This window comes from Bufo gargarizans, chromosome 5, assembly GCF_014858855.1.
Source record: "Bufo gargarizans isolate SCDJY-AF-19 chromosome 5, ASM1485885v1, whole genome shotgun sequence".
NCBI lineage: Eukaryota > Metazoa > Chordata > Amphibia > Anura > Bufonidae > Bufo > Bufo gargarizans.
In genome coordinates, this window is record NC_058084.1 from 293,380,575 (window position 1) to 293,452,663 (window position 72,089).

The window sequence follows — 72,089 nt, forward strand, 5'->3', positions numbered from 1 at the left end:
ATTCTTTAAGGGACGTAATGTAAATTTACAAACATGCTCTAGCGAATTTTCACTTAGGGGATTAAACCTGTTTAATAAAAGCGCCTTTTTTCCTAATATAGACGAACCTGCGATAGAGGCCTATATTTCGGCAGTTCAACGAGATGTCAGTATGCTAAAATCCCTACATGGGGATACAGCTAGAGTAAGCAACCCCAATCTGACCACTGCTGAAATAGAGGCCCTATCCCAACTCAAGAACAACCCCCAGTTAACTATTAAACCGGCCGATAAGGGCGGTGGGGTAGTTGTCCTTGATACACAAAAGTATATTAAGGAAATCGAACGTCAACTGAGTGATATAAATGTGTATGGTGTATTGCAAGGTGACCCTAAATTTCGCATTATGGCCATTATCAACAGAGAGCCTATCCGATGCGGTGGCCGGGGGTATTATAGATGAGGGATTAAGGGAGTATCTGACGATCACTACTCCCATTACTCCCGTCATATATATATTACCTAAGGTCCATAAGAGCTTGGTGGACCCCCCCGGCCGCCCCATCGTGTCTGGCTCTGATTCTGTCTTCAGTAGGATATCCATTTTTCTAGACAGGTTACTCAGAGAATTTTCAATGGCTGGAAAGTCTTATATAAAGGATACAGGCGATTTTCTAGAACAACTGAGGGCTGTGGACATCAGTGACATGCAGACTGTGATTCTCGTATCCTTTGATGTTGTGTCTTTATACACATCAATAGGGCATGAGAAGGGCATTAGTGCGGTCAACAAATATCTGGATGACTCGCCCGTAACACAGAATGCGAAATGTTTTATAAATACTCTACTGAGACTAATTCTTGAAAACAATTACTTCTTGTTTCAAGACATTTTCTATAATCAGAAACGTGGCGTGGCGATGGGGTCCAATGTGGCCCCAACGTACGCAAATATCTACATGCGACACATGGAGGAAGACTTTATCTATGTGTCCCACCACTTTGAACATGTGATTAGGTGGTGGAGATACATAGATGACGTCTTCCTCCTGTGGTCTGGTACGGAATCACAATTGAGTGAGTTCCATGCATACCTTAATAATATAGACCCGGATCTTCAATACACTGTATCATACTCCAAGACACAATTATCATTCTTGGATACCAATGTGAAATTGGTCGATGGTACAATTGGTACAGGATTGTATGTTAAGCCGACCGATAGGAACACTATTTTGCGATACGAAAGTAATCACCCACGCAGTTTAGTGAAACACCTCCCTTACTCACAATTTTTACGTACGAAACGCATTGTCTCTGACCATACTGAACTGTTAGACACATTGGAAACGATGGCTTGTAAATTCAGGGACCGGGGCTATCCCCGTAAATTATTAGATACACACAAGAATAAAATTCTAGATACGAATACTGAAATAATATCAACTACCCCCAAGGAAACTCAGAGAATACCATTCAGGTCTACCTACTCTGAGTGTTCTTTGGAGATAGGTCGTATCCTCAAAAATAATTGGAGTATCTTAAGCAGGTCCATTGTAGATGTTCCGGAATTTAAATTCCCTCCTCTTCTATCGTACCGTAAAAATAAAAACCTTAAAGATCAATTGGTCAGGGCTGATATAGGTCCGAAGAAGATCAGTGTGCAGCGGACATTGGCGCAGCCGGGCCTCGGATGTTTTCCGTGTCTCGGTTGCGTCAATTGTCGACATATTTGCAAAGCTAAGTCCTTTGTACATCCGTTCACAAATAAAGAATACCCCATTAAGTTCCATTTAAACTGTTCATCGTCATATGTGATATATGTGTTGGCCTGCCCCTGTAACTTATTATATGTTGGGGAAACTTCTACAGAATTAAAAGTTAGGTTGAATAACCATAGGAACTCAATAAGGAAGAAACGCACTGATCTACCAGTATCCAGACATTTTGGATCCCTAGGACACTGCGAGCGGGATCTAAGATGTTGGATCATCGATCAGGTTAGGCTCCCTAGAAGAGGTGGTGATCGCTTAACTCTCTTGAAAAAAAGAGAATTACGCTGGATTTATGATCTTGACAGCTTGCACCCTAAGGGTCTCAACATCGAGTTCAGGTGACAGTGTTGTGGATCTGCGGGTCGTTCTTAGTCCAATCGCATATATGTGTTCCTGTCCTCCTTATATCGGTATATTGGTGTAAGATAACCGTGAAAAGATCAATATATATCTGTACTATATTTGGAAATATTTATTCCTCTCTCTTTGTTTTTAGGTTTTATATATTTTCACACTATTGGATGTGGATCCTGGAATTTTTTGCCTTTGTGGACGATGCGGCCCAGCGTGGACATCTGCGTCTTTGCGTCTTTACATCCATGCGTCACTTCAGATATACATCTGTACCTTTATATTTATATGATATGACTGTTTATTTGGGAGTGAGTATCTCTTCATGACTGCTTTAATTACCAGCAATGGGCCTAGACTGCCGGCAGAGATCATGGAAATGCGCTCCCCTGGCATTCACGGCCCCCTGGTCAGGTGTCTCGCTCGTAAGGTCGGGATCCCAGTCCAGAAGCTGGCTTTTGTAGGAGATCCCTACAGCGGTCGCATGTTTATATAACGTTCCTACTTATATAACAGTCACATATAATACAAATAGAATTGTAGGGTGGATTCCCTTAAGTAAAATGGTGCCCTTGCGCCGATCGCATGATACGCATGCGTGCGAATTTGCGCGCGAACGCGTGCGCGCGAATTTGCGCGCAGACGCGTGCGCGCGAATTTGCGCTCATGCGCATGCGCGCGAACTTTACACTATGACGCACACCATGAGGTCAGTGCGAACATGCGCATTGATGAGTTGAAGATCCGCAACGAACGCGATGGTATATGTGGGCCCCATCGCCACTGAAGGCCGTGTTTCTGTGATCCCCATTCAATAAGTCACTTATTTAATTGTGAATCTACCTATACAAAGTATTGTACACATTTTGGCTCTCGCTGAGGGTAAGGCATCCCTAGAGTTGTACATTATTTAGCACTTGTCACTTTATATATTTGCACTTTATTGATCTCAACCAGATGTATGTAATTGTAATTGATTGTGACCACACCTTTGTGGGTTGGACACTTTGTAAATGTCCTTTATATGTTCTGACTTTCACTGTTACTATGCTTGAGGAAGGCTCTTGTGAGCCGAAACGTCGCAAGACTTGCCATATTATGGGTGAATAAATCACTGCTATTTTACTACATTTTGGAGTGCAGTCCTACTTCTTCGCTTTATACAATTTTGGGGTTTGCCACTGCCCTGTGTTGGACTTTGCACCCGTACTCTGGTGGTGCTCCCACTGGACTTTTTTCATCTATATATATATATATATATATATATATCTATGCATAGATATGTCCGTGTGTGGTAATTGAGATACTCCATCCCTAATTCCACTATTGGGCCCCATGTTGACCGATTATGAGATTTAGTCCTATGTTATGTGTGTCATGCACAAAGCCCATATTGTAATACACAGAGTCCCTATTATAATACACAAAGTCCATATTAAAGGGGTTGTCTGAGTTCATAGCTGAACCCGCACATGCCCATTATTTCACCCAGGCAGCCCCCCTAACATGAGCATCAGAGCAGTTCATGCTCCGATGCTCTTCCTTTTCCTGCGCACGATCGCGCAGGGCAAGGGCTCTTTTATTTACTATAACACATTGCTGCCCAGCAGTGTATTCAGTGACATCACTGGCTCTGATGGGCGGGCTTTAGCACTACCCTAGCCGTTTTGCAGGCCAGGGCAGCGTTAAATCCCACCCAACAGTGCCGGTGATGTTACATTGCTCACTGCTGGGCGGAAGCCTCTGCCTGACAGCCAAAAAGAGAGCCCAGTTCATCACCGGAACTCCACAAAATGCCTTTACACTGATCGATTCAGCGCAGGGCAAAGGAGAGCATTGGAGAATGAACTGCTCCGATGCTCAAGTCAGGGGGGGTCTCTGGGTAAAATTCTCAGTATACCAATACTCGAATCAACCAATAGCCCCATACAAATACACATGAGACATAATCTATAAAATATAGTAACATAGTACATAAGGCCAAAAAAATACATTTGTTTATGCAGTTCAGCTTGTCATCCTGCAAGTTGATCCAGAGGAAGGAAAATGCAAAACTGTGAGGTAGAAGCCAATTTTCCCCTCTTTAGGGGAATAAAAAATGTCTTCCCGAATCCAATTAGGTAATCAGAATAACTCCCTGGATCAATGACCCCTCTCTAGTAGATATAGCCTGTCATATTATTACACTCCAGAAATACATCCAGGCCCCTCTTGAATTCCTTTAATGTACTCACCATCACCACCTCCTCAGGCAGAGAGTTCCATAGTCTCACTGCTCTTACCGTAAAGAATCCTCTTCTATGTTTGTGTGCAAGCCTTCTTTCCTCCATACACAGAGGATGTCCCCTTGTCACAGTCACAGTCCTGGAGATAAATAGATGATGGGGTAGATCTCTGTACTGACCCCTGATATACTTATGCATAGTAATTATATCTCCTCTTAGTCGTCTTTTTTTCTAAAGTGAATAACCGTAATTTTGATAATCTTTCAGGGTTCTGTTATTTCCCCATTCCAGTTATTACTTTAGTTGCCCTCCTCTGGACCCTCTCCAGTCCTGCTTTGTCTGCTTTGTTCACAGGAGCCCTGAACTGTACACAGTACTCCATGTGTGGTCTGACTAGCAATTTGTAAAGTGGCAGAACTATGTTCTTATCACGGGCATCTATGCCCCTTTTGATGAAACCCATTATATTATTGGCCTTGGCAGCAGCTGCCTGACACTAGTTTTTCGCAGCTTAGTTTGCTGTTTATTAAAATTCCTAGATCCTTTTCCATGTCAGTGTTACCAAGTATTTTACCCTTTAGTATGTAGGAGTGACTTGCATTATTCCTTCCTATGTGCATTTCTTTACATTTGTCAGTGCTAAACCTCATCTGCCACTTATCTGCCCAAGCCTCCAATCTATCCAGTACAAAAAATTAGTAGACATATATTAATCCATATCAAGGTGAAAACAAACAATGGGGGAAGATGACAAACCCACCCAAACTCCTGTCTACAATGACGGGCCGGAGGCTCCCAGAAAACAAGTACCCACCAGATATAAATCACAGTATAATTGTGTACACCAAAGGATAAAATCAATCCTGTCAGGAATAATAGGACAAAATGGTGTCTGGCTGCTATCCACTTGTGAGCATCAAAACTTTGAGAACTTCAAGGAAAAATAATTAAATGCAGAACTGGCAAAACAATAGAAAGACAATTGCCAAGGCTGAGCCCTGATAACAAATTACACAAAGTGGGTAGCAGTAGTAAAGAACAAATAGTAATAATCAATTACCAATGGTGGATTGTGAGTTCATGCTGAAATTAAAGGCATAACATTGTCCATCAATAGTTTAAAATCTGCCATAAATTCAGGAGAAGTTATGAACCTGAATTAGAAGAAATAGGATACAAAACACATAAACTGATAAGCATAAGGATTATCTGTAAGTTTTTTCACACTAAACACAAACATAATCATATGAAAAATCCCTTTCAGTGGATACAAAGCCCGAGGCCTTGGCACTGCGGCTACCTCGACACAACCCATTGGCTTCATCCAGAGGCTACGGTACGCTCGTGCTTGTTGGTGTATATATATCTAAATCGCACCTGAGGTTAATGAGGTCGCTTACCCGGCATTATTAGGCGGCCCACATCATGAAAGCGCACCACTCAAAACTGTGCGACAGACGCTGAGCGCTCCCACACACCACCACACGTACAGCCAGGAAGTGGATGAAGCGTGGTGCTGGGAAACGCCCACAACCGCCACCAAGGGAACGAGCCGCACAGAGCGCCACGCGATGCGACTGTCATGGTCTTACCTTCCTGCTGTTCTCCTTCGTTTGACATGTGCTGGCGGCCATCTTGGTTTCTGGGTTTCTTGTAGCCTCCCACCCTGCGGCTTGTCCTTCCCACTGGTAGGAGCTGGATGCCTAGCTCATATATATAGGAGGTCTGTGGCTTCAGTTCCTTGCTTGGTCCTCCTGTGTTCACATGCTTCTAAGACTGCTGCTGCTTCTGGTTCCTGATCCTGGCTTCGTCTGACTACCCTGCTGGTTCCTGATCCAGGCTTCGTCTGACTACCCTGCTGGTTCCTGATCCAGGCTTCGTCTGACTACCCTTCTGGTTCCTGACCTCTGGCTTCGCAAGACCCTGCTTCGGTTTAGCCATCCGTTTGGACTTTTGCCTTACAGCTTGATTTTCAATAAAGCCTTCTGATTTCCACCTATCTCTTGTTGTACGTCTGATTCATGGTTCCATGACATTAGGACCAAGCCATGAATTCTGACGGTACAGGGCCATCCTCGCTACCTACGCTGGTTGCCAGACTTGATCAGCAGGATCACCTGTTGGGTCGATTCGCTGTGGCGTTGCAAACCCTGCTTGAACGCACGGCTCATTTAGCTTCCGTTGCCGATGGGTCGGTTGTCGCTCCTGGGCCCGCTCCTACTGCCGCTCCGGTTGTTGCGCCAGAGTCTACCCCGACACCTGTTGCTGCGCCTGCGGTGTTTCGGGGTATGACCGGTTCTGCCCCCCTTCCACAGCGCTTTGGGGGAGAGCCAACTCAGTGCCGAGGTTTCCTTAACCAGGTGGGCATTTATTTCGAGTTGCTGCCACATGCCTTTCCTACTGAGAGATCAAAGGTGGGCTTCTTGATCTCGCTGCTCTCGGACAAGGCCTTGGCCTGGGCCAGCCCTTTATGGGAGAACAACAATCCGGTGGTTGCCGAGTTTTCCGGTTTTGTTGCTTCTCTTCGGAAGGTATTCGATGTGCCGGCTCGTGCTGCCTCTGCTGCGAAGCTCCTTATGTCCATCAGACAGGGTTCACGATCCGTAGCTGAATACGCCATTGAGTTTCGTACCCTGGCAGCAGAGGTGGGCTGGAATAATGAGGCTCTGGTCGCTGCTTTCTCTCATGGTCTCTCGGATGCCTTGAAGGATGAGGTTGCAGCTAAGGACCTACCAGTGGAGCTCGAGTCTCTTATTTCTTTCCTGATTTTGATTGACACCAGACTCAGGGAGAGACCTTCCTTTAAGGAGAGCCTGCGGAGGTCTTCTAACAGATTGGCGCCTACGTTTGCTGTCCCACCCGTGCCTCCCTCTCCTCCCACGCCTCCTGGGGATGACTTGTCTGGGGGTGAACCCATGCAGCTGGGGTTTGCTCGCCTGTCCGAGGGGGAGAGGGTACTCCGGAGACGCGAGGGCCGATGCATGTACTGTAGTCTCGGTGGGCATTTTCGGTTGGCATGCCCGAACCGTCCGGGAAACGCTCGCACCTGAGATCCTGTCGGGGGCAGATCTTGGGTGGAGTCTCCTCGTCCCCGGTTTCCCGTGTTGACAAACCACTGATTACTGTTGTCCTCTCCTGGGTCGGGGGCTCGGTGACGACCCAGGCGTTGGTGGACTCTGGTGCTGGTGGTTTGTTCATTGATAGTGTGTTCGCTGCCGCCAATTCCATTCCTCTGCAGCCTCGAGGTTCCCCACTGGCTCTTGAGGCGATAGACGGCAGACCCCTTCTGCCGCCACACGTGACTCAGGAGACCCTTCCAGTGGGGATGGCCATTGGTGCCGTTCACAGAGAGTCGGTCTGTCTCCAGGTTATTTCGTCTCCACACTACTCGGTGGTCTTGGGGTACCCCTGGCTCCAGAAGCATAATCCGACTTTCGATTGGAGATCGGCCGAGATCCTCTCGTGGTCACCGCAGTGTGGGGCTAGTTGCATCCATGGGCCTGTCAAGTTGCTGTGTACTTCCTCGGACTCTCTGTTGCCTCCTGAATACGAGGAGTACCGGGATGTATTCGATAAGGTGCGTGCGGTTGCCCTACCTCCGCACCGCCCATACGATTGTGCCATAGAGTTACAATCTGGTGCCGTTCCTCCTCGTGGCAAAGTCTATCCACTGTCGGTAGCGGAGAATGAGGCCATGGAGGAGTACGTGAGGGAGGCGCTTTCACGCGGACACATTCGCAAATCCTCGTCCCCGGCAGGGGCTGGATTTTTCTTTGTGAAAAAGAAGGGCGGTGAGTTGAGGCCTTGCATCGATTACAGGGGTCTCAATCGCATCACGATCAAGAACGCTTACCCGATACCCTTGATTTCCGAGCTGTTCGATCGCCTCAAAGGGGCCACGGTCTTTACCAAACTCGACCTGAAGGCGGCATATAACCTGGTAAGGATCAAGGCGGGCGATGAGTGGAAGACCGCGTTTAACACCAGGACCGGTCATTATGAATCCTTGGTTATGCCCTTTGGGTTGTGCAATGCGCCCGCAGTCTTCCAGGAATTCATCAACGATGTTTTCCGTGACCTGTTGCAGCAGTGTGTGGTGGTCTATTTGGATGACATCTTGGTATATTCTGAATCCATGGAGGCCCACATTCTGGATGTCAGACGAGTGTTGCAATGGTTACGAGAGAACAAGCTGTTCGGTAAGCCTGAGAAATGCGAATTTCACCGATCCCAGGTAACCTTCATAGGTTACATCATTTCCGCTTAGGGGTTCTACATGGATCCTGAGAAGGTTTCGGCTGTCTTACAGTGGCCCCAGCCCAGTGGTCTTCGTGCCCTGCAGCGCTTTTTGGGCTTCGCCAATTATTATCGGAAGTTCATCAGGGACTTTTCCATGCTAGCCAAGCCTCTCACGGATCTGACCAGGAAGGGCAGTAATCCCCAGGTCTGGCCGCTCAAGGCCATCCGAGCTTTTGAGGCTCTAAAGTCCGCCTTTGTGTCGGCTCCGATTCTGTCGCATCCCAACCCTGGGTTGCCTTTTGTCCTCGAGGTGGACGCGTCTGAGACGGGAGTAGGCGCCCTTCTGTCTCAGCGTAGAACACCAGAGGGTCCTCTGCTTCCTTGTGGGTTTTACTCCCGGAAACTGTCTTCCGCGGAGTGCAACTATCAGATTGGTGACAGGGAGTTATTGGCCATCGTGCAGGCCCTTAACCCCTTAGGGACACAGCCTTTTTACACCTTAGGACCAGGCCATTTTTTGAAAATCTGACCAGTGTCACTTTAAGTGCTGATAACTTTAAAACGCTTTGACTTATCCAGGCCATTCTGAGATTGTTTTTTCGTCACATATTGTACTTCATGACACTGGTAAAATAAAGTTAAAAAAATATTTTTTTTTGCATAAAAAAAAGTCAAATTTACCAAAAATTGGGAAAAATTTGCAAATTTCAAAGTTTCAGTTTCTCTACTTCTGTAATACATAGTAATACCCCAAAAAATTGTGATGACTTAACATTCCCCATATGTCTACTTCATGTTTGAATTATTTTGGGAATGATATTTTATTTTTTGGGGATGTTACAAGGCTTAGAAGTTTAGAAGCAAATCTTGAAATTTTTCAGAAATTTACAAAAACCCAATTTTTAGGGACGAGTTCAGGTCTGAAGTCACTTTGCGAGGCTTACATAATAGAAACCACCCAAAAATGACCCCATTCTATAAACTACACCCCTCAAGGTATTCAAAACTGATTTTACAAACTTTGTTAACCCTTTAGGTGTTGCACAAGAGTTATTGGCAAATGGGGATGAAATTTGAGAATTTCCTTTTATTGCCTAATTTTCCATTTTAACCCATTTTTTCCACTAACAAAGCAAGGGTTAACAGTCAAACAAGACTGTATCTTTATTGCCCTGACTCTGCCGTTTACAGAAACACCCCATATGTGGCCGTAAACTACTGTACGGCCACACAGCGGGGCGTAGAGTGAAAGGTGCGCCGTATGGTTTTTGGAAGCCAGATTTTGCTGGACTGGTTTTTTGACACCATGTCCCATTTGAAGCCCCCTGATGCACCCCTAGAGTAGAAACTCCATAAAAGTGACCCCATCTAAGAAACTACACCCCTCAAGGTATTCAAAACTGATTTTACAAACTTTGTTAACACTTTAGGTGTTGCACAAGAGTTATTGGCAAATGGGGATGAAATTTGAGAATTTCATTTTTTTGCCTAATTTTCCATTTTAACCCATTTTTTCCACTAACAAAGCAAGGGTTAACAGCCAAAAAAGACTGTATCTTTATTGCCCTGACTCTGCCGTTTACAGAAACACGCCATATGTGGCAGTAAACTACTGTACGGCCACACAGCGGGGCGTAGAGTGAAAGGTGCGCCGTTTGGTTTTTGGAAGGCATGTTTTGCTGGACAGTTTTTTTGACACCATGTCCCATTTGAAGCCCCCTGATGCACCCCTAGAGTAGAAACTCCATAAAAGTGACCCCATCTAAGAAACTACACCCCTCAAGGTATTCAAAACTGATTTTACAAACTTTGTTAACCCTTTAGCTGTTGCACAAGATTTAATAGAAAATAGAGATACAATTTCAAAATTTCACTTTTTTGGCAGATTTTCCATTTTAATATTTTTTTTCCAGTTACAAAGCAAGGGTTAACAGCCAAACAAAACTCATTATTTCTGGCCCTGATTCTGTAGTTTACAGAAACACCTCATATGTGGTTGTAAACTGCTGTACGGGCACACGGCAGGGCGCAGAAGGCAAGGAATGCCATACGGTTTTTGGAAGGCAGATTTTGCTGGACTGGTTTTTTTGACACCATGTCCCATTTGAAGCCCCCCTGATGCACCCCTAGAGTAGAAACTCCAAAAAAGTGACCCCATTTTAGAAACTACGGGATAGGGTGGCAGTTTTGTTGGTACAAGTTTAGGGTACATATGATTTTTGGTTGCTCTATATTACACTTTTTGTGCGGCAAGGTAACAAGAAATTGCTTTTTTGGCACCGTTTTTTTTTTTTTTGTTATTTACACCATTCATCTGACAGGTTAGATCATGTGGTAATTTTATAGAGCAGGTTGTCACGGACGCGGTGATACCCAATATGTATACAATTTTTTTTATTTATGTACGTTTTACACAATAATTTCATTTTTAAAACAAAAAAAATGTTTTAGTGTCTCCATAGTCTAAGAGCCATAGTTTTTTAAATTTTTGGGCGATTATCTTAAGTAGGGTCTCATTTTTTGTGGGATGAGATGACGGTTTGATTGGCACTATTTTGGGGTGCACATGACTTTTTGATTGCTTGCTATTACACTTTTTTTACGGTGGTCATCTGAGGGGTTAGGTCATGTGATATTTTTATAGAGCCGGTGAATACGGACGCGGCGATACCTAATATGTATACTTTTTTTTTATTTATGTAAGTTTTACACAATGATTTCATTTTTGAAACAAAAGAAATCATGTTTTAGTGTTTCCATAGTGTAAGAGCCATAACTTTTTCAGTTTTTGGGCGATTATCTTGGGTAGGGTATGATTTTTGCGGGATGAGATAACGGTTTGATTGTTACAATTTTGGCATAGATGCAACTTTTTTGATCACTTTTATTACCTTTTTTGGGAAGTAAGGTGGGCAAAATTCCAATTTCATCATAGTTTTTAATTTTTTTATTTTTATGGCGTTCACCGTTCGGGTAAAGTAACATTACCGTTTTATAGATCAGGTCGTTACGGACGCGGCGATACCAAACATGTGTAGGGAATTTTATTTCTTTCATTTTTAATCAGTGATAAATGTGTTTTTTGATTTTTACTTTATTTTTCACTTTTTTCACTTTTTTTTTGACCCAGACCCACTTGGTTCTTGAAGATCCAGTGGGTCTGATGTCTACATAATACAGTACAGTACAATATATAGTACTATACTGTATTTTACACTTTGTCTGAACAGATCTATGCCTTTCAGCATAGATCTGTTCAGCACCATGGACAGCAGGACGCCTGAGCAGGCGTCCTGTTGTCATGGGAACCTTCCCCGTCTGCTCAGTAGTGGCCAGAGCTGCGCAGACGGGGAAGGGTAAGGACGGGGCTTGGGGGGGCTGCCTGGGAGCTCTCTCCCTCTCCATTCGGGGGACTGCAAAGGCACAGCAGCCCCCCGATGGGAGAGGGAGGGAGCTCCCTCTTACTGTTAACCTTTTCCATACAGCGGTCCGTACGGACCGCTGTATGGAAAGGGTTAAACGGCTGACATCGCATCACCGATGTCAGCCGTTTATACCAGGGTGCCAGCAATGTGCTGGCACCCTGGTATACCCACTAGACGCCAACGATTACGCAATGGGAGGCGGGCGGGGGATCGCGATCCCGCCTACCGCACCGCCCGCCTCCCGCACCGCCCGCACCGCCCGCAACCCTCCCCCTGCACCTCCCACCGTGCCCAAATAACTCAGGGGTGCAGGGGGAGGAATACTGGACAAAGTTTTGAATCCTAAAGTTTCTGATCCCCGCGGTCAGGGACCGCGGGGATCATAAACTGCAGATATCGCAGCAAACCGCAGGTCTGAATTGACCTGCGGTTTGCCGCGATCGCCGACATGGGGGGGTCACGGGACCCCCCCGCGCATTTAGCCTAGGTGCCTGCTCAATGATTTGAGCAGGCACCGGGTTCCGATCACTGCCAGCCGCACGGCAGTGATCGAAAATGCACAGGGCGTACATGTACGCCCTGTGTCCTTAAGTACCAGGGCACAAGGGCGTACCTGTACGCCCTGTGTCCTTAAGGGGTTAAAGAATGGAGGCACTTGCTCGAGGGCTCGGTGGTTCCGGTTCTCATCCTGACGGACCACAAGAATCTGACCTACCTCTCTGAGGCCAAGAGATTGACACCACGTCAGGCCAGATGGGCTCTGTTCTTGTCACGTTTTAATTACGTGGTCTCCTACCTACCCGGTTCCAAGAACATCAGAGCGGATGCCTTATCACGGCAGTACTCTGAGCTGTCCAGGGAGGTGTCGATTCCGACTTCGGTCATACCTCCGAATCAGATCCTGGCCGCTATTCGCACCAGCCTGACCTCTCCCCTGGGTGAGCAGATTTTGGCGGCTCAATCTGGTGCTCCCTCTGGGAGACCCAACGGCAGATGTTTTGTGCCTGAGGAGTTGCGCACTCGGTTGTTGCGAACCTACCATAACTCCAAGGCCGCGGGGAATCCTGGAAAGAATCAGCTGTCCTGGGCTGTTTCACGTCTGTTCTGGTGGCCTTCTCTACGTTCCGACATCGCCGCATATGTAGCGGCATGCTCCGTTTGTGCCCAGAGTAAGTCCCCTCGGCACCTTCCGTTGGGCCTTTTGCAACCCATAGCCACCGGGGAGCGTCCATGGTCACACCTGGGGATGGATTTCATTGTGGACCTCCCTGCATCCCGAGGCCATACGGTCATTCTCATGATTGTGGATCGGTTTTCCAAAATGTGCCACTGTGTTCCTCTCAAGAAGTTACCCTCTGCACAAGAGTTGGCCTCGATTTTTGCCAGGGAGGTCTTCCGGTTGCACGGTTTGCCCAAGGAGATTGTGTCGGATCGGGGGAGTCAGTTTGTGTCCAGGTTCTGGCGCGCCTTTTGCTCCCAGTTGGGGATTCATCTCTCTTTCTCCTCGGCCTACCACCCTCAGTCCAATGGGGCCGCAGAACGATCCAATCAGGCCTTGGAGCAATTCCTTCGTTGCTATGTCTCCGATCACCAAGACAATTGGGTTGACCTCCTGCCTTGGGCTGAGTTTGCCAGGAACACGGCGGTGAACTCTTCCTCTGGGACGTCTCCCTTCATGGCCAATTATGGGTTCCAACCTGCCGTGTTACCGGAGGTATTCTCTCCCCAGGATATTCCGGCTGTGGAGGATCACCTTTCCGTCCTACGTGCTTCTTGGGTACAGATCCAGAGGTCCCTTGAGGTCTCTGCGCAGCGCCAGAGACTCCAGGCTGATCGCAGACGAGCGCCCGCTCCTTCCTACCAGGTCGGAGACCGCGTATGAATGTCCACCCGCAACCTCAACCTTCGAGTGCCCACTCCCAAGCTGGCGCCTTGCTTTGTTGGTCCCTTCCGAGTGCTTCGCAGGGTAAACCCGGTAGCCTATGCCCTTGCGCTTCCTCCTGGCATGCGGATCTCCAACGTGTTTCATGTCTCCCTGTTGAAGCCACTGGTGTGTAATCGTTTCACTTCCTCGGTTCCTCGGCCTCGTCCGGTCCAAGTGGGCAATCGTGAGGAGTATGAGGTGAGCAATATCCTGGACTCACGCCTGGTCCGCGGTCGGGTGCAGTTTTTGGTCCATTGGCGTAGTTATGGTCCAGAGGAGCGTTCCTGGGTTCCCTCCGCAGATGTCCATGCTCCTGCCTTGCTCCGAGCCTTCCACGCACGCTTCCCTCAGAAACCGTTCTTTACTCCGCGGAGGAGGGGCCCTTGAGGGGGAGATACTGTCATGGTCTTACCTTCCTGCTGTTCTCCTTCGTTTGACATGTGCTGGCGGCCATCTTGGTTTCTGGGTTTCTTGTAGCCTCCCACCCTGCGGCTTCTCCTTCCCACTGGGAGGAGCTGGATGCCTAGCTCATATATATAGGAGGTCTGTGGCTTCAGTTCCTTGCTTGGTCCTCCTGTGTTCACATGCTTCTAAGACTGCTGCTGCTTCTGGTTCCTGATCCTGGCTTCGTCTGACTACCCTGCTGGTTCCTGATCCAGGCTTCGTCTGACTACCCTGCTGGTTCCTGATCCAGGCTTCGTCTGACTACCCTTCTGGTTCCTGACCTCTGGCTTCGCAAGACCCTGCTTCGGTTTAGCCATCCGTTTGGACTTTTGCCTTACAGCTTGATTTTCAATAAAGCCTTCTGATTTCCACCTATCTCTTGTTGTACGTCTGATTCATGGTTCCATGACAGCGACCGCCCAGCGCATGTGCGGGAAGCATCCAACCTTAGGTAAAAATCCTTAAATGCTGCAGAGACTACTGCAATATTAGAGCTTGGATCTTGCCCCCTATTGTACACTATAAACAGATTGTGTACAGAATAACATAATCTGTGTACATTTAAGAGTCATGATATACCAAAACCGTAAAAACTGGGAATCGTGACTTTATAATGATACCAATTAAAACCAGCACAGTGACATTACTAGAAATAATTACATAAAAACCATATAATTAATTAGGAATATAAAGTGCAAGGAGTAAGGTGACGTGTGAAAAAAATTCATGCAAAAAGCACTATCTTATCTATACTAAGTGACATGTGAATAATACATACTATTAAAATAGGGATATTACATCTATCAATTTGTAAATACGTGACCGTTTTGATAAATAAAGGAAACCCAATAAAAAGTGTTATATAATCTAAGGTGTCTTATGCACAACATAGAGGATATCCCATTTGAAGTCTCCCGTCCATAAATATAATACAACGTGGCTTCGAAGATTATCCAGCCTCACAGATGCTATTTAAAAAAAGAAAATAAGAACATAGAATTAGATAATTTACAATCAAAGTTTATTAAAACCAACAAATAGGGAAACACCCCACACCTAGACTTATCATGTCCTACATACACAAATCAACAATAAAAAAGCACCATAAAAGAAAAGACCTATAACTTACTGATTCATTTAAACCACATGGGATCTCAGTTTTCAGCATTACGATCCATCTTGTTTCCCTTTGTAATAATAGTTTTTAATATCTCCGCCCGACAACCCATGATGACTTTATAAATACCCCTAACATTCAGGCCCCTTGGATCACAGTTATGTTTGTCTTTAAAAAGTAGGGCTATGGGTTGCAGTTTGGTCAGATCCTCCATTCTCAATGTTGTTGTCAGTCAAATCTTACTGGCATGTTCCAAAATCCTAACAGGGAGCTCTCTAGTTGTCATGCCCACATACATACAATTACATGGGCATGTGATTAGATACACCACAGCTACATACAGATAATGTGGTGAACTATTTGATATTCTCTGGCCCCTTGGAGTCTACAAAAAATGATGACCTCAGCATTTATTTGCATACTTAACAATTCCCACATGAGAATGACCCCCATCTGGGGTCTTTACTGCCAAAGACACACTGTGTTATTGGTGGAACCTAGTGACTCCTTGTAAGGATGTCTCCCAAATTCTTAGCTTTCTTACATGTAATCAATGGATAATCTGAAAGTGACTCTTTAAGTTCACTTTCAGAAAGCAAGATAGGCCAATGTCGGGTCATTATTTCCCAGATTTTTCGCCAATGTACATTGAAAGGTGTAATGAAACGGGGTTTCACATCATTAGCCTTCTTACTACTTAGCAAGAGGGAGTTTCTATTTGAGAATTTTGCTCTCTAATAGCCCTTTCTGATGTCACATTGGTTGTAGTCCCTATTGCTGAATCTTTTAGAAAGGAATTACAGACTGCGTCTCAAAGCATTCATCACTGGAACAGATCCTTTGGAGTCGTAAAAAAAGCTACTTGTTGCAGTGGGCTTTCTAAAAAGATCCGTGGAGACCCTTGCATCCAGTTTCCTACCAAGTAGGATATCCAAGAACTCAATCTGTTCCCTGCTATATTTCCATGTCAGTTTGATGTTCCAGTCAATGACATTGAGTTGTTAAAGAAAAATATCCAAATCGGATGTAGAGCCTTGCCAGATGAAAAGAACATCGTCAATATCCCAAATATCATACTCCTTTGTGTGACAATGCTAAAAAATTTCTTGGTGGTGTCAATATAAGGACAAGCAATGCAGCCACTACATCCAAACATTCCACAGACCTTTCTCGCCAACCAAGAAGACTCAAGCATTGCGCTCGAGCACATGCGGTACTCAGCCGAGTAATGCCATGTGCCGAGCATTGCGATTCTCAAGCCGAACTAGTGTTCGGCCGAGCATGCTCGAACAGCACTAACAGTCACCATAATCCGAACCTCCCCCTCCTGTCTCCAAGACTTCTCCCGAGCTGCACCAGTTCTCTGTAATGCCCTACCCCAAGCAATTAGGTGAGTTCATAACATCCCTAGTTTTATGTTCTGCTAAAAAACACATCTTTTTAGGTTAGCCTATCGGATCCCTTTAATCTTATTCTTTTCCATTCACTCCCCACTAATCATCATTCTTCTTAACTATCTCACATGCCATGCACTCACAAGCACTACAGATATTGGCTGGTGACGGCTCATGCAGCCTTATATCTACTCCCCTATTGTGTTAAGATGGCCGGACCATTGTTCAAATCAAGCACTTGTTACAGTGGCATAACTAGAGTGTTATGGGCCCCAGTGCAAACTTTGGATTGGGCCCCCCACCACCACCAGATTCATACGAAGAGGCAGCAATTTTTGTTTACACTATGCCCAATGCATGGCTACACTCACCCAGTCCTAACTAATAAAATCTGGTCCTACCTCATCCATAGTGTTGCTGGCGTTGGCGTGATGTCCACCGGATCCGGAACAAGGTCTCTGTAGTGATAGAAAAAAAAAGAATAATCACATAAGGAAGGGATGGTGACTGCCCCCATGAAATCACCAGCAGGTCCTGTAAGACTGAACCATGCCAATATATAGCAGGTTAATCAAGGATGTTTCCCCTAAGTGCTACCACACAGTACTAATGCCCACCTTGTGGCCCCTTCACAAGAGTTATTTCCTCCTTGTGGCCCCTCACAGCAGCTATACCCACCTTTATTCCTGTCACAGTAGTTATGCCCAATTTTGTGTCCCCTCACAGTAGTTATACAATATATGTTCCCCCCTCACAGTAGTAATGCACAGATATGTGCCTCCTCACAGTACTTATTACCAGATATGTTCCCCCTCCAGTAGTTATGGCCAGATATGTGCCTCTTTAAAGAAGTTATGCCCAGATATGTGCCTCCTCACAGTAGTTATGCCAGATATGTGCCCCCTCGCAGTGGTTATGGCCAGATATGTGCTACCTCACAGTGGTTATGCCAGATTATTTGCCCCCCTAACAGTAGTTATGCTAGATATGTGCCCCCTCAAAGTAATTATGCCCACATATGTGCCTCCTCACAGTAGTTATGCCAGATATGTGCCCCCTCACAGTGGTTATGGCCATATACAGTTGTTTTCAAAATAATAGCTTAAAAAAGTGAATAAAGTGAATAAAGCTCAAAATCCTTCTAATAGCTTTTATTTCCATACACACAAATGCATTGGGAACACTACACATTATATTCCAAATCAAAACATGAAGATAAATATATCAAATTTGTGTTGTTCCTCTAAAGAAATTGAAGAAAAGTGAATGTTAGACTGTTCCAAAAAATAGCATGTTTGTATTTCTCTTAACAAACTCAAACATTTTCTATATAAACTGAAAAATGTTTGACTATTTTTCTTTCCTTTGAATCACTTAACTAATATTTAGTTGTATAACCACTGTTTCTGAGAACTGCTGTACATCTGCGTTGCATGGAGTTAACCAACTTCTGGCACCTGTGAACAGGTATTCCAGCCCAGGATGATTGGACCACATACCACAGTTCTTCTCTATTTCTTGGTTTTGCCTCAGAAACTGCATTTTTATCTCACCCCACAATTTTCAATTGGATTAAGATCCGGGGATTGGGCTGGCCACTCCATAACGTCAATCTTTTTAGTCTGGAACCAAGATGTTGCATGTTTACTTTTTTGTTTGGGGTCATTGTCTTGTTGGAACACCTATTTCAAGGGCATTCCTCTTCAGCATAAGTGTCACAACCAGACATCAGAGAAGCTCTGACAGATGCCTTTCAGAACCTCCTCCTTGTGCTTTTCTTTGTTTTGGTTTTCAGTTCCTTATCTCGTTAGTCTCTCTCAGCTGTCTTGTAGATGGACTGATTGCATCCCTTTAAATTCCTCCCCATAATGCATTAGTGTGCGGTTTATACAACTTCCTGGAGTGTGTGTGCATGCTGATCCTATTTCCCAGTCTTCTACAAGATAAGTGTTGTACATTCATTTGTGATTTTATGTTTGCTGGATCCCAGGTGACCCTGACTCCCTCCGTGTCTAGTGTAGGGAGCCGGTGGTCGTGTCCCCTCACTATTGTAGGGGGTTCAGGTGTTATATAGTCGAGGTACGTGGATATGCGATCATCCACCATTGGGGTGTTCGCATAGGCTGAGCAGAGTCAGGGAGAGTGCCAGGTCTTATGCAGGGGTCTCCCTTTCGTTACTTAGTTTTGGATCCAGTGAGTCATATATTCATTTTGCATTGTCTTGTTTCCTGTACACCTTCCGTGACAATAAGGCAGCATGACCTCTTCAAGTATTCTGATGTATTCAAACCGATCCATGATCCCTGGCATGCGATAATTAGGCCCAACACCTTAGTATGAGAAACATTCCCATATCATGATGCTTGTGCCACCATGCTTCACTGTCTTCACAGTGTACTGTGGCTTGAATTCAGTGTTTGGGGGTCATCTGACAAACTATCTCCGACCACTAGACCCGAAAAAAACAATATTATTTTCATCAGTCCACAAAATGTCTCTGTAGGCCAGTCAATGAGCTCTTTGGCAAATTGTAACCTCTTCAGCACATGTCTTTTTCTCAACAGTGGGACTTCTTGAAGATAAATTGGCTTCACATAGGTGTCTTCTAATTGTAACAGTACTCACAGGTAACTTCAGACCTTCTTTGATCTTCCTGGAGCTGATTGTTGGCTGACTCCTTGCCATTTTAGCTATTCTTCTATCCATTCAAATTGTAGTTTTTTGTTTTCTTCCACATCCTTCAGGTTTTGGTTAGTAGTTATACCCACATACAGTATGTGCCCCCTCACAGTAGTTATGGCAGATTAGGTGCCCCCTCACAATTGTTTTTCCAGATTACTGTACGTGCCCCCTCAGTAAAAATGCCCACTTTTGTGCCCCCTCACACCAGTTGTGCCCCCCTCCCTTTTGCCTCTAGTCTGCAACTATGTAGGAGGAAACAAACACATACTTAACCTATTCCCTTGATGACGTGCTCCCACACTCTCATCGCGCTGCTGGCTGTACTGGAGGCTGATTCCCGAGCCTTCAGCGCTCCTCCCACAGCCAGCAGCACGATGTGCAGCCAGCAGGGGGAGTGCCTGAGCTAAGGACAGTGAAGCAGGAGAGGGCTCCCTGCTTCACTCTGGCGCCCCCCCTTCCCCCTTGCCTCTGCGCCCGGGGTACATGTTTAAAGAGCGCTTTGATGGGTCCTGGCATTGTCACTGTACTCCAGGCTGGCCCCTTTAGAGCGCTCCCATTACATGTTAGTGCAGCGGGCCCCCACCGTGCCCGGTCATGGTCTCGCCCTCTGCGCCCGTTACGCCCCTGACTTGTTAGCTTCTGTGTCACCCCTATCTCCTCATAGAATGTAAGTTCTTGTGAGCAGGGCCCTCATTTTGCTTGCTGAATTGTCTGGTGCTATGTTATTTATGACTCTGTTTGCACATGAACCCTCTGATTGTAAAGTGCTGAGAAATATGTTGGCGCTATATAAATAAAGAATATTATTATTGAGTCTGTATTATAATATGGACTGTGTATATTATTATATGGATTCTGATTATTATTAAATGGACTCTGTGTATTATAACATGGACTCTCTACATTATAATACGGCCTCTACGCTATAATATGGATATAATATGATAATATTGTTTCTCTGGGAGATTTTTCAAACTGGTTAGTAGAATTGGCTGAGTTGCCTATAGAAACCAGTCAGATTCCACCTTTCATTTTCCTAAGGAGCTGTAAAATGAAAGGTGGAATCTGATTGGTTTCTACGGGTAACTAAGCCAGTTAGATAAATGGCCACATATGTGTATTATAATATGGACATTCTGTGTATTATAATATGGATTTTGTGCATTATAATGTAGACTCTGTGTATTATAATATGGAATCTGTGTATTATGTTATAGACTCTGTGAATTATAATATAGACCATGTGTATTATAATATGGACTCTGTGCAGGGCTGGCGCCAGCACCAAGCACACCCGGGCAAGTGTCGGGGCCCATTGCTGCTGAGGGGCCCACTGTGCCCGCTCACTCCTTCAGCTGTGTCCTGGTCTTCATTAAACTGCTTGTTCTTAAATCTAGGGCAGCTTACGCCAGCAATGCAGACAATTTTCGCCATGTGCACTGTTGGGGTGGACGGCCGTAGGACTCAGAACAGGGTAGAGGGAGTTTCCCACCGGGCTAAAGGGCCTTTCTGATGTCATCTGCCCATGTGACCAGTGGGGGGGGGGAGCCAGAGGAGCAGAGAGCTGTGTTCCTGTACAGAGAAAAGCAAGGCTGGAATGTGGTGAGGCCTAGCTGTGTGTGTCTGTCCCTTCATGTGTGTGTGTCTTTTCCTGTGTGTGTGTCCCTGTCCCTGGGTGTCCCTGGGTGTGTGTCCCTGTGTGTATGTGTGTCCCTATGTGTGTGTCCCTGTATGTATGTGTGTCCATGTGTGTATGCGTGTCCCTGTGTGTATGTGTGTCCCTGTATGTATGTGTGTCCCTGTATGTATGTGTGTCTCTATGTTTGTGTCCCTATGTGTATGTGTGTCTCTGTATGTATGTGTGTCTCTCTGTGTGTGTGTCACCATCACCATGCCCACAGTGTTCCTATGCCTTGACACAGCTGCATCAGGATGTTATGTGCTGGACAAGAAGTAGGTAGAAGAGGAGGCAGCACCACCAGAATGGAGTCCGTGGGAGAGACACAGGGAGGCATACTGAGGGCGTAGGTAACACTACCACATGATCTACACTAGTGTTATCTGTAGTTTTACATAGGACTGTAGGCAACACTACTGCATTATAAGCACTGGTGTTATCTGTGGTTTTACACAGAACTGCAGGTAACACTACCACATTATAAGCACTAGTGTTATCTGTGGTTTTACATAGGACTGAAGGTAACACTAACACATTATTAGCACTAGTGTTATCTGTGGTTTTACATAGGACTGCAGGTAACACTAACACATTATTAGCACTAATGTTATCTGTGGTTATACATAGGATTGCACGTATTACTAACACATTTTCTGTACTCAGATAGCCATCATTGTGTTATCGGTGTTATTACATAGGACTCCAGGTGATATATACTATATTACTGTACTCAGAGAGTTATCACTGTGTAAGGGGCCCACTGAGAGTTTATCGCCCAAGGGCCCAAATGAACCTGGAGCCGACCCTGACTCTGTTTATTATCATATGGATTCTGTGTATTATAACATGGACTCTGTGTATTATTATAATATAATATGAGCTTTGTGTATCTATGGAATCCGAAGAGTCCTAGAAATAAGTGGCCCTGAAAAATAGCACAATTAATCCCCCACCCCCTATAAGGCTGACCCTTATGATTGCCCTAGAATTTTTTTTTTTACCTGGACATCTGTCTAGTTAACCTACCCGTCCAATTTACTGAAAATAACCCTTAAGATCCTCCAAGTAGATAGTCATGATTAACAACTGTCTAATTAACACCTGTTCAAGAACATACCGTCGGATCCCTAGCGAGATGTGGTCAGGGACAATTACTAAAATAATCCCGCCAAGACCAACTGTTAGGATCCCCTACTAGGAAGCGGTCCTGTACTGCCCAATTAACCCCCCCATCCCCCAGAACGACAATTAGGATCCCCTGAATGAACAAGCCAATAAAATTTCCCACCGAACAACCCCCAGATTAACCCTTGATGATCCCTCTAGTAAGAAGTGGCCCTTAAAAATGGTCTAATTAACCATTCTAGACCAATCCCAATCATTAGTATCCCTGAGCAAGAATTGGTCCTGGACTATTTCTCAATTAATCTTTTCCCCAGAAAACCATTGTGATCCCCTTGGGATTAAAATGCCCTGGACAACAGTCCAATTAAAACGAACAGAACAGAACACTAGACCGGCCATTAAGATCTCCCTAGTCAGATGTAGCCATGGACACCCGCCCAATTAACAGCCCCCCCCCCCCCGCCCACCCAACACCAACAAACCTTGTGGCATAAAAACTTAAAACACCAATAATGTATTATAAACATGTTTATTGAAATATATTGATTCTTTTTTTTTAACTGAGCTTGCTGTAATTTTTGGCTGTGATGTTTCAATGTTCAGCTGTGTGTCTCTATGTAGATAAGGTGGTGCATCAGATGTTGTCCTTTTTTTTTTTAGGCATCATTTTTCCAGGTAGTATCTGACATTAAACTACTCCATTAGCTGTTGTCATTCATGATCTAGAAAATAATGGACATTAATGTTTAGTTGACAAAAACTCCAGGATGTATTAATACATAAAAAATACAATAAGAAATCCCTGCACCTTATTTTGTGGTTCATTGTCTGGGGGTGCTGACATCTGTCATGATGCAGTCTCCATCCTTGTCATATTGGTAGTCGTCATCAAGATCAGCCATTTCAATATCATCGGGGTACTGCCGCTCCCCGACCTCCATTGATTCTTCAGTTTCTTCATTTGCATCCTTCATCTCAATGTCATCCACATATTGTTTTCCTTCTACCTTCATATCCTCTACTGTATCTGTTTCCACTCGTCGTCGCTTGTGCTGAACGACCTTTTCTACTTTGATTTGCTTGCGCAGAACCGCCTCCACTTGTCCTATATCAACTCGGCGTCGCTTCCGTGAGCACATGGTGAGCCAGACATAGACTGACACTGGTGTTAGGGAGTGAACCGGTAATACCCGCATTCTACATTATGACATCATAAGAGGTTGACCTCATCCAGATTCTGCACATTATGATGTCACAAGAAGTTGGCCTGACCAGAGATTTATTATGACATCATATAGAGTATGGGAGCTTCCCTAGGCCTGAAGATTCTACATGATGACATCACCAGATGTTCCGCTTCCACACCCAACAGTGATCATGGATCCAGCACATTGCGATACTTTCCATGTATTCATTTTCACCCCTCAGTGATTTGTGTATATGTATGTGGTTTATGTGATATATAGTACAGACCAAAAATTTGGACACACCTTCTCATTCAAAGATTTTTCTTTATTTTCATTACTATGAAAATTGTAGATTCATACTGAAGGCATCAAAACTATGAATTAACTCATGTGGAATTATATACATAGCAAAAATGTGTGAAACAACTGAAAATATGTCATATTTTAGGTACTTCAAAGTAGCCACCTTTTGCTTTGATTACTGATTTGCACACTCTTGGCATTCTCTTGATGAGCTTCAGGAGGTAGTCACCTGAAATGGTCGTCCAACAGTCTTGAAGGAGTTTCCAGAGATGCTTAGCACTTGTTGGCCCTTTTGCCTTCACTCTGCGGTCCAGCTCACCCCAAACCATCTCGATTGGGTTCAGGACCGGTGACTGTGGAGGCCAGGTCATCTGGTGCAGCACCCCATCACTCTCCTTCATGGTCAAATAGCCCTTACACAGCCTGGAGGTGTGTTTGGGGTCATTTTCTCGTTGAGAAACAAATGATGGTCCAACTAAACGCAAACCGGATGGAATAGCATGCCGCTGCAAGATGCTGTGGTAGCCATGCTGGTTCAGTATGCCTTCAATTTTGAATAAATCCCCAACAGTGTTACCAGCAAAGCACCCCCACACCATCACACCTCCTACTCCATGCTTCACGGTGGGAACCAGGCATGTAGAGTCCATCCGTTCACCTTTTCTGCATCGCACAAAGACACGGTGGTTGGAACCAAAGATCTCAAATTTGGACTCATCAGACAAAAGCACAGATTTCCACTGGTCTAATGTCCATTCCTTGTGTTTTGTAGCCCAAACAAGTCTCTTTTGCTTGTTGCTTGTCCTTAGCAGTGGTTTCCTAGCAGATATCCTACCATGAAGGCCTGATTCACACAGTCTCCTCTTAACAGTTGTTCTAGAGATGTGTCTGCTGCTAGAACTCTGTGTGGCATTGACCTGGTCGCTAATCTGAGCTGCTGTTAACCTGCGATTTCTGAGGATGGTGACTCAGATGAACTTATCCTCCGCAGCAGAGGTGACTCTTGGTCTTCCTTTCCTGGGGCGGTCCGCATGTGAGCCAGTTTCTTTGAAGTGCTTGATGGTTTTTGTGACTGCACTTGGGGACACTTTCAAAGTTTTCCCAATTTTTCGGACTGACTGACCTTCATTTCTTAAAGTAATGATGGCCACTCGTTTTTCTTTACTTAGCTGCTTTTTTCTTGCCATAATACAAATTTTAACAGTCTATTCAGTAGGACTATCAGCTGTGTATCCACCTGACTTCTCCACAATGCAACTGATGGTCCCAACCCCATTTATAAGGCAAGAAATCCCACTTATTAAACCTGACAGGGCACACCTGTGAAGTGAAAACCATTTCAGGTGACTACCTCTTGAAGCTTATTAAGAGAATGCCAGGAGTGTGCAAATCAGTAATCAAAGCAAAAGGTGGCTACTTTGAAGAACCTAGAAAAGTTGTTTTACACTTTTTTGTTATGTATATAATTCCACATGTGTTAATTCATAGTTTTGATGCCTTCAGTGTGAATCTACAATTTTCATAGTCATGAAAATAAAGAAAACTCTTTGAATGAGTAGGTGTATCCAAACTTTTGGTCTGTACTGTACGTATCTATACATCGATATGTCCGTGTGTGGAAATTTAGATATTTCATCCCTAATTCCACTATTGGGCCCCATGTTGACCGATTATGAGATTTAGTCCTATGTTATGTGTGTCATGCACAAAGCCCATATTGTAATACACAGAGTCCCTATTATAATACACAAATACCATATTAAAGGGTTTGTTTGGGTTCATAGCTGAACCTGCACATACCCATAATTTCACCCAGGCAGCCCCCCCTAACATGAGCTTCAGAGCAGTTCATGCTCCGATGCTCTTCCTTGTCCTGCGCACGATCGCGCAGGGCAAGGGCTCTTTTATTTACTATAACACACTGCCGCCCAGCAGTGTATTTAGTGACATCATCGGCTCTGATGGGCGGGCTTTAACACTATCCTAGCCGTTTTACAGAGCAGCGCAGCGTTGAATCCCACCCATCAGTACCAGTGATATTACCTTGCTCACTGCTGGGCGGAAGCCTCTGCCTGGCAGCCCAAAAGCGGGCCCAGTTCATCACTGGAATTCCATAAAATGCCTTTACCCTGCTCGATTCAGCGCAGGGCAAAGGAGAGCATTGGAGAATGAACTGCTCCGATGATCAAGTCAGGGGTGCTCTCTGGGTAAAATTCTCAGTATACCAATACTCGAATCAACCAATAGTCCCATATAAATACACATGAGACATAGTCTATAAAATATAATAACATAGTATATAAGGCCAATAAAATACATTTGTCTATCCAGTTTGGCCTGTTATCCTGCAAGTTGATCCAGAGGAAGGCAAATTAAAAACTGTGAGGTAGAAGCCAATTTTCCCCACTTTAGGGGAATTTAAAAAGTCTTCCCGAATCCAATCAGGTAATCAGAATAAATCCCTGGATCAACGACCCCTCTTTAGTAACTATAGCCTGTCATATTATTACACTCCAGAAATACATCCAGGCCCCTCTTGAACTCCTTTATTGTACTCAGCATCACCACCTCCTCAGGCAGAGAGATCCATAGTCCCACTGCTTTTACCGTAAAGAATCCTCTTCTATCTTTGTGTGCAAGCCTTCTTTCCTCCAGACACAGAGAATGTCCCCTCACCACAGTCACAGTCCTGGGGATAAATAGATGATAGGATAGTTCTCTGTACTGACCCCTGATATATTTATGCATAGTAATGATATCTCCCCTCAGTCGTATTTGTTTCTAAAGTAAATTACCCTAATTTTGATAATCTTTCAGGGTGCTGTAATTGCCCCATTCCAGTTATTATTTTAGTTGCCCTCCTCTGGACCCTCTCCAGCTCTGCTTTGTCTGCCTTGTTCACAGGAGCCCAGAACTGTATACAGTGCTCCATGTGTGGTCTGACTAGAAATTTGTAAAGTGGCAGGACTATGCTCCTATCACGGGCATCTATGCCCCTTTTGATGCAACCCATTATCTTATTGGCCTTGGCAGCAGCTGCCTGACACTGGTTTTTGCAGCTTAGTTTGCTGTTATTCCTTCCCATGTGCATTTCTTTACATTTTTCAGTGTTATACCTCATCTGCCACTTATCTGCCCAAGCCTACAAATCTTTCCAGTACAAAAAATTATTTGACATATATTAATCCATATTAAGGTGAAAACAAACAATGGGGGAAGATGACAAACCCACCCAAACCCCTGTCTACAATGACGGGCCGGAGGCTCCCAGAAAACAAGTACCCACCTGATATAAATCACTGTATAATTGTACACCAAAGGATAAAATCAATCCTGTCAGGAATAATAGGACAAAATAGTGTCTAGCTGCTATCCATTTGTGAGCATCAACACTTTGAGAACTTCAAGGAAAAATAATGAAATGCAGAACTGGCAAAACAATAGAAGGCCAATTGCCAAGGATGAGCCCTGATAACAAATTACACAAAGTGGGTAGCAGTAGTAAAGAACAAATAGTAATAATCAATTACCAATGGTGGATACAAAGCCGAGGCCTTGGCACTGCGGCTACCTTGACGCAACCCACTGGCTTCATCAGGAGGCTACGGTACGCTCGTGCTTGTTGGGATATAAATATCTAAATCGCACCTGAGGTTAATGAGGTTGCTAACCCCTAATGATTAGGCGGCCCGCATCATGAAAGTGTGCCACTCAGCACTGTGAGACAGATGTTTAGCGCTCCCACACACCACCACACGTACAGCCAGGAAGTGGATGAAGCGTGGTGCTGGGAAACGCTTACAACCGTCACAAAGGGAACAAGCAGCACAGAGTGCCACACGATGCGACCGGAGAGCGCATGTGCGGGAAGCATCCAACATTAGGTAAAAAGCCTTAAATGCTGCAGAGACGACACCAATATTGTACACTATAAACAGATTGTGTACAGAATAATATAATCTGTGTACATTTAACAGTCATGATTATATCAAAACAGTTAAATCTGGGAATCGTGATTTTATAATGATACCAAATAAAACCAGCACTGTGACATTACTAGAAATAAATACATAAAAACCATATAATCAATTAGGAATATAAAGTTCAAGGAGTTAGGTGACGTGTGAAAGAAATTCATGCAAAAATCTGTCTATAAAAATAGGGATATTACATCTATCAATTCGTAAATACATGACCATTTTGATACATAAGGGAAACCCATTAAAAGTGTTATATAATCTAAGGTGTCTTATGCACAACATAGAGGATATCCTCCCATTTGAAGTCTTTCGTCCATAAAGATAATACAACGTGGCTTCGAAGATTATACCAGCCTCACAGGTGCTATTCAAAAAAGAAAAGAAGAACATAGAATTAGATAATTTACAATCAAAGTTATTTAAATAAAACCAACAAATAGGAAACACCCCACACCTAGACTTATTATGTCCTACATACACAAATCAGCAATAATAAAGTGCCATAAAAGAAAAAAACGATAACTTACTGATTCATTTAAACCACATGGGATTTCAGTTTTCAGCATTACGATCCATCTTGTTATCCTTTGTAATAATAGTGTTTTAATATCTCCGCCCGACAAACCATGATGACTTTATAAATACCCCTAACCTTCAGGCCCCTTGGATCACAGTTATGTTTGTCTTTAAAATGTAGGGCTATGGGTTGCAGTTTGGTCAGATCCGCCATTCTCAATGTTGTTGTCAGTCAAATCTTACTGGCATGTTCCAAAATCCTAACAGGAAACTCTCTAGTTGTCATGCCCACATACATAAAATTACATGGGCATGTGTTCAGATACACGATAGCTGTAGACCTACAGGTAATGTGGTGAACTATTTGATATTCTCTGGCCCCCTTGGAGTCTAAAAAAACTGATGATCTTAGCATTTATTTGCATACTTGACAACTTCCACATGATATTGACCCCCATCTGGGGCCTTTACTGCCAAAAACACACCATGTTATTGGTGGAAAATAGTGACTCCTTGTAAGGATGTCTCCCAAATTCGTAGCTTTTTTGCATATAATTAATGGATAATCTGAAAGTGACTCTTTATGTTCACTTTCAGAAAGCAACATTGACCAATGTCTGGTCATTATTTCCCAGATTTTTCGCCAATTTACATTGAAAGGTGTAATGAAAAGGGGTTTCACATTATTTTCCTTCTTTCTACTTACCAAGAGGGAATTTCTAGATGATAGTTTTGCTCCCTAATAGCCCTTTCTGATGTCACGTTAGTTGTAGTCCCTATTGCTGAATCTTTTAGTAAGGTCTTCAGACTGGGTCTCAAAGCATTCATCACTGGAGCAAATCCTAGATCCATGAAGACCCTTCCATCCAGTTCCCTACCAAGTAGGATATCCAAGAACTCAATCTGTTCCCGGCAGTTTCCATGTCAGTTTGATGTTCCAGTCATTGCCATTGAGTTGTTGAAGAAAAATATCCAAATCGGATATGGAGCCTTGCCAGATGAAAAGTACATCATTGATATCCCAAATATCGTACTCCTTTTGTGTGACAATGCTCAAAAATTTCTTGGTGGTGTCAATATAAGGACAAGCAATGCAGCCACTACAGCTAAACATTCCACAGACCTTTCTCACCAACCAAGAAGACTCAAGCATTGCGCCCGAGCACATGCAATACTCGGCCGAGAACTGCTATGTGCCAAGCATCGAGATGCTCGAGCCGAACTAGTGTTCGGCCGAGCATGCTCGAACAGCACTAACAGTCACCATAATCCAAACCTCTCACTCCTGTCTCCAAGACTTCTCCCGAGCTGCACCAGTTCTCTGGAATGCACTACCCCAAGCTAATAGGTGAATTCATATCATCCCTAGTTTTATGCGCTGCTAAATAACACATCTTTTTAGGTTAGCCTATTGGATCCCTTTAATCTTATTATTTTCCATTCACTCCCCACCAATCATCAATCTTCTGAACCATCTCACACGCCATGCACTCACAAGCACTACAGATATTGGCTGGTGACGGCTCATGCAGCCTTATATCTATTCCCCTATTGTGTTAAGATGGCCGGACCATTGTTCAAATCAAGCACTTGTTACAGTGGCATAACTAGAGTGTTATGGGCCCCAGTGCAAACTTTGGATTGGGCCCCCCACCACCACTATATTCATACGAAGAGGCGGCAATTTTTGTTTACACTATGCCCAATGCATGGCTACACTCACCCAGTCCTAACTAATAAAATCTGGTCCTACCTCATTCATAGTGTCGCTGGCGTTTGTGTGAAGTCCACAGGATCCAGAATAAGGTCCCTGTAGTTATAGAGAAAAAAATAATAATCACATAAGGAAGGGATGGTGACTGCCCCCATGAAATCACCAGCAGGGGGCGCTGTGCGGGTCCTGTTAGACTGAACCATCTCAATATATAGCAGGGTATATATACCATGATCCCTGGTATGCGATAAATAGGCCCAACAACTTAGTATGAGAAACATCCTTGCTTTACTGTCTTCACAGTGTACTGTGGCTTGAATTCAGTGTTTGGGGGTCATCTGACAAACTGTCTCTGACCGCTAGACCCAAAAAGAACAATCTTACTTTCATCAGTCCACAAAATGTCTCTGTAGGCCAGTCAATGTGCTCTTTGGCAAATTGTAACCTCTTCGGCACATGTCTTTTTCTCAACAGTGGGACTTCTTGAAGATAACTTGGCTTCACATAGGCGTCTTCTAATTGTAACAGTACTCACAGGCAACTTCAGACCTTCTTTGATCTTCCTGTAGCTGATTATTGGTCCTTGCCATTTTAGCAATTCTTCTATCCATTCAAATGGTAGTTTTTTGCTTTCTTCCACATCTTTCAGGTTTTGGTTAGTAGTTGACACGCTCCCACACTCACATCGCCCTGCTGGCTGCGCAATGTGCGGCCAGCAGGGGGAGTGCTTGAGCTAAGAACAGTGTAGCAGGGAAAGGCTCCCTGCTTCACTCTGGCGCACCTCCCCTTCCCCCTTGCCTCTGCGCCCGGGGTGCATGTTTGAAGAGCGCTTTGACGGGGCCTGGCATTGTCACTGAACTCCATGCTGGCACCTTCAGAGCGCTCCCATTACATGTCAGTGCAGCGGGCCCCTGCCATGTCCGGTCGCGGTCTTACCCTCAGTGACCGATACGCCCCTGACTTGTTACCTTCTGTGTCACCCCTATCTCCTCATAGAATGTAAGTTCTTGTGAGCAGGGCCCTCATTTTGCTTGCTGAATTGTCTGTTGCTATGTTATTTTTGACTCTGTTTGTACATGAACCCTCTGTAAATTACTGAGGAATATGTTGGCGCTATATAAACAAAGAATATTATTATTGACTCTGTATTATAATATGGACTGTGTATATTATTATATGGATTCTGAGTATTATTATATGGATGCTATTAGTGCTGTTTCTTTTAGCTCTTAAATATTGGGCTACTGGTATGCCTTTTTTGAGAGGCGTTGGGGGCCAGCTTTCCCAATGGAGAAAGCTTTTGGTTGCTGTTGATTTCCTGTATATCTCTGTATTAATTTTGCCATCATCCTCAAGATTTATTTTTAAATCCAGAAAATTGAGGCTTCTCTTATGACTCTCGACTGTAAAAGTTAGGCCTATATCATTCTTGTTGAGGTCTGTTGTGAATTATGCAAACTCTAATTCAGTGCCATCCCCAAAAAATTTAATGTGGTCTATATACCTTCCTTAATATAATATGTGATCAGTATAGTATGAATAGTGCTCAGTGAAAGCAAATTTGTCTTCCCACCAACCCAAAAATAGGTTAGCAAAACTAGGTGCATAAACTGTCCCCATAGCGGTGCCGGTTAGCTGTAAATAAAATTGTGTGTCAAAGGTAAAAAAAATTATGTATGAGAAGGAAACGTAAAAGTGTAATAAAGAATCTGTTGTGTTCGTGAAATTGTGTACCCTTTGTGTATAGATAGAATTCTATAGCTTTGATATCTAATTTGTGGTGTATACTGGTGTATAGTGCCTCAACATCTAGGCTTGCTATCAGAGTGTCTGATGATTGGTCTGATGATTGCATCTACATATGTACTAATGCCCTCACATAGGTTGTTATTACCTGAAATTATAGGTCTTCCAGGTATTGGTTCCTGTTTTTTTATGGATTTTTGGTAAGGCATACATAGTTGCTATTGTCAGATTTGGTTTGTATAGGACCTTATACTCTTCCTTTGTAATTACTTCTCTTTGTTTCACCTCCATCAGTATCTTTTTGAGATCTTTATTATATTTCTCTGTTGGAATCCTTTCTAGTTTTTTATAGGTGTTTTTGTCATCTAGCAATCTCATCACCATCCCTATGTATTCGTCTATATTCATCAGGACTACATTACCCCCTTTATGAAAAGGCTAGTGGGATGTAAAAGGCAGTAAAATGTGCTTAAGAGCATGGCAACTGCTCTGCAAACAAATGTGGATAGGGAAATAACTTAAAATGATATAAAATAACTAAAAATTACAAATTATTAACCTGCGACTCAGAGAAGGAGGTGGATATGGAGTCGGAGGTTGAGGAGGCGGTGAATGTGGTGTTGTAGGTGGAGGCAGCAATGAAGGAGGAGGAGGTAGCCAACAATGTTTTTTTTATTTTTTATTGGGGTAGGTTGCCCCCAAAATATTGGGACAAATAAAAAAAAGGAAAACAAAGAATCATTGCACTTGGCTTGAGTACAAGAATGTATGTTTGATGGTGGTATAAATGTCTATTCTGCACAAGGTACCGACAAGTCTTGTGGGATCCAAGCCTGGTTCATTTTAAAGAACGTGAGCTTGTCAGCGTTTGCTGTAGACAGGCGGCTGCGTTTGTCTTTAATGACGCCTTCTGCCGAGCTAAATACACATTCAGAGAGTACACTGGCTGCAGGGCAGGCCAGCACCTCCAAGGCATACAGTGAAAGCTCTGGCCATGTGGACAATTTGGAGACCCAGAAGTTGAATGGGGCAGAACTATCAGTCAGTACGTGTAGTCGCGTGCACAGGTACTGTACCACCCTGTTGTTCAAATGCTGCCTCCTGCTAACACGATCCATATCAGCAGTTGGGGCCGGTTGTTGCGGCGAGGTGACAAAGCTTTTCCACATGTCGGCCATGCTAACCCTGCCTTCTGAAGTGCTGGCACTGACACAGCTGCGTTGGCGACCTCTTCCTCCTCCCTTGCCTTCGCCTTGTGCTTCCACTTGTCCCCCGGCGTCAGTCGGGAATGCTCTCAGGAGCGTGTCTACCAGCGTGCGCCTGTAGTTGCGCATCTTCTGATCACACTCCAGTGAGGGACTTAAAGACGGCACATTGTCTTTGTAACGGGGATCCAGCAGGGTGGCCACCCAGTAGTCAGCACACGTTAAAATGTGGATAACTCTGCAGTCGTTGCGCAGGCACTGCAGCATGTAGTCGCTCATGTGTGCCAGGCTGCCCAGAGGTAATAAGGACAAGCTGTCCTCCGTGGGAGGCATATCGTCTGTGTCCTCCGTATACCCCCAGCCACGCACCAGTGATGGGACCGAGTTGTATTGGATGCCAACCCTCTGTGAACATGCTTCATCCCCATCTTCCTCCTCCTCCTCCTCCTCATCCTTCTCCTCCTTGTCCTCCAGTAGTGGGCCCTGGCTTACCAAATTTGTACCTGGCCTCTGCTGTTGCAAAAATCCTCTTTCTGAGACACTTCTAAAATACTGGCCTGAAAGTGTTAGAGATCCTTCCTCCTCCTCGTCCTGGGCCACATCCTCTTCCATCATCGCCCTAAGTGTTTTCTCAAGGAGACATAGAAGTGGTATTGTAACACTGAAAACGGCATCATCGCCACTGGCCCTGTTGTTGGAGTACTCAAAACAGCGCAACAGGGCACACAGGTCTCGCATGGAGGCCCAGTCATTGGTGGTGAAGTGGTGCTGTTTCGCAGTGCGACTAACCCGTGCGTGCTGCAGCTGAAACTCTACTATGGCCTGCTGCTGCTCGCACAGTCTCTCCAGCATGTGCAAGGTGGAGTTCCACCTGGTGGGCACGTCGCATTTGAGGCGGTGAGCGGGAAGGCCAAATTTACGCTGTAGAGCAGACAGCCGAGCTGCGGCAGGATGAGAACGCCGCAAGCGCGCACAGACGGCCCACACTTTATGCAGCAGCTCTGACATGTCGGAGTAGTTGTGAATGAATTTCTGCACTACCAAATTCAGCACATGCGCCAGACAAGGAATGTGCGTCAAACCGGCTAGTCCCAGAGCTGCAATGAGATTTTGCCCATTATCGCACACCACCAGGCCGGACTTGAGGCCCACTGGCAGCAACCACTCGTCGGTCTGTTGTTCTATACCCCACCACAACTCCTGCGCGGTGTGGGGCCTGTCCCCCAAACACATCAGTTTCAGAACGGCCTGCTGATGTTTAGCCCTGGCTGTGCTGAAGTTGGTGATGAAGGTCTGTCGCTGACCGGATGAGGAGATGGTAGAAGAGGAGGAGGAAGCCGAGTAGGAAGAGGAGGCAACAGGAGGCAAAGAATGAAGCCCTGCGATCCTTGGCGGTGGAAGTACGTGCGCCAAACAGTTCTCTGCCTGGGGCCCAGCTGCCACTACATTTATCCAGTGTGCAGTTAGGGAGATATAGCGTCCCTGGGCGTGCTTACTGGTCCGCGTATCTAGGGTTAGGTAGACCTTGCCACAGATGGCGTTGCGCAGTGCACACTTGATTTTATCTGATACTTGGTTGTGCAGGAAAAGTAGTGGCGGCTGGGTACGGCTTACTGTGGGACAGAAAGCGACATGAGCTGTTTGAAGCTGTCCGTCTCCACCAGCCTAAATGACAGCATTTCAAAGGCCAGCAGTTTAGAAATGCTGGCAATCAGGGCCAGGAATCGAGGGTGGCTAGGTGGGAATTTACGCTTTCTCTCAAAGGTTTATGAGATGGAGAGCTGAACGCTTCTGTGTAACATGGTGGAGATGCTTGGTAGCGGAGGTGGTGTTTTTGGGGGCACATCCTCTGTTTGCTGGGCGGCAGGTGCCAATGTTCCTCCAGAGGCGGAGGAAGAGGCAGAGGCAGCAGCAGAAGAGGTAGCAGGAGGGGCCTGAGCCCTTTCTTGGTTTTGAAGGTGCTTACTCCACTACAGCCCATGTCTCGCATGTAGATGCCTGGTCATGCAGGTTGTGCTAAAGTTCAGAACATTAATGCCTCGCTTCAGGCTCTGATGGCACAACATGCAAACCACTCGGGTCTTGTCGTCAGCACATTGTGTGAAGAAGTGCCATGCCAGGGAGCTCCTTGAAGCTGCCTTTAGAGTACTCGGTCCCTGGTGACGGTGGCCAGTAGCAGGCGAACTGTTTTGGTGACAGCTGCTCTGCTTTTGCACCCTGCTCCCGCTTTTGCTGCGCTGTTGGCTCAATCTCACCACTGCCTCTTCCTCCGAACTCTGAAAGTCAGTGGCACAACCTTTATTCCATGTGGGGTCTCGGACCTCATCGTCCCCTGCATTGTCTTCGACTCAGTATTCCTCCCGACCTCCTTTTCGGTCTGCACACTGCAGAAAGACGCAGCAGTCGGCACCTGTGTTTCGTCATCATCAGAGACATGCTGAGGTGGTATACCCATGTCCTCATCAGGAAACATAAGTGGTTGTGAATCGGTGCATTCTATGTCTTCCACCCCTGGGGAAGGGCTAAGTCGATGCCCTTGAGAAACCCTGCCAGCAGAGTCTTCAAACAGCATAAGAGACTGCTGCATGACTTGAGGCTCAGACAGGTTCCCAGATATGCACGGGGGTGATGTGACAGATTGATGGGCATGGGTTTCAGGCACCACCTGTGCGCTTTCTGCAGAAGACTAGGTGGGAGATAATGTGAACGTGCTGGATCCACTGTCGGGAACTTAATTGACTAGTGCCTGTACTTGCTCAGACCTTACCATCCTTAGAACGGCATTAGGACCGACCAGATATCGCTGTAGATTCTGGCGGCTACTGGGACCTGAGGTAGTAGGTTCAGTAGGACATGTAGCTGTGGCAGAACGGCCACGTCCTCTCCCTGCACCAGAGGCTCCACCAACACCACCACCACGACAATGACCGCGTCCCTTATTAGATGTTTGCCTAATAGTTAGGGTTTACAAATCAAAATTAAATGTGGTTAAGTCTGTTAAAAATAATTAACCGCCAATAAAAACCCTGATGTAGAGTATTGCACTCAATTTTTTTAACTCTATATGACAGCGGTATTGTTGGCATAAATTTCACAGTAACTTATGCACGTCTAATCCCAGATGTGCAGTATATCAGAGGGTTTTTTAACCCCAGTAAGCAAAAAGCTGTATTTCTGGCCTAAATGTGACACTCACTAATGCACCTATAATCCTAGATGTGCACTATATGAAACCGATGTTTTTTTTTTTTTGCCCCAGTATGAGAAAGCCGTATTTCTAGCCTAAATTTCACAGTCACTTATGCAGCGATAATCCTAGATTTTTTTTTTTTTAACCCTAGTGTCTCAAAGCAGTATTTCTGGACTTGCAGACACGCAGATAGCCTGTGCTCGTGCACTATCGTTGCATAAAATGGCTGCCAATTATGTATTGATATTGACTAACTGAAGGAAAAAAATATTGTTTTCAGTAGTAGTTGGCTCAGGGCAGGCTTAAAAAAATTGTGCACTGCACCCACAAAACACATTTGCTGTAGATTGTTGAGTAAAGAAGCAGTTCTGAATCTTCATAAGATTTATCTCTGATATCTCCCTCACAGCAGCTGCATCCTATCCGTACACTAATACGAGCAGAGTGACGGGCGGCGCTATGTGACTCCAGCTTAAATAGAGGCTGGTTCATATGCTGCAGTTGGACAATCACAGCCATGCCAATAGTAGGCATGGCTGTGATGGCCTTTGGGGGCAAATGGTATGACGCTTGTTGATTAGCTGCTTTGCAGCCTTTCAAAAAGCGCCATAAAAATCGCCGAACACCAAACCCAAACTTTTACGTAAATGTTCAGGTTCGGGTCCGGGTGCTGAAAACCCTAAAGTTGGGTACAAACCTGAACTTTACAGTTCGGGTTCGCTCAACTCTAATCGTAGGTCTTCTGAGAGCTCTTTTGTGCGAGGCATCATTCACATCAGGCAAAGCAAACCCAGAACTGGTGTGTGTTTTTTATAGGGCAGGGCAGCTGTAACCAACACCTCCAATCTCATCTCATTGATTGGACTCCAGTTGGCTGACACCTCACTCCAATTAGCTCTTGGAGATGTCATTAGTCTAGGGGTTCACATACTTTTTCCACCTGCACTGTGAATGTTTACATAGTGTGTTCAATAAAAACATGGTAACATTTCATTCTTTGTGTGTTATTAGTTTAAGCAGACTGTGATTGTCTATTGTTGTGACTTAGATGAAGATCAGATCACATTTTATGACCAATTTGTGCAGAAATCCATATCATTCCAAAGGGTTCACATACTTTTTCTTGCAACTGTATATATAAAATAGAAATGATGGCAGCACCAAGAAAAAAATAAAAATAAAAAATGGGTGCATAGACCAATGGGAATAAGCTCACCCAATATGCAGGATACAAAAAGCGGGCAGCACTCCAGACTTGTGAACGCTGTAGAAAACTTTATTCACCCATGTGGCAAGGCAACGTTTCGGCTCAATACCAGAGCCTTTTTCAAGCAATGTTCTGGATATTTACATATTTATCTTGTAATGATTTTATTCAGCATGATATTCAAAGCAAATGCATTTATTCTGCATTAACAACTACAGACTGAAATCCTTTTACGAGTGTTTTGCACTGGTGCAAAATTGTGTGATTATGTTACCTGCCTCTTACAGCAATCCCTTTTTCTGAATCCTATATTTAATTTTCTTCATTGTCTATCACCTATCTGACAGGAGCTAGATTAGCTAGAAATCCTGCCTGGATGTCTCAAGAATTCATCTTGCTCCAGTAACTCTTCAATCAATGAGACTGCAATAACTACCACTCAGTAAATTTAAAGCCTCTAAGAATATAATGGCATTGAATCTCTGGTACTGAATGTTCCATTTCTTTCTGGAATATGTAAATTCGCAACTGTTTCAGATTTAGGGATCTATATAAATACACTCTGTTTGTATGTACCGGTAATATTGAGTTGCTATAGCAACAGAAGAATGTAATCCATGAACAGTGAAGAAGAGGTAAATAAACATCTGGAGTGACAATTAGTGACAAGTAACTAGTGATTTTGTATGCAATTCTTGATTGAATTTTATCTTGAGGATGATGTTTTGATGAAGAATTAATGAGCATTGTGAGGAAGCAATTATTGCTATGTACCATATATAAATAATGCTATATGATGTCTAGTGCTGCCACACCTGCCTTATGCATTGCTAATAACATAACATACAGAAATGTCAGGATTCCTCCGACAGTTTTCATGTAATTATGGGACTGATTTTGTGTATCTTCTGTATTCTTTTGTGTTTTTACGCTTTTCTAACAATCCTGCTACATTAGAATAATAAAAAAATAAAATAAAATTTTATATATATATATATATATATATATATATACACACTCACCTAAAGAATTATTAGGAACACCTGTTCTATTTATCATTAATGTGATTATCTAGTCAACCAATCACATGGCAGTTGCTTCAATGCATGTAGGGTTGTGGTCCTGGCCAAGACAATCTCCTGAACTCCAAACTGAATGTCAGAATGGGAAAGAAAGGTGATTTAAGCAATTTTGAGCGTGGCATGGTTGTTTCACAATCTGCTCAGTTACTGGGATTTTCACGCACAACCATTTCTAGGGTTTACAAAGAATGGTGTGAAAAGGGAAAAACATCCAGTATGCGGCAGTCCTGTGGGCGAAAATGCTTTGTTGATGCTAGAGGTCAGAGGAGAATGGGCCGACTGATTCAAGCTGATAGAAGAGCAACGTTGACTGAAATAACCACTCGTTACAACCGAGGTATGCAGCAAAGCAATTGTGAACCCACAACACGCACAACCTTGAGGCGGATGGGCTACAACAGCAGAAGACCCCACCGGGTACCACTCATCTCCACTATAAATAGGAAAAAGAGGCTACAATTTGCACAAGCTCACCAAAATTGGACTGTTGAAGACTGGAAAAATGGTTTCTTGAACATAACAATGAGTTCACTGTACTAAAATGGCCCCCACAGTCACCAGATCTCAACCCAATAGAGCATGTTTGGGATGTGGTGGAACAGGAGCTTCATGCTCTGGATGTGCATCCCTCAAATTTCCATCAACTGCAAGATGCTATCCTATCAATATGGGCCAACATTTCTAAAGAATGCTATTAGCACCTTGTTGAATCAATGCCACGTAGAATTAAGGCAGTTCTAAAGGCAAAAGGGGGTCCAACACCATATTAGTATGGTGTTCCTAATAATTCTTTAGGTGAGTGTATATATATATATATATATATATATATATATATACAGTACAGACCAAAAGTTTGGACACACCTTCTCATTCAAAGAGTTTTCTTTATTTTCATGACTATGAAGGCATCAAAACTATGAATAAATACATGTGGAATTATATACATAACAAACAAGTGTGAAACAACTGAAAATATGTCATATTCTAGGTTCTTCAAAGTAGCCAGCTTTTGCTTTAATTACTGCTTTGCACACTCTTGGCACTCTCTTGATGAGCTTCAAGAGGTAGTCACCTGAAATGGTCTTCCAACAGTCTTGAAAGAGTTCCCAGAGATGCTTAGCACTTGTTGGCCCTTTTGCCTTCACTCTGCGGTCCAGCTCACCCCAAACCATCTCGATTGGGTTCAGGTCCGGTGACTGTGGAGGCCAGGTCATCTGGCGCAGCACCCCATCACTCTCCTTCATGGTCAAATAGCCCTTACATTTAAAGTTTTCCCAATTTTTCGGCTGACTGACTGACCTTCATTTCTTAAAGTAATGATGGCCACTCGTTTTTCTTTACTTAGAATTTTTATTATGGCAAGAAAAAAGCAGATAACAGTCTATTCAGTAGGACTATCAGCTGTGTATCCACCTGACTTCTCCTCAACGCAACTGATGGTCCCAACTTCATTTATAAGGCAAGAAATCCCACTTATTAAACCTGACAGGGCACACCTGTGAAGTGAAAACCATTTCAGGTGACTACCTCTTGAAGCTCATCAAGAGAATGCCAAGAGTGTGCAAAGCAGTAATCAAAGCAAAAGGTGGCTACTTTGAAGAACCTAGAATATGACATATTTTCAGTTGTTTCACACTTTTTTGTTATGTATATAATTCCACATGTGTTAATTCATAGTTTTGATGCCTTCAGTGTGAATCTACAATTTTCATAGTCATGAAAATAAAGAAAACTCTTTGAATGAGAAGGTGTGTCCAAACTTTTGGTCTGTACTGTATATATAAATAAGGTAGCACAGAGGGTTCAATCAGTGGAAGGGTGCACGGCTCAAAGCATAAACAGTCCTTTAAATACAAAAATATCAAAAATAGGCAGCACTCCAGGAAATAAATGAATAAACAATAACCTTTTATTCACCCATGTGGGCAGCGCAACGTTTTGGCTCAGCACTAGAGCCTTTCTCAAGCCTATATCCTGTGACACAATGAGTCCAGCAAATAAGGACGTCACAACCCAGGCCAAAATACGCTCCTCCACATCTCCCAGTCCACCTGCGTAGCTCCAAGTATCTAAAAAAGAGAAAAAAAAGATAGTAATAATGAAGCTCATAATATTGAAAAATATATAAAGAAAATGTATCTTTTGTGTTTGTATACCCCAAAAAATGATTACTACATCAGCCTAACCTATAATACGGGAAAAGGAGGGCAAGCCTACACATCTCAGAATATACCTCCTAGGTTATAATCCATGTGACAAACTGCCATTTGCCACTGGGCATTGTAGAAAACTTATGGCTAGCCTCCTGCCCTACGACTATGGCCCCGGGACATATTACCCTTCAAGAACCGTGTAACAGAACTATGCCGCATGTCTGGACTGTTAATAGGACCAAACGCGGTCAGCGGTGTATACTAAAGATTCTGTGGAACTAAAATCGGATGCGCAAATACACGAACACCGCTGACCCTTACCTTCTTCCATACTGAACTTTCAGCTCCAGAGACTAAGTCCCGTTCAAAGTCCCATTCGTTTTTCTGCATGAAATTGACCGACCGCACAGCCCAAATCTATGGAACTGTTTTGGGCAGGAAATTGTCCTTGCTGTTGGTCATAAAGGACTTCCACTTAACTTTTGATCCGCTGGAGGGATTTGTGTGATTTTTAGAAGTGTTGATGTATGCTGAGTTTAAATATGTAATTTTTATGGAGATGGAATGTATGGTTTTAAAGTTACAGTGTATGTTTAAAAACTGTATTTTTACTGTCTGTGATGATTATGTTAATCCATAATTATATCACAGACAGAAGGGAGGATTTTGTGTGTTTGAATGGTGATGTCTGTCCTGTTGTCTCCACATGTGTATTGGTGATTTCCCTTTGTCCTGAGAGATAATTGGACTACTTCTCGGTTGTCTCTAGGGCAGAGAGGAGGAAACCATGATGCATTGTGGGGATGTATTGTATCTGTCCTGTGTCGCAGTCTCCCTTCTGGGCCCCTAGGGGCGTGAACGATTGGTTGCTGTGTATGTGTTGTAATATACTGATTGGTTGTATTTCAAAACCCTGTGGGCAGTACTATGTTTTCTTGTGTGTGAATAAAAGTGGCTGTACGTAAAGTACGGTCAGTTCTTCTTGATCCCTCAAAACGTAGCCTTGTCTCGTTATTGGAGGGAATTGCTGTATCACGCTGGGGATTGCTATGCTCTGCATATTCCCTGGAGCTTTAATCTCTTTCTTCGTGTCCCGGATACCCTCTCCTGGAGGAGAGATCTTTCCCACACGGTCCTAAATGCTGGAGGTTCATTCAGGGTGGAAGGAAGATGGCGCGGCTCCAGTTAAGCTACGGCGGTTGTGGAGTCTGCGGTGGTTGTGGTGTCCAGTGCGGTGCTTGTGGTCCTCGGTGCAAGCTAGGAAGCGTCCATTAACGGAAGGGGATCCGTTACAATCCACATTAAGTCCATGCGGTTTTAAAGATCCTAATCTATGGATCCAGGATAATTCCTTTTTTTTTTTTAAGCAGTAATAATCTATTGCCACCTCTCTTTTGTATAGGGACGTGGTCAATAATACAACATCTCAGTTCACTCTCTTTATGCTCACACTCTGAAAAGTGTTTTGAAACCGGTAAATCAAGTCTTCTTTTTCTAATAGAATATCTATGATTATTAAGTCGCATTTTAAAATCCGTAGTAGTCTCACCTACATATAATAATTGACATGGACAAGTAAGCATGTATATAACATAGCTAGAATCACATGTAAGGTGAAACCTTATAGGATATAAAACACCAGTAACAGGATGTACAAAGGATCCCCCCTTCATGATATATCTGCAGTTAACGCAGAAGAGACAAGGAAATCAACCGTGTCTAGGTTGTGTTAATGTGGTCTGTCTGATTATTTTACCAGGACCCACATCGGCCCTCACCAGCTGATCACGCAAACTACATGCTCTACGGTACGATGACAGTGGTAATTGTTGAAATTCGGTGATAGTGTGATGGCAACCTCCTAAGATCTTCCAATGTTTTTTTTAAATAATATTAGCAATAGAATCACTATGCTCTGTATAGGTACTAATAAAAGGGATTCTGTTCAATTTTTTTTTTTAACGTGTCATCTGCTTACAATAGTGTTGCCATCTGCAGCCTATGCTGTCAACGCATAAGTCGCAGTAAGCCAAACACTCACCTAGGGATGACCGCCTTAAGAAGGCACCTGGCCTCCCATCACCGAGCCCAGTAGGAGCAACACCATCAAAACCCACAAAGCCACACTCCTGGTACTCCACGTCCTGCCTCTTCTCTTTCTCTTCTCTCCTCCTATTTGTCCTCCACTCCACCTTCCACCGCGCCATTGTCGCGTTCATCTGGCAAAAGGCAGGAATTCATGGCCCAAATGTTTGAACATAAACAGTTGATAACGCAGGATAACCCTCTTGCCCAATGGCTGACTGCTGGCTTGTCGGAACTGCTAGCCCGCCAACTACTGTCAAATAAACTGGTGGACTTGGAGGCCTTAATAAAAATTTGTTTCCATTGGCACACCGTAATTGAAAGTCCCCGGAACAAAATATTTCTCCCAGAAGGGCATCCCAGAGCTATATGGCCATGTTCAGTGGCAAGTGAATGTATCTCTGGTACACATAGAAACATAGAATGTGTCGGCAGATAAGAACCATTTGGCCCATCTAGTCTGCCCAATATACTAAATACTATGGATAGCCCCTGGCCCTATCTTATATGAAGGATAGCCTTATGCCTATCCCATGCATGCTTAAACTCCTCCACTGTATTTGCAGCTACCACTTCTGCAGGAAAGCTATTCCATGCATCCACTACTCTCTCAGTAAAGTAATACTTCCTTTGCCCCTCTAATCAGTTCCAAGATACAGTACATCTGACCACAGACACGTGGTCTAGCAAACACGGGCAGGGAAGGTACATAACTTTTACTCCCCACTGGGTGAACCTCTGACAGCTGTCAAGCATACAACCCATGGCACCCGTGTGGATTTGGTGCTACCGCCACGGATTGCATGCAGGCCTGCCTCTTCTTCTCCTCCTCCTCCATCTCCTGTCTCCTCCTCGGCTGACCAAGCTCCCCAGAACCTATTTGACGTGCCAGGTGAGACAATGCCATGCTGTGCTGCGGCTGTTGTGCCTGGAAGCCAAGAGCCACACCGGTCCTTGCTGCTCTGCTGTCATAGGTTACTCAGTGACTAACCCCGCTCAATTTGACAGTTGGTGTGCAACAACGGTGCAAATATGCTGAGTCCGCTGAAACAGGGCAGTCGTGCAGCGATTTGTTGCAAAATACCTTGGGGTCCAGGACGTCTTGCGGCAGGCCAAGAAAATATCTGTCCATTTTAGAAGATCTTACACGGCCATGGCTCGCCTTGACGTTCAACGGTGACACCACCTGCTCATCAGATGTCTGAATTGTAACAGCCCGACGCGCTGGAACTCCACCTTGTATATGCTTGATAGGCTGCTCCAGCAGCAACCTGCCATTAACAACTATCTGTATGAACTCTGCAGCAGGACAGGTTCTGGGGAGCTTGGTTTCTTTTCACCACACCAGTGGCTGCTCATGCGCGACACATGCAGACTTCTGTGGCCATTTGATGAGATCACCAAATTGGTCAGTCGCAGCAAGTGCACCATCAGTGACATCGTACCTTACACATTCTTTCTGGAGCGTGCATTGTGTCGTGTCAATGATCAAGCCATCGAGGAGCAGGAGCTGGAAGACGAGGAAGTCGCAATGCTGAATTCCCAGGGGTGGCTACTCCATCTGAGACAATTCAGCAGGAGTGTGAAGAGGAGTCAGAGGAGGATGGTGCCAGGGGAGAAGGAGGAGCAAGAAGAGCACGCTTTACATTTTTGGGGTATCCCTGGTGTTGTCTGTGGCTGGGGAGAGGAGACCAAGGATGACATTCTACTGGGCGATGAGCAGGAGCCAGGGCGCTCCACCGTATCCAATTTAGCGCAAATGGGGGCCTTCAAGCTCCAGTGTTTGAAGAGGGATCCCCGTATAAAAAGCATAAAGGGCAAGGACCAGTAATGAGTGGAAACGTACTTAGATCCCCAGTACAAACACAAAATGGCAGACATGTTATCAGCATCACAGAGGGCTATCAGAATGCAGCACTTCCAGGCCTTGCTGCGAGAGATGCTGCATTCTGCTGTTGCGGGCGCTGAAAGAGGAATTTCCACCCACAGAGAAATAGGTGCGGCTACCAATCCTACCGCGCATGCAAGAAGAGGGCAGTTTGAAGATGCATTGGTCACTTCGGATATGAGATCATTCTTGCAGCCAACCCATCGACAGCCGCCCTCCGGATCCAACCTCAGGGAACGCCTAGACCGTCAGGTGTCGAACTACATTGTGTTAACGGCCAATGTGGACGCTCTGAGAAGAGAGGAACCCCTGAACTACTGGGTGTGCAGGCTTGACCTGTGGCCAGAGCTGGCACAATTTTCCAGGTAACTCTAGGCTTGCCCATCGTCGAGTCTCCTGTCCAAATAGATGTTCAGCGCAGCGGGGGGGATCATGACCGATAAGTGCACTCGCCTAGCTCACGAAAGTGTGGACCACCTCACATTTCTAAAAATGAATGAGGCATGGATCTCGGAGGAATTCAACACCTGTGACGAACACGTTTAATTGAATTTCCTCATGCCAACCCACACATATCCGCCACCACCCCGAACAAATAGTGGTCCTTCCCTGTCTTATATAAATACAGCGGCATAAAATGCCTTTTCTGTCCGGTGAATGCCTAGTTTTTGGGGCCTGTACTCCACTGGCCTGCAGTAAAATTGATATCCAATGACCGTCTAATATACCTCTAGCCACATAATCATTTGATCTTTTCTGTACGGTGAATGCATAATTTTTGGTGCCTGTAATCTAACTGGCCAACAGTAAAATTGTTATACGGTGACCGCCTAATGTACCTCCAGCCACATAATCACTTGTTCTTTTCTTTACGGTGAATGCCTAATGTTTGGGGCCTATACTCCACTGGCCTGCAGTAAAATTGGTATCCACTGACCGTCTAATATACCTCCAGCCACATAATCACTTGATCTTTTCTGTCTGGTGAATGCCTAATCTTTAGGGCTTGTACTCCACTAGCCTACAGTAAAATTGATATCCAATGACCGTCTAATATACATACCTCCAGCCACATAATTACTTGATGTTTTCTGCCCAGTGAATGCATACTTTTTGGGGCCTGTACTGCAATAGCCTGCAGTAAAATTGTTATCCAATGACCGTCTAATATACCTCCAGCCACATAATCACTTGATCTTTTCTGTACGGTGAATGCCTAATGTTTGGGGCCTGTACTCCAGTGGGCTACAGTAATTAAAATAGTAGTAAATTGTTATCTATTGACCGCATAATGTACTTCGAGCCACATAATCACTTGTACTTTTATGTCAGGTGAATGCCAAATTTTTAGGGCCCGCACTCCCGTGCCTAAAATAAAAATTTTCTAGTCTCTAGCAGGGCACATTTTTGAGAATTTCCTTTTAAGACGCATAAAAATGGCCCCTAATTAAAACACATCTTTTTTGTGGAAAAATTTGTCTTTAATCCCCCTCTAACATGTCACTGTCCATGTTGTGGAACTATTTGTGCACTTCTAGTAAGTATTTGATGGCTGCAAATATGACCCTAAGGTTTTCCAGGTTCGCCGGCCATTAGTGAATGGGACCCGCCGCGAAACTTGCGGTTCGCAAACATTTGATCGCGTTTGCTCGATCACATTCGCGAACCATCCCAGCCGATGTCCGTCCATCACTAGTTATAGTCCCCTAGGGTGACTTAAAAAAAAAAGTAAAAAAAAAATATTTTTTTAAAAATTACAAATGTTAAAGTTCATCACCCCCTTTTCCCAAAATTAAAATTAAATAAAAAAAATAAAAAATCCATAAATAAAAACGATAAAACTATGGTGGAATTCCATTTTTTCCCATTTCCACCCCATTTGGCTTTGATTTACAGACCCCCACTACATCGTATGCAATATTAAAAGGTGCCATTAGAAAGTTCAACTTGTACTGCAAAAAAAAAAAGCTCTCATATGACTAATTCGAAAGGAAAAAAAATAATATGGCTCTGGGAAGGCTCAAAACCGCAGGGTCATCTAGGTCCTTTTAATACTGATGTAGAATATGGGATAACAGCTATGCTTCTTTTTTTTTTTTCCAAATGATGATCAACTATGTAGTACTTGGAAGATATTCATAAATTACAATCTGACTTTAGTGCACTGACTTTTTGTACATCCACTTGGTAAGTGAGATTCAGTTGGGAGGAATATAAAGTTATACAGTATACCTAAGAAGTACTAATAATCTGCATTCAACATATGTTAAGTTGGGATTAAAACTGTGGGAGTCAACAGCAGATAAGGATTTTGTGTACATGTAGATCATAAACTACTGTACATATGTAGATTGATAAATTCATATTTAATATGTTACATGCCACTGAATGCTACATCTGTAAATGACAGCATGCCACAACAATAAGCAGCTTCAGTCTGCAATACAATGCCATGTATTAAAAGGGACAGATGCATCATTTTACCACTTTAGAGATGTGCAAATTTATTCTTAAGGCCTGTTTTACACCAACAGATTATCTGACCAATACCTATCCAATCAGACCAATAGTTTGTGTGTATAACAAAAGATCTTTGCAATTGGACATCTGACCAATGATTGGTCAGTAAATCTGTCGGTAAATCTGTTGATGTGATACATGCCTAAGGAATTCAGATTTGTCATGAATTTCACAAAAACGTTCTGCCAAACAGAGACCTGAAATTAGGTCAAATTGTGCAAAACTGTTCCCCCCATTTTACTTTTAACCCCCTAGTGACAAGACTGTTTTGGGCCTTACTTACCAAGCCTTCTTCTTCCTTTTTTCATCATCGCGTTCCAAGAGGTATAACTCTTTTAATTTTCTGTGTAAATAGCTTTAGGAGGGCTTGTTTTTTGTGGGACAAGTTGTAGTTTTTAATGGTGCCATTTCGGGGTACATATAACTTTGATGAACTTTTATTAACTCTTTCTGGGAGGGAGATGGGAAAAATAGCAATACTGCCACTGTGTTTTTACGTTATAAATTTTATGGTGTTCATTTTTCAGTACAAATAACATGACATCTTTATTCTCTGGGTAGTATGATTATAGTGATACCAAATACATATAGTTTTTCTTTACCTTTTACAACTTTTTTGCAATAAAACCCTTTTTTTTATTATTTTTTATTTTTTGCATTGCTGCTTCCCAAGATTCATAACTTTTTTATTATTTTTTCTATGAAGTTGTGTGAGGGCTTGATATTTGCAGGACAACTTGTATTTTTCATTGGTATAGAGTGGGGGTCGTAAGGGGGAAAAAGGTTGAACAACCCATTTGCGATCCCCATCTCGCCGAGTAAGGCCTCATAGACGAGGCTATCAGACAGACACGAGAGAGATGCCAAAAACGGCCCAGCCATGGATAGGCATAGTATGTGAAAGTAGGAGAGAAAGGGCAGCGAGAAATGGAGGGGAGTAAGCAATATGAGACATGAAACATGAGGATAGAGGTGTTTCAGAAGGAATGAATGGGTAAGGGATAGCCCAAAAAAAGCATGTAACTAAACATTTAGTGAAAAAGGGATTATCACTGCGCTAGACCCTCATGGAGTAAACTGTATATTTCTCTGCTTAGCCTTCTGCGACTTTGAAGTACGAGGATGCTCAAAGGGTGCGATCACGGGAAGCTCCGATAACTCCAGGATGTCTTGATATAGCTCCCAGTTCTCGATTTCCATGAGCGGAATCTGTAGATGGTCGAATACTCCGGCTAAATCGGCAAACGCGGAGATAGTGAGATGGCGACCCTCATAGGTAAAGGTAAGTCCAAACGGAAAGTTTCACCGATACAAAATCTTTTCGGACTGAAGCCAATCGGTCAGGGGCTTCAGGGAACGCCGTTTTCTTAATGTTGAGGGAGCTAAATGCAGAAAAATCGCAACAGGCGACCCCTCGCACGTTATGTTGTCTTGATTTCTGGCCGCCTCCAGCACTGCTGCTTTGACCTGAAAATTGAGAAAGCGGCAAATAAAATCCCTGCGGGGGTCAGATGGCTTCGGTTTAGGCCTCAGTGCTCTGTGAGCGCGTTCAATAGTAATGTCCATCGGTGGGGCCGGGCCTAGCAGGGACTTGCACAACTCCATCACGGTAGTTGGTATCTCTGAGGCAAGGACTGTTTCGGGTATCCCCCTGAGCCGAAGATTATTCCTACGTCCTTGGTTTTCTTGATCCTCCATAGCACTGTGGAGGTCATTTAAGTGAGTATGGCACTTTTGTAGGGAGGATGCTGGTGAGTCTCTAATGAAACCACTCTATCCCCGACATGCAGCATGTCCTGGCGGAGAGCCGTGAGTTCGGTCAGTATTGGCTCCATAGCTTTGCTGAGTGCCTGCTTCAGAAATCTGCGGGTGATCGGGAGCGCTGTTCTGTTATGAGAATCTTCGGTGTCCGACTCTCCTCAGAGAGGTCCGCAGCAGCGCTCACTGACCTTAAGCGAGGGTGTCGGCGCCATCTTGGGCTCCCGAGCTGCAACTGTGGCGGCTGATTTTCGGATAAATGTATCCATTTCTCCACCAAAGTTAGCAGTTTTGTTGGAGCTAGATGAGTCTCCATACTTGGATTGGCCTATCTTGACCATCTCTCCGGCTGTCAGCTAACGTAAGCTGGTGCTTTATGGGATCTGTAACGGAGAGCTCCTGACTATACTGCCATCACGGTCCGGCGCTGGCTCCGCCCCCCGTATTTTTCATTGGTATCATTTTGGAGTAGATGACACTTTCTAATTGCTTGTTATGCCAAGAATCAATTATCCCTTTTGCTATTTTTTTCCTTACAAAGCGTATTTTCAATGGAAAAAAAAGGCTTAGTTTTTTATGGGATTTTTTTATTGAATAAATGTGTTGTTTTTTTTAAGTTTTTTTTACCACTTAATAGTCCCACAAGGGGACTAAAGCAGACAGCTTTTTGATTTCTTGTAAAATTCAATGCATTACTCCCTATAGTGCATTGCACTTTAATGGCAATGCTATTCTAACATTGACCAGCAGGCTGGTATGGGACCTACATCAGACAACAGGCAGCATTCACACACATCGGCAACATGCGATCACATTTGCCGGGGGCCGATGGGAAACAGAGGGAGTCCACGCCATTGCCCGTGGCATGTAAAGTGTTAAACATCCCGGATCCTGCTGGTCTGTGCTGTTAGAGCAGGGCCGCGGATCTCATGTGAGAGTCGGGTCCCTGCTTCCCGCTGCACGGGGGACTCGTGCAGCGCTTAGACAGGGCGGCGGTAAAAAAGCGGCAGCCCGGCCTAAGGTCCCTTAGTGACCGCTGAAAAAACATATATGGGTGGTCACTAAGGGGTTAAAATTCAGTACACTAGAAAGGGAAATGGGGCCGGGAGATGAAGACAAAGAATCATATGTTCCTGAGAGGGACCCAGGCCTACCATGCTTTGTAGGCATCCTAGGGTCTTGCAGGGATAGTGTAGGGAAACATTTAGTTAGTTAGATTGAATTAATAGGAAGAAAATTAGGTTTAATCTCTAGGAAAGCATAGGCACAGTTAGTATACTAGGACTGAGTGTCTTACAATAAGAGCACAAAGGCCCTGCACAAAAATCATTATTTTTTGTGTGTTCATGAGCTACACATTTTTTTTTTACAATAACCTGCTACAAATCTTCTACAGTTTTATAGACATATGTTTTATGCACATACTACCAGCACCACCAAAAGCACATTTTGCTGCATATTAGGGTGGAGCTTATTTGTGGCTTGCAAATATCACCTTCTCACCCCTTAATTTTGTTTTATATATATATATATATATATATATATATATATATATATCTATAAAAAGGTAAACTATTAACTTTGTTGGTCAATAGTTGCTGGTAGTTCAATTGCATTAATATTTTGAAGACCCTGGGTAACATTTATCAAGGCTGGCGTTCCCATATGCAAATTCCTATTAATAAATGAGTCATATGTTTGGTCCTTCATGAGCCAGAAACTAAAATCTACGCCAGGCAGGGGCTGGCATACTCGTGGCCTGTAAGTTAAGCCAGTTTCTGACGCAATCTGGAGGGCTGCAATAGAAAAGGGATGGGGCCTAACTAGAAAAAGTTGGTCAAAAAGTGACAAATTGTGGTGTGTGCCATAAGATGCAACTTTATAACACCACAATAGTGCAGAAAATAGTAGTGTTGAGCACGAATATTCACATAGCGAATATTAATCGCGAATATCGCAACTTTGATAATTCTCGAATATTGCGTCATTTTCTCCATCTGAACACATGATTCCTTCCTGTTTAAAATGCTTGTTGGCCAATGACTCATTGGCCTACAAGCAAGAAGCAGGGAGGAATCAAGAGTTTAGATGGTAAAAAATGATGAATATTCTAAAATACTAATATATAGCACTATATCGAATATATTTGTTTTTTAGAATATTCGTCATTGACGAATATTCTAAAAAATGAATATATAGCACTATATCACATATATTTGTATTATAGAATATTCTTTCCCCCCTCCGATTAGTACAGTTATTGCCCTTCGGCATACTCTACCCTGACAAGCGTCCCTGTCACCATGGGAACGCCTGGTGGTTAGAATATACCATCGGATCTGAGTTTTCACGATCTAACTCAGATCCGATGGTATATTCTAACCACCAGGCATTCCCATGGTGATGGGGATGCTTGAAGTTAGAATATACCGCCAGGGCGCTGTGATCCGCGCAATTAACCCGCACCTGAGGGGTTAATTACGCGGATCACAGCGCCCTGGCGGTATATTCTAACTTCAAGCGTCCCCATCACCATGGGAACGCCTGATGGTTAGAATATACCATCGGATCTGAGTTAGATCGTGAAAACTCAGATCTGATGGTATATTCTAACCACCAGTCGTTCCCATGGTGACGGGTGCGCTTGTCGGGGAGGAGTATGTCAAAGAGCAATAACTGTACTAATTGGGGGGAAAAAAATGAATATTCTAAAAAATGAATATATGTGATATAGTGCTATATATTTGTTTTTTTTTAGAATATTTGTCATATTAGCAAAATAGCGAATATTCGTAAATTACACATATAGACTGAAATTTCACTAATGTAGTGCTATAATCTTTTTTTTTGTCTTTTTTTGTCTTTTTTTGTCTCTTTCTGATTCAGAAAGAGACAAAAAAATAGAAAAAAAAAAAAAAAAAGATTATAGCACTACATTAGTGAAATTGCAGTCTATATGTGTATTTTTACGAATATTTGCTATATTGCTATAACTTCGTTTTTTAGAATATTCGTCATATTCGTCATATTCTAAAACAAGAATATATAGCAATATGGCAAATATTCGTAAAATACACAAAATTGCAATACGCGATTAATAAAATCGCATGTTATTCGCAATAAATAGCATAATGACGAATATTCGATTTCGATGAATATAAGACGAATATTCAATTGAATATTCGTGATATATCGCAAAATCCAATATGGCACCTCCCGCTCATCACTAGTAAATAGTAGTAGTAGTAATAATAATAATCATTTTTGTCATGATTCAGGGTCGCTGACTGAACCAAAACTCGTAGAGTATTTTTGCTATTTGGATTTTATGTCTCCCTGTCCTCCATCTGGCACAGGGCCTGGACGGACACAAGGATGTCCTTTTGAACAGCTCACTCTCATAAAGCAGCACTTTGCTGTCTGAGTGTGAGCTGCAGGAAGAATGTCAGCCTCCCTCCCACTGCTGCAGCTGACAGAAGTTGATTTTTAACCTAATTTTCTCAATCCCTGTTGGCTGAGGAGTGGGAGAAGCGTGGCCTAACCAGATCGGGGCATGGCTTAGCGGGACCTCGAAGTTAATTTTTAACTTCGTTTTTTCAATCCCTGTCGGCTGTGGAGTGGGAGGGGACGTGGTCTAACTGAATCAGGGGCATGGCTTAGCGGGACCTGGGAGGGGGGTTTTAAAGGAAACCTGTCACCTGGATTTTGGATATAGAACTGAGGACATGGGTTGCTAGATGGCCGCTAGCACATCCGCAATACCCAGTTCCCATAGCTCTGCGTGCTTTTATTGTGTTTAAAAAAAACGATTTGATACATATGCAAATTAACCTGAGATGAGTCAGAGCTTGAAAATATGAGTCTTCTCTGGTCACACAAGTAATTTATGTTCATTTGCATAAAAGGCGGGAAGTACAAAAATGCATAATACTTATTCAATTTGTCTGCAAATGAAATTAAAAGTTTAATTTATATGTTATGGGTAACAGAATGAACATTTAGAAACGCTCAATGAGGGTAGCCTAGTAGAGGTGGCAGGTTTCCTTTAAGTTCGTCTTTTAAGGGTGGACACTTCAGAGGATAAAAGCATCTATTACTGGAACAAAGGCACATCTTGAAATAAGGTACTAAGTGCTATTAGGCCATGGCTTTACTTCAATAGCGATTATCCTGGTGACAGATTTCCTTTAAAGCTCTCCTACAGCAGTAAAGATAAATGGCTGGGTTGTCATGGAAACCTGGAGTAAAACTGTGTATGTGGAGCTGGAGGACCTGCGCGCTTCTATTGGCTGATAAGGGTCATGTGACAAAGCTTCTATTGGCTAATGCATTTTTTGGGAATATCTCAGGAACGGTACATCCTAGAGAGCTCAGATCTGTTATAAAACCTTCCCGGACACCTGATGCACCTGTGTGCCAAATTTTGTGATTGTAAATGCGACGGTGCGGATTCCTTTAGTGGACATACACACACACACTCACACACACACATACATACATACACTCAGCTTTATATATTAGATATAGTGATATATATTAGTAATTTTGAATATTCTAGATATTTGTTTCAACAGTAACCTCCCTTCTTGCTTGTGGGCCAATGAGAAGGCTGCGATGTCTTTGTCTGAGCTTAGCAATATCCCTAGAAACCAATAGGAAAGTTGCCTACCCCTTACTATATAAGAACCTTCCCAGCAGCCATTGTATGCAGTATTTTGCAGATCTGAGAGAGACAGTGCCGTGGCCAGGAATGGGTGGTTTAAATGTTCAGTATTTGTTGTGACGCCAATTGCAGCGTGTGCAGGGTATTATCACAGGACCCTTCAAAGGTATCATAACTCATGCCCCAATTTAGGAATGCCAGAGTGGTGTAATGTCTCTGTATGGTAGTGGTAATTGTGTCAACGTTGTCTCCTACCTGGGTACGGTTGGACTGACTGATATCCAGACTTTTGCATAATATAACAATGTACAGTATGTATGTATGCTGTCTTTTTCTTGCAGTCAGGATAAGACCTCATACACTAGTATAGTGTATTACTGTACAGGAGCGGCTGCATGAAGCGCACGGCGTCATAGCATCCAAGCAGCTTTTGTCTTAGGTCCCAGGAGGCTTTCAGCAATGGTTGGCATGAATTTACCTTCTGCTCTATCAACCTGGAGCTTGCAGGAAAGGGACGTCTGCTTTGTAGCTCTAAACATGTGGCAGTAATTTGGCTTCTGTACTCTCTTTCTATCTTTTTTTTTTTATATTAACAATTTTTATTGTTTTTATCAAATGATAACACATATCCATAAGAATGAAGTCACATCTCAGACAAATGAAATACAGACATATGAGTTACAAACAAGAATGGGCAGGGCGAGGAAACGCCCCTGTCCGTCTCACAATGTGGATATGAGTTACTGCTAAAATATGTTTAATAACACAACTGTAATAACTGAAATAAGACATGAGGTGGTGCCAGTATATAAGTGTAATTTAGATACTAAGCATTCGGCATTACATTGACTCGCAGGAATATCAGTGTAGTGTAGGGGGTGAGGGTTAAGAGAATTTCCTGTATTCTCTCCAGGGAGACCAAATTAGAAGGAAAGTGTGTCTTGATCTCAACTCCCAATGTGAAATCTCTTCTAATCTGTAAATCTGATCAACCTTGTTGATCCAATGTTGAGTTGTTGGGATTTCTGACGAGAGCCAGTAAGATGGTAGAAGGATTCTGGCTGCCGCTAAGAGCAGAGAAAAGAGGGAGGATGTAAATTTGTTGCTACCCTCCAAACCCAGAGTAAGCAATACCAGTTCTGGGGTACATGGGAAGGATGTTTTACATATTTGGTTACTGAGCTCCACTATTTCCGCCCACCATGGACGTATTACCTTACAGGACCACCAAACGTGGAAGAAAGTGCCTTTCTCTTCCTGGCATCTCCAGCATGTATCAGGAGAATTAGGGTTATACAAGCTAATCTTGTCTGGGGTCTTATACCAGCGCGACAGTACCTTGTAGCTATTTTCCTGTAAGCGGGTACATCTGGAGATCCTATGAGGGGTGATTAGTGCCCTCGCAATTTCTGAATTTGTCAAGTCTCTCTTTAAGTCTCTCTCCCATAAGCCACTCTCTTTCTATCTTATGCTTTATGGGGACTGACTAGCTGAGGAGGAATATGGTTTCTCCTGAGTCTCTGGACTTTACTCACAGTTATATTCTCAGGGAATTCTTTCTTCCTGGAACTGGAGGTTGTCTGCTTTCATCCAGCTGAGGCTGCAGGGCTCAGGCTGGGGATTTGATCAATGTCTAAGCCGAGACAAGATCCTGGCTTTCTTCCCTATATCTGGGAGCTACTAACACGCACACCCTACCCCAAGAAGGGGTTGGGCTGCACTCCTCACTAACTTTTTTCTCTACCCAGGGTGTAGGCTGTGGGAATAGTCCACACCTCCACAGAGGGGGAGCTAAGCTGGAATGAACCATTCCAGCTTAGAAATACTAAACTGAAACTAATTCCTTACCAACGCATTGCTGCCTCCTGCTAGTGAACATGGAAAATTACAACAATAATTTATATTTAATATGGTTTATGCACATTTATGAGTGACATAATGTAAAATCATATCAGATGACAAGGTTAAGGCTCTTAACAGATTGTAGCGGGTTAGAAGAGTTTAGTAACACAACTCTGTGGTGTTACAACAGCAGTGTTATTGCTGTGCTCTCTGCTTTCCCGTGTCATTGCATTAGATAGTTAGTAAGCTGATATACAGTACAGACCAAAAGTTTGGACACACCTTCTCATTCAAAGAGTTTTCTTTATTTTCATGACTATGAAAATTGTAGATTCACACTGAAGGCATCAAAAGTATGAATTAACACATGTGGAATTATATACATAACAAAAAAGTGTGAAACAACTGAAAATATGTCAATATTCTAAGTTCTTCAAAGTAGCCATCTTTTGCTTTGATTACTGCTTTACACACTCTTGGCATTCTCTTGATGAGCTTCAAGAGGTAGTCACCTGAAATGGTTTTCACTTCACAGGTGTGCCCTGTCAGGTTGGGATTTCTTGCCTTATAAATGGGGTTGGGACCATCAGTTGCGTTGTGGAGAAGTCAGGTGGATACACAGCTGATAGTCCTACTGAATAGACTGTTAGAATTTATATTATGGCAAGAAAAAAGCAGCTAAGTAAAGAAAAACGAGTGGCCATCATTACTTTAAGAAATGAAGGTCAGTCAGTCCGAAAAATTGGGAAAACTTTGAAAGTGTCCCCAAGTGCAGTCACAAAAACCATCAAGCGCTACAAAGAAACTGGCTCACATGCGGACCGCCCCAGGAAAGGAAGACCAAGAGTCACCTCTGCTGCGGAGGATGAGTTCATCAGAGTCACCAGCCTCAGAAATCGCAGGTTAACAGCAGCTCAGATTAGAGACCAGGTCAATGCCACACAGAGTTCTAGCAGCAGACACATCTCTAGAACAACTGTTAAGAGGAGACTGTGTGAATCAGGTCTTCATGGAAGAATATCTGCTAGGAAACCAATGCTAAGGACAGGCAACAAGCAGAAGAGACTTGTTTGGGCTAAAGAACACAAGGAATGGACATTAGACCAGTGGAAATCTGTGCTTTGGTCTGATGAGTCAAAATTTGAGATCTTTGGTTCCAACCACCGTGTCTTTGTGCGACACAGAAAAGGTGAACGGATGGACTCTACATGCCTGGTTCCCACCGTGAAGCATGGAGGAGGAGGTGTGATGGTGTGGGGGTGCTTTGCTGATGACACTGTTGGGGATTTATTCAAAATTGAAGGCATACTGAACCAGCATGTCTATCACAGCATCTTGCAGCGGCATGCTATTCCATCCGGTTTGCGTTTAGTTGGACTATCATTTATTTTTCAACAGGACAATGACCCCAAACACACCTCCAGGCTGTGTAATGGCTATTTGACCATGAAGGAGAGTGATGGGGTGCTGCGCCAGATGACCTGGTCTCCACAGTCACCGGACCTGAACCCAATCAAGATGGTTTGGGGTGAGCTGGACCGCAGAGCGAAGGCAAAAGGGCCAACAAGTGCTAAGCATCTCTGGGAACTCCTTCAAGACTGTTGGAAGACCATTTCAGCTGACTACCTCTTGAAGCTTATCAAGAGAATGCCAAGATTGTGCAAAGCAGTAATCAAAGCAAAAGGTGGCTACTTTGAAGAACCTAGAATATGACATATTTTTTGTTGTTTCACACTTTTTTGTTATGTATATAATTCCACATGTGTAAATTCATAGTTTTGATACCTTAAGTGTGAATCTACAATTTTCATAGTCCTGAAAATAAAGAAAACTCTTTGAATGAGAAGGTATGTCCAAACTTTTGGTCTGTACTGTATATAATACAGATAGTTAGAGATATTCAGTGAATGTTAGACAGTGATATAGTGTAGCTATAGTATATAGTGTAGGTTCTGTCTATACATGCATGCTACATACATAGTGCTGTATGTACAGTATGTATGTATGCTACATACATACATAGTGCTGTGATCACTAATAAGAAGTCAGACCTGTTAAAATGTGAAGCTGCACGTATTGTGCCAAAATATTGGCATCATTGGTGCCGATTTTGAAATTGCAAATATATTGGATCACTCTATCTACATAGCAAGCTATTGTAATCTTCTGCCCTGCCAACTATTTTCTCTAGGAAACGTCTCTCAGCATGAAAAATGTAGCTATAGTGACCCACGCCTATATTTCGAGCGCATTACCTGAATTTTACATTGCCAATTTTTCACGATCAAGAAAATAATCTAAAATTCTCAAATTCTCAAATATATGATGAATATTCTACCAAATATTTGTGAAAAATCGCAAATCCAAATATTGCCCCTGCCGCTCATCACTATTGAATAATAATAATAATAATAATAAAAGTCATAATGAGATATGTTTCCTGTTTAGCAACCTTTTTGTTTACATGGTGTCACCTGAAGCCTGGTATATATTGCTGCTGTTAACGGACAGTGCATACAGTTGATCAACTGCAGTAACAAAACATATTGGGGCAGATTTCTAAAGTGTCTCAAACAAAATTTGTCTATGTTTCCCACAGCAGCCAATCACAGCACAGTTTAATTTTTTTTTTCATGAGCAGGCTAGATCTCATACAGAAGTTTACCTCCTTGGCTATACTGTGATTGAATTAACTGATAGTAAGCTGCCGGCTTCTACATAACTTTGGTGCATCCACCACCAGTCTAAATGTAAGACAGCTTCCTTGCTGGCCTAGATTTAGAACATTTTACATGCCTAAAACAGATGTAGAAAATTATAAATTAGACAGGCCTGCCAGCCCACCTTCTTCTCCGCCCACGCAATGCCTCTTTTCTGTAATGAGCAGAGAAAAGTTGCAGATTTCAGCGCAAATAACCTTTATGCCTCAATCTGCAACAAATAAACGCCAGAAAACACAGTCAGGCTTAGGCCTCATGCACACAGCCATGTTCCGCGGCCGAGAGCGGACCGCGGAAACCCGGCCGGGATTCCTCCTGACAGCATGAGCGCACGGCGTCGTTGGTTGCTATGACGCCGTGCGCTTCATACAGCCGCTCCTGTACAGTAATACACTATACTAGTGTATGAGATCTTATCCTGACTGCAAGAAAAAGACATTGTCAGGACTGCAGAGTCTTTCAACAGTTTAAAAAGGCACTTATGGGGTCATTTATCAAACTGGTGTAAACAGGAACTGTATATTTTATACTATGGTACTGCGTGATGCACTCCTTGTCCGTCTTCACTGTTTGTCAGTGCCTTGAAAACACAATATACAATAGCTTTAAAACTCCAGATTGGTAATTGCTAGGGTTGAGCGAACCCAAACTGTAAAGTTTGGGTTCGTACCGAACGTTAGGATTTTTGGACCCCGGACCCAAACCCAAACATTTCAGTAAAAGTTTGGGTTTGGGTTCGGTGTTCGGCGCTTTCTTGGTGCTTATTGAAATCAACAAGCGGTTAACTGTCTGACCTTAGAAGCCATCACAGCCATGCCTACTAATGGCATGGCTGTGATTGGCCAGTGCAGCATGTGACCCAGCCTCTATATAAACTGGAGTCACGTAGCGCTGCACGTCACTCTGCTGTGCTTAGTGTAGGGAGAGAATTCTGCTGGTGATTTCAGGGAGAGAATAGGAGAGACTCTTTGCTCAAATTCTGAAGCAATTTAAGCTAGAAATAAACCCATCATTTTCTGGGTTTTTAACCCCTTAAGGACCGAGGACGTACCGGTACGCCCTATTTCCCGAGTCCTTAAGGACCGAGGACGTACCGGTACGTCCTGACTTAAAATCTGAATTCCGGCGCCGCGGGGGTTAATCGAAACGGGATTTCGGCTGAAATTATTCAGCCGGCATCCCGTAACAACGCAGGGGGGGTCATTGGACCCCCCCGTATCGGCGATCGCAGAAAACCGCAGGTCAATTCAGACCTGCGGTTTTCTGCGTTTCCGGTCCATTCGGGTGTCCTGTGACCCGATGAACCGGAAAAAGACTGCGATCGGTGGCGTAATTTTACACCACCAATCGCAGTCCGAGGATTTGCAGAGGCGGAGCTGGCCCTGGTGCTGAACGCTGCTGTCCAGGGTGCTGATTGGTGCAGGGGAGAGAGGCGCGAGATTCAAACTTCCTGCGCTCCTCTCTCCCCTCCTCTTCCTGTCCAGCACCCTGACCGTGCAGCATCGTCCAGCACCAGCTCCTGTGTCCCCCTAAATCGGCATCCATCACCCTCCTGCACCCATCGCCACCCAGGTAGGTTAGGGTCAGTGAGGGAGAGGCACCTTTAGGCAGGGATAGAAGGGAAAAGTTAGAAAAAAAAAAAAAAAAAAAAGCACATTTATTCCAAACTTTTTTTTTTCAACTTTCAGACCCCAGACCCCCCCTGCCACTTGCCCCCCCCGCATCCCCCCCACCACCAGCCCCCCCCCACCACCAGCCCCCCCCCCACCAACCCCCTCCCCCCACCACCAGACCACCACTTTTTTTTTTTCTGCGTGCGCTGACTGGCCGGCACTTTTTAGCGTCCGTCCACTGTTAGCGCATCGCCCGCCCCACCACCCCACCGACCGCTGATCAGCGTTGAACCGCAGATCAGCAAGTTTGAACTTTTTTTTTTTTTTTTTTCCTAACACTTTTTTTTGCCTGGACTTTTTAGTACGTGAACACCCGTGCCCCCACACACACGCACATAGAATAAAGGTTTACACGCACGCACATACACACGCACACACACACACCCATGGCCCGCTGGGTGTTCTCGGCCGAGGAGGCATATGCCCAGATTGCCTCCGACTCTGAGAGCCCCAGTGAGGATGAGGATGACCCCACGTTCCTTTTGTCATCCGCATCCTCCTCATCATCATCGGATGACGATGAGCCACCAAGGCAGCGGAGACGCCGCCAGGCGGAGCCAGGGGCCACACATGCTAGGGATCCTGTGGCCCACCCTAGTACGAGCCGCCCTGGGGTTCGTACTGGTTTCCCGGCCCACCAAATAAGTTCACCGGAGCCCCCTGCCGATGAACTTAGCTGGTGTCCCCCAGTGGACTTTGAGCCTGAGATTCCGGATTTCGCTGGCAATCCTGGAATCCAGATTCCCACAGTGGGGTTTACTGAAATAGACTTTTTTAGTTTTTTTTTCAGTAACCCACTGGTGAATTTGATGGTGGAGCAGACGAATCTGTACGCCCAACAGTTCGTCGCTCAAAACCCAGGCTCAGTTTTGGCTAGACCCGGTGGCTGGACGCCGGTCAGTGCAGCCGAAATGAGGACATTTTGGGGCCTCGTGCTGCATATGGGTCTAGTCCAAAAACCCAGTGTCAGGCAATACTGGAGTGGGGACGTCCTGTACCAGACCCCACTGTACAGTATGGTCATGATACGTCACCGGTTTGAGGCCATCCGGAAATGTCTGCATTATTCCGATAATGCAGCATGTCCACCCCGAGGTGATCCTGCATATGACCGGCTGTACAAGATACGGCCGGTCATCGATCACTTTGGGGCCACATTTCAGCAGGCCTACGTACCTGGAAGGGAGGTCGCGGTTGATGAGTCTCTCGTTGCGTTCAAGGGGAGACTCAGTTTCCGCCAATACATTCCCACAAAGCGGGCGAGGTATGGCGTGAAGCTATACAAAATTTGTGAGAGTACCTCAGGGTACACTTACAAATTTCGTGTGTACGAGGGGCGAGATTCCCGGATTCAACCACCAGAATGTCCCCCCACTCTGGGTGTTACCGGGAAACTCGTGTGGGACCTTATGTACCCACTGCTGGATAAGGGTTACCACTTGTACGTGGACAACTTTTATACCAGCATTCCCTTGTTCAGGTCCCTTGCCGCCAGATCCACGTTCGCTTGTGGGACCGTGCGGAAAAATCAACGCGGCCTCCCTGCCTACCCCCTCCAGGTACCTATCCCCAGGGGTGAGACCCGTGCACTTACCAGTGGAAACCTGTTGCTGGTCAGGTACAAGGACAAGAGGGATGTCCTTATGCTGTCCACAATCCACGGTAACAGCACCACCCCAGTCCCTGTGCGAGGTACCGCGGCAACGGTCCTCAAGCCCGATTGTATCGTCGACTACAATCGGTATATGGGAGGAGTTGATCTCTCTGATCAAGTCCTCACGCCATATAACGCCATGCGCAAAACCCGGGCATGGTACAAAAAAGTTGCGGTCTACATGGTGCAGGTTGCCATGTACAACTCTTTTGTACTATCCCGAAGCGCTGGCAGCACAGGGACATTCCTCCAATTCTATGAGGCAGTCCTCAAAGACCTGATCTTTTCGGACCGGGAAAGAGCAGGCCGGAGTACCTCGGGAACTGGAGGCGCCCGGATCGTCCCTGGCCAACACTTTCCAGGTGTGGTCCCCCATACTGGAAAGAAGGGACGAACCCAAAAAAAGTGCAGAGTGTGTCACAAGAGGGGGATACGGAAGGACACCACAACTCAATGTGACACGTGCCCCGATCATCCGGGCCTCTGCATTATCGATTGCTTCAGGGAGTATCACACTTCCATGGAGTACTAAATTTTTATAATCCCCAACAGTTCACTAGAGAACATAAAACACTATGGCTCTCAGACTTTGGAGACACGAAAACAATTTTTCTTTCCCCAAAAAATATTAGTTTTAGTGCAGGCATCCTCAAACTGCGGCCCTCCAGATGTTGTAAAACTATAACTCCCAGCATGCCCAGACAACCTACAGCCATCATCAGGGCATGGTGGGAATTGTAGTTTTACAACATCTGGAGGGCCGCAGTTTTAGGATGCCTGCTTAGTGTCTCCAAAGTCTGAGAGCCATACATATTGGGCATCGTCGCGTGCGTAAAAGTCGTCGCTATAAAAATAACTTTTTACCAAACGCCTCGGATGAACGGTGTTAAAAATATAAAATAAAAACGGTGCCAAAACACCTATTTTTGGGCAAAATTTAAATTTAAATCCATTTTGCCGGTAATAAAGCAAGGGTTAACAGCCAAACAAAACTAAACATTTATTGCCCCAATTCTGTAGTTTGCAGAAACACCCCATATGTGGTCGTAAATGGCTATATAGCCGCACGGCAGGGCATAGAACGAAGGGAACTCCATACGGTTTCTGGAAGGCAGATTTTGATGGACAGTTTTTTTTTTTTACACCATGTCCCATTAGAAGCCCCCCCTGATGTAGCCTAGACTAGAAACTCCAAAAAAGTGACCCCATCTAAGAAACTACACCCCTCAAGGTATTCAAAAATTACTTTACAAACTATGTTAACCCTTTAGGTGTTCCACAAAACTAAATAGCGAATGTAGAAACAATTTTAGAATTACATTTTTTTGTTACATTGCCTCAAAAAAGAGTAATATAGAGCAACCAAAAATCTAATTTACCCCAAAAATTGTCCCAAAACAACAACCACCTTATCCCGTAGTTTCCTAGATGGGGTCACTTTTATGGAGTTTCTACTCTAGGGGTGCATCAGGGGGCTTGAAAGGGTACATGGTGTAAATAAACCAGTCCAGCAAAATCTGCCTTCCAAAAACCGTATGGCGTTCCCCTTCTTCTATGTCCTGCCGTTTAGCCAAACAGTAGTTTACGACCACATTTGGGGTGTTTTTGCAAACTACAGAATCAGGGCAACCCATTTTGAGTTTTGTTTGGCAGTTAACCCTTGTTTTACTCCTGGAAAAAACTGATTATATTGGAAAATTTTCCAAAAAATAGAAATTTCTAAATTGTTTCTCCATCTGCCATTAACTCTTGTGGAACACCTAAAGGGTTAACAAAGTTTGTAAACCCAGTTTTGAATACCTTGAGGGGTGTACTTTTTTAGATGGAGTCACTTTTTTGAAATTTCTATTCTAGGGGTGCAACAGGGGGCTTCAAATGGGACATGGTATAAACAAAACCAGTCCTGCAAAATCTGCCTTCCAAAACCCATATGGTGTTCCCCTCCTTCTATGTGCTACCGTTCGGCCAAACAGTAGTTTACGACCACATATGGGGTGTTTTTGCAAACTACAGAATCAGGGCAACCCATTTTGAGTGTTGTTTGGCAGTTAACCCTTGTTTTACTCCTGGAAAAAATTGATTATATTGGAAAATTTTCAAAAAATTTAAATTTCAAAATTGTTTCTCCATCTGCCATTAACTCTTGTGGAACACCTAAAGGGTTAACAAAGTTTGTAAACCCAGTTTTGAATACCTTGAGGGGTGTACTTTCTTAGATGGAGTCACTTTTTTGAAATTTCTATTCTAGGGGTGCAACAGGGGGCTTCAAATGGGACATGGTATAAACAAAACCAGTCCTGCAAAATCTGCCTTCCAAAACCCATATGGTGTTCCCCTCCTTCTATGTGCTACCGTTCGGCCAAACAGTAGTTTACGACCACATATGGGGTGTTTTTGCAAACTACAGAATCAGGGCAACCCATTTTGAGTGTTGTTTGGCAGTTAACCCTTGTTTTACTCCTGGAAAAAATTGATTATATTGGAAAATTTTCCAAAAAATAGAAATTTCAAAATTGTTTCTCCATCTGCTATTAACTCTTGTGGAACACCTAAAGGGTTAACAAAGTTTGTAAACCCAGTTTTGAATACCTTGAGGGGTGTACTTTCTTAGATGGAGTCACTTTTTTGAAATTTCTATTCTAGGGGTGCAACAGGGGGCTTCAAATGGGACATGGTATAAACAAAACCAGTCCAGCAAAATCTGCCTTCCAAAACCCATATGGCGTTCCCCTCCTTCTATGTGCTCCCGTTCGGCCAAATAGTAGTTTACGACCACATATGGGGTGTTTCTGTAAACTACAGAATCAGGGCAACCCATTTTGAGTGTTGTTTGGCAGTTAAATATACACAAACTGAATGGAATGACGTGGTATAGCAGGAGGTGCTCAAACCCACATGCAGTCGTGCATATATATAGGGGAGCAAATCCTGCACTTGTGGCCCGTTGCTAATGGCAATCCCCAGCAAACATGCATACGGTGGAGGATGCCCGCAGCGAACCACAAGTACCACAATAGACATCCTACACAAGGTAACAATTGTGTGGATGTGATAATCAATATAACAATATAACAAAATAGCAAAAGACAGGTGCACTCTGCGGTATTACTAAATCCTCAAACTGGTTTTAAAATTGAGAGATTAGTCAACATGTCCTACGGTGTAGGACATGTCTAAGCCCGGGCACCGCGACAAGGTTTCTCAAGTAGCCCGGGACCTAACACTCTCCTACCTGTGCCAGTGGGCAAATACCAGGAGCCAGTGGGCAAATTACAGGAGCATAAGGCCGACTCACAAACAACTCACCAGTTACCTCCAGCATGTATCCATGCTTGCAATGGGAGGAGGGAGGAGTCTGCAAGTCCCACTCAAGACTGTCTGGTATGGCCCAGGCCTCACAGGTGCACCTAAATGTAGCCTGTAGATGGAAAACAGGCACATTTAAATTGGAGTTTATATACCTCCAGGAATCTCTATATATACACAAACTGAATGGAATGACGTGGTATAGCAGGAGGTGCTCAAACCCACATGCAGTCGTGCATATATAGGGGAGCAAATCCTGCACTTGTGGCCCGTTGCTAATGGCAATCCCCAGCAAACATGCATACGGTGGAGGATGCCCGCAGCGAACCACAAGTACCACAATAGACATCCTACACAAGGTAACAATTGTGTGGATGTGATAATCAATATAACAATATAACAAAATAGCAAAAGACAGGTGCACTCTGCGGTATTACTAAATCCTCAAACTGGTTTTAAAATTGAGAGATTAGTCAACATGTCCTACGGTGTAGGACATGTCTAAGCCCGGGCACCGCGACAAGGTTTCTCAAGTAGCCCGGGACCTAACACTCTCCTACCTGTGCCAGTGGGCAAATACCAGGAGCCAGTGGGCAAATTACAGGAGCATAAGGCCGACTCACAAACAACTCACCAGTTACCTCCAGCATGTATCCATGCTTGCAATGGGAGGAGGGAGGAGTCTGCAAGTCCCACTCAAGACTGTCTGGTATGGTTCGCTGCGGGCATCCTCCACCGTATGCATGTTTGCTGGGGATTGCCATTAGCAACGGGCCACAAGTGCAGGATTTGCTCCCCTATATATATGCACGACTGCATGTGGGTTTGAGCACCTCCTGCTATACCACGTCATTCCATTCAGTTTGTGTATATATAGAGATTCCTGGAGGTATATAAACTCCAATTTAAATGTGCCTGTTTTCCATCTACAGGCTACATTTAGGTGCACCTGTGAGGCCTGGGCCATACCAGACAGTCTTGAGTGGGACTTGCAGACTCCTCCCTCCTCCCATTGCAAGCATGGATACATGCTGGAGGTAACTGGTGAGTTGTTTGTGAGTCGGCCTTATGCTCCTGTAATTTGCCCACTGGCTCCTGGTATTTGCCCACTGGCACAGGTAGGAGAGTGTTAGGTCCCGGGCTACTTGAGAAACCTTGTCGCGGTGCCCGGGCTTAGACATGTCCTACACCGTAGGACATGTTGACTAATCTCTCAATTTTAAAACCAGTTTGAGGATTTAGTAATACCGCAGAGTGCACCTGTCTTTTGCTATTTTGTTATATTGTTTGGCAGTTAACCCTTGTTTTACTCCTGGAAAAAATTGATTATATTGGAAAATTTTCCAAAAAATAGAAATTTCAAAATTGTTTCTCCATCTGCCATTAACTCTTGTGGAACACCTAAAGGGTTAACAAAGTTTGTAAACCCAGTTTTGAATACATTGAGGGGTGTACTTTCTTAGATGGAGTCACTTTTTTGAAATTTCTATTCTAGGGGTGCAACAGGGGGCTTCAAATGGGACATGGTATAAACAAAACCAGTCCTGCAAAATCTGCCTTCCAAAACCCATATGGTGTTCCCCTCCTTCTATGTGCTACCGTTCGGCCAAACAGTAGTTTACGACCACATATGGGGTGTTTCTGCAAACTACAGAATCAGGGCAACCCATTTTGAGTGTTGTTTGGCAGTTAACCCTTGTTTTACTCCTGGAAAAAATTGATTATATTGGAAAATTTTCCAAAAAATAGAAATTTCAAAATTGTTTCTCCATCTGCCATCAACTCTTGTGGAAGACCTAAAGGGTTAATAAAGTTTGAAAAAACAGTTTTGAATACCTTGAGGGGTGTAGTTTCTAGAATGGGGTCATTTTTGGGAGGTTTCTATTATCTAAGCCTCACAATATGACTGCAAACCTGAACTGGTCCATAAAAAGTGGGATTTTGAAGATTTCTCAAAAATTTCAAAATTTGCTTCTAAACTTCTAAGCCTTGTAACATCCCCAAAAAATAAAATATCATTCCCAAAATGCTACAAACATGAAGTAGACATGTGGGGAATGTAAAGTCATCACAATTTTTGGGGGTATTACTATGTATTACAGAAGTAGAGAAACTGAAACTTTGAAATTTTTGGTAAAAAATGTATTTTTTTATGCAAAAAAATTAACTTTTTTGACCCAATTTTAGCAGTGTCATGAAGTACAATATGTGACGAAAAAACAATCTCAGAACGGCCTGGGTAAGTCGAAGCGTTTTAAAGTTATGAGCACTTAAAGTGACACTGGTCAGATTTGCAAAAAATGGCCTGGTCCTTAAGGTGAAAATGAGCCTGGTCCTTAAGGGGTTAAAAACACGCTTTTTTGCCAAAAAACACTAGTTTCCTGATCTGCAAGTGTTTTATTCAAGTTTAATATATACAGCTTTCATATTTTGTTACCAAAAAAAAACACTTTTTTGGCAATATACAACATCTGGATTAGTCAGTGTGCAATTTAAGCTAGAAATACAGCCATCATTTTCTGGGGTTTTAAAAACACATTTTTTTGCCAGATCTTTTTTTAGGCCTTGCAGCATCAGCACGTGTGAAATTCCAGGGTTATATACTGCTGTCAAATTCAGTTTTTAAACAAACACCCGTTTGGGCAAAAAAAAATGTAGTTGGCAGCCTTTGCTGCAGATGTCATTGTGGGATACCGTCTTTACATACTGTCTTTCTATTTAGTTATTTGTAATAAAGCTATTTTGGGCACAATTCTTTGATAGCGTCCTAGTGTGGATCAGGGCGTGTGAGATACATCCTTTAAATACAGGGGTTCTATTCAGGTATTTGAAATACAGCCATTTTGGGCCAACAAATTTAATTGCTGCCTAGTGTGGATCAGGGCGTGTGAGATATTCAGATATTTGAAATACCGCCATTTGGTGTACACATCTTTAATTGAGGCCTACTGTGGGTCAGGCCGTGTGAGATACACTCAGTATATACAGGGCTTATATTATTTAATTGATAAAACACCCTTTTTGGGGCAAAATACACAATATTTCAGGCCTTGCAGCATTTTGACGTTTGAAATTCCAAGGTTATATACTGCTGCCATATTCCGTTATTAAACAAACACCCGTTTAGGCAAAAAAAAAGTTTATTTGGCAGCCTTTGCTGCATATGTCACTGTGAGATGCACCCTTTATACATTTGGGTTATATTCAGATATTTGAAATACAGCCATTTGGTGCACAAATCTTTAATTCAGGACTACTGTGGGTCAGGCCGTGTGAGATACACCCTGTATATACAGGACTTATATTATTTAATTGATAAAACACCCTTTTGGGGGCAAAATACACAATATTTCAGGCCTTGCAGCATCTTGACGTTTGAAATTCCAGGGTTATATATTGCTGCCATATCCAGTTATTAAACAAACACTCATTTGGGCAAAAAAGGTTTATTTGGCAGCCTTTGCTGCATATGTCATTGTGAGATACAACCTTTATACATGTGGGTTATATTCAGATATTTAAAATGCCGCCATTTGGTGCACAAATCTTTAATTGAGTCCTACTGTGGGTCAGGCCGTGTGAAAAACACCCTGTAGATACAGGGCTTATATTCAATAATTAATAAAACACCCTTTTTGGGGCAAAATACACAATATTTCAGGCCTTGCAGCATCTTGACGTTTGAAATTCCAGGGTAATATACTGCTGCCATATTCAGTTAGGGGAAAAAAATATATATTTGGCAGCCTTTGCTGCATATGTCATTGTGAGATACACCCTTTATATACAGGGGTTTGATTCAGGTATTTGAAATACAGCCATTTTGGGCAAACAAATCTTTACTTGAGGCCTAGTCTGGGTCAGGCCGTGTAAGATACACCCTTTACATACTGTCGTTCTAGTCTACTATTAATTATACACCCATTTAGGGCAAGATCCTAAATAAAAAAAAATATGAGGAAAGCGTCAAATAAGGGACGTGGCCCAGGTCGTGGTGCTGCTGGTGGAGCTCTTGGTGCAGGGAGAGGACGTGGTCGATCTGTACCAGCTACACGCACAAGTGAAAACCCTTCCTCAGGTGCGAGTAGGCGACAGAACCTGCAGCCGTATTTGGTCGGGCCTTATGCGGCTCTACGAATGGTGGGACCTGAACAAGTACAGGCGATAGTAGATTGGGTTGCTGACAGTGGATCCAGTTCCTTCACATTGTCTCCCACCCAGTCTCATGCTGAAAGACCACAGTTGGCACCTGCAGCCGATGTCCATCAGTCTTTCACCTCACCCCCTTGCAAATCAGCCAAGCAGTCTGAGCCCCAAGTCATGCAGCAGTCTCTTCTGCTTTTTGATGACTCTGTTAGGTTTTCCCAGGGCCATCCACCTAGCCCTGCCCCAGAAGTGGAAGAAATTGAGTGCACCGATGCCCAACCACTTATCTTTCAAGATGAGTACTGTCACAACCAGACAGCTGAGAAGCTCTGACAGAGGCCTTTCAGAACCTCCTCCTTGAGTTTTCTTTGTTTTAAATTTCAGTTCCTCATCTCGTTAGCCTCTCTCAGCTGTCATGTAGTTGGACTGATTGCATCCCTTTAAATTCCTCCCCATAATGCATTAGTGTGCGGCTTATACAACTTCCTGGAGTGTGTGTGCATGCTGATCCTATCTTCCAGCCTTCTACAAGATAAGTGCTGTACATTTATTTGTGATTTTCTGTTTGCTGGATCCCAGGTGACCCTGACTCCCTCCGTGTCTAGTGTAGGGAGCCGGTGGTCGTGTCCTCTCACTATTGTAGGGTGTTCAGGTGGTATATAGTCGAGGTACGTGGATATGCGATCATCCACCATTGGGATTTTCGCATAGGCTGAGCAGAGAGGGAGAGAGCCAGGTCTGATGCAGGGGTCTCCCTTTTGTTCCTTAGTTTTGGATCCAGTGAGTCATATATTCATTTTGCATGGTCTTGTTTCCTGTACACCTTCCGTGACATTATAAGCCGCCAAAACCGTCTCAAGCATGGATCCGGTTTCACTTTTGACTGAACGTTTCCAGGGTCTTTCATTGGAGGTAGCTGATCTCCGTAAGACTCTTTCTCAGTTTCAAGTGACCGGTTTAGCTTGCATTTATGGATGTTGTTCTGAGCCTAAGATCTCGCTCCCGGATACGTTCTCCGGGGGTAGTGAGAATTTTGTGCGTTTTATAGAGGCTTGCAAACTCCATTTTCGCCTTCTTCCCCATTCCTCTGGTGATGAGGAACGGAGGGTGGGGATCATTATATCGCTGCTCAGGGGTAACGCTCAGTCGTGGGCCTTTTCGCTGCCAGTGGGGGCACGGCCCCTCCGTTCAGTGGATGATTTCTTTTTAGCCCTGGGTCAGATATATGATGATCCGGATCGTGTTGCTTTGGCTGAGTCTAGACTACGTCTGTTATGCCAGGGTAAACAATCCGCAGAGATATACTGCTCAGAATTTCGGAGATGGGCAGCTGATACTGGTTGGAATGATGCTGCACTCCGAAGTCAATTTTGCCATGGTCTTTCAGAGGGATTGAAAGATGCATTTGCCTTTCATGAGAGACCTACCTCCTTGGACTGTGCTATGTCTCAGGCCATTCGTATTGACAGGCGTCTTAGAGAGAGAGGAGAGATCTCTTCTTCCTGTCATACTCAGTCCCAGGACAGTGCAGCGGTCTCATTCTATGCGCAGGGGTCTCAGTCGCTGTCAGCCCCTTCTGAGCAGGAGCCCATGCAGCTGGGGTTGATTGCCTCTGACAATAGAAGATTCAGCCCGCATGGGAAGGTTTGTATTTGTTGTGGAGGTATAAATCATTTGGCAAATGTTTGTCCCTCTAGGAGATTCAGGCAGTTTTTTGGGAGTAATAAAGAAACAAAAAGGAAAAAATCCTTTAAAAATGTTCCATCTGTTACTATTGGCAGGGTTGAGGTGGAAATTGAAGGTTTTCCGTTTGCTTGTAGTTCCCATTTTGTCCTGCCTGCCAGGGTGGTGCTAGAGAGCAAGAACATTTTTTGTGAGATTTTTGTAGATAGTGAAGCAGCTGTCAATCTCATTGATAATCATTTTGCGATAACTCATGGTTTCCAGGTGTGCACTTTGGGAAAGGATATTCCTGTTTTTGCTATTGATTCCGCTCCACTTTCTCAGAAATCATTAAAGGGCATAGTTCACAATATTCGTTTAATTGTGAGTAATGCTCATGTTGAGGATGTGTCATTTTTTGTCCTTAGCGGATTACCTACTCCTCTTGTGTTGGGGCTACCCTGGCTCACTAAACATAATCCCACTATTGATTGGCAAGCGAGGCAAATAAATGGTTGGAGTGACTTTTGCAGAGAGAATTGCCTTACGACATCTGTGTCTGAGGTTTCTACTAAGACTGTACCATCTTTTCTCTCTGAATTTTCGGATGTCTTCTCTGAGAGTGGAGTTCAGGATTTGCCCCCGCTCAGGGAGTACGATTGCCCTATTAATCTCATCTCAGGCGCCAAGCTGCCTAAATCTCATTTATACAACCTCTCCCAACCTGAAAGGGTCGCTATGCATGCTTATATCTCTGAGAGTCTGAGAAAAGGACACATACGACCCTCGAAGTCACCTGTTGCCGCTGGTTTTTTCTTTGTTAAGAAAAAAGATGGTTCTTTAAGACCTTGTCTGGATTTCAGGGAGCTGAACAGTATCACTATTCGTGACCCTTATCCGCTTCCTCTGATCCCAGACCTGTTTAACCAGATAGTTGGGGCTAAAGTCTTTTCCAAGTTAGATCTAAGAGGGGCATACAACCTGGTCAGGGTCAGAGAAGGAGACGAATGGAAGACGGCCTTCAATACCCCTGAGGGCCATTTTGAGAATTTGCTTATGCCTTTTGGTTTGATGAATGCCCCAGCCGTTTTTCAGCATTTCGTGAACAGCATTTTTTATCATTTAATGGGAAAATTTGTATTAGTGTATTTGGATGACATTTTGATTTTTTCTCCTGATTTCAAAACTCATAAGGAACACTTACGTCAGGTCTTGCTCATCCTGCGGGAGAATAAATTATACGCGAAACTGGAAAAATGTTTGTTTGCGGTTCCAGAAATTCAATTTCTGGGGTTTCTTCTCTCCGCTTCTGGTTTTCGCATGGACCCCGAGAAGGTCCGCGCTGTGCTTGAGTGGGAGCTTCCTGAGAATCAGAAGGCGCTGATGTGTTTTTTGGGCTTTGCCAATTATTACAGGAAGTTTATTTTGAATTATTCTTCTATTGTTAAACCACTCACTGATATGACCAGAAAGGGGGTAGATTTTTCTTCCTGGTCGGTAGAGGCGCGTAAGGCCTTTTCTAATATCAAGG